This window comes from Paroedura picta, chromosome 6, assembly GCF_049243985.1.
Source record: "Paroedura picta isolate Pp20150507F chromosome 6, Ppicta_v3.0, whole genome shotgun sequence".
In the NCBI taxonomy this organism is placed as follows: Eukaryota; Metazoa; Chordata; class Lepidosauria; order Squamata; family Gekkonidae; genus Paroedura; species Paroedura picta.
The window spans coordinates 111,516,874-111,587,670 of record NC_135374.1 but is presented as its reverse complement, the minus strand read 5'-3'; the positions used below and the strand labels follow the sequence as shown (position 1 = coordinate 111,587,670).

General features: G+C 48.7%; 3 protein-coding genes across 5 annotated transcripts; 1 reads left to right on the top strand and 2 right to left on the bottom strand.

Annotated features, from left to right (window-relative positions):
* Positions 1–38,481: 38,481 nt before the first annotated feature.
* Positions 38,482–42,084, bottom strand: KCTD12 (potassium channel tetramerization domain containing 12). The gene has a single exon (XM_077343959.1). It carries the CDS (start codon positions 41,852–41,854, stop codon positions 40,829–40,831), a length of 1,026 nt encoding a protein of 341 aa, XP_077200074.1. The 5' UTR covers positions 41,855–42,084; the 3' UTR covers positions 38,482–40,828.
* A 3,483-nt stretch (positions 42,085–45,567) lies between these two features.
* LOC143840433 (uncharacterized) lies at positions 45,568–49,516 on the top strand. 3 transcript variants are annotated; one of them, XM_077343958.1, is made up of 3 exons: positions 45,568–48,168; positions 48,347–48,430; positions 48,710–49,516. In XM_077343958.1, the coding sequence occupies exon 1, from the start codon at positions 46,996–46,998 to the stop codon at positions 47,623–47,625; it is 630 nt and encodes a 209-aa protein (XP_077200073.1). In that variant the 5' UTR covers positions 45,568–46,995; the 3' UTR covers positions 47,626–48,168; positions 48,347–48,430; positions 48,710–49,516. The 3 variants fall into 3 exon arrangements, with proteins under 3 accessions (XP_077200073.1, XP_077200072.1, XP_077200071.1); XM_077343957.1 differs by having other exon boundaries at positions 48,347–49,516; XM_077343956.1 differs by having other exon boundaries at positions 45,568–48,430.
* Positions 49,517–49,682: 166 nt separating this feature from the next.
* Positions 49,683–60,880, bottom strand: LOC143840832 (uncharacterized). Its single transcript, XM_077344304.1, has 4 exons — positions 60,822–60,880; positions 50,166–50,252; positions 49,932–50,046; positions 49,683–49,798 (listed from the first exon to the last, which is right to left on the bottom strand). Exons 1-4 carry the CDS (start codon positions 60,858–60,860, stop codon positions 49,683–49,685), a joined length of 357 nt encoding a protein of 118 aa, XP_077200419.1. The 5' UTR covers positions 60,861–60,880.
* Between the last annotated feature and the right edge of the window lie 9,917 nt (positions 60,881–70,797).

The window sequence follows — 70,797 nt, the reverse complement described above, 5'->3', positions numbered from 1 at the left end:
AGCACCAGAGTTCAAAAGCCTCAATTCTTTGACGCTCGGCCTTCCTTATGGTCCAAATTTCGCAGCCATACATTGCAACTGGGAAGACCATAGCCTTGACTAAACGCACTTTTGTTGGCAGGGTGATGTCTCTGCTTTTTAGGATGCTGTCTAGATTTGCCATAGCTTTCCTCCCCAGGAGCAAGCGTCTTTTAATTTCTTTGCTGCAGTCTCCATCTGCAGTGATCTTGGAGCCCAGGAAAATAAAATCTGTCACTATCTCCATTTCTTCCCATGTATTTGCCAGGAATTGAGAGGGCCGGATGCCATGATCTTCGTTTTCTTGATGTTGAGTTTCAAGCCAACTTTTGCACTCTCTGCTCATTAGAATAGAACATTTAATTCCTGTATTATCCCTCCCCACATGGGCTTGGGGTGGTTCACACAAGAAAACGCATTCAACAAAAACAGTTTCAATAGAATACAATTTAAAAACCCATCCCCACTCCCTTCATGCCCACTGCCAGCTGCCCCAAACTGGAGAGGATGCCAATAAATAACAAGTAGAGGGAGCCAAGAAGGAGAGGGAGGGAGTCCCATAAAAACGTAGTTAGGACTGCCCTGATCTCAACCATAGGCCTGGGGGAAGAGTGCCATTTTACAGGCCATGTGGAACTTTGACAGCTTTGTCAGGGCCTGGATCTCAGCTGGCAACTCAGACCAGGATGAAAAGAAAAGAGGCAGACAAGGTGTTTCCAATCTAATACTCTGTTTGCATGCTGAAGCACTGACAGCTCTTGCAGAATGGATTACAGACGTCTACAGATTTAATTCTTGAGAAAGCAGGCTGGGAAGAAGGTTTTCATAGTATTCTTTGGCCCTCACCAAAGTTGAAAGCAAAGAAAAAAACAGGTTTCAATGAATGGTCTACTAGTATGATGAACAGATGGAATAGATTCAAGTGGGTTGGTCTGAAGTAGCACAATAAAATCAGTCCAGTAGCACCTTTAAGACCAACAAAGATTTATTCAGGGCGTGAGCTTTCGAGTGCAAGCACTCTTCATCAGAGTATGAACTCCTTACATGACAGGGAATATATGGCAAAAATCAATTCTGTTACATCAGTAGACTGTGTCACACAACCAAATACAGTCAATGATCATTCTTTGTCAAAACAGCCAATCAATCTCCTGGAATTCAGTGTAGTTTACAAAAACACAAGGAAAAAACAAACTGTTTGTTGTCAGTGATCAAAGGCTCTCACCTTACATTATGCTGCTTGCTCCATCTGTCTCCATACAACTGTGAAACATTCCTGCAAGGGAATTGCTGGCACCTACCTTATCCCAAGGCCAGGGAGTCAAACTCAGAACTCCATTCCATTGCCATTACCTTACAGTCACATTATCACAAATAAAATAAATTTCAGGAATATGGATACACAAGTTGAAAAAGGTTAGCATGAACAGTGAGATAAAAAACTTATGTCCTTGTTGAGTCCTGGGTATGTCATAGTTTTGAGTGTTGTAATAACTTGAATTTCTGCAATCTCCTTTTCTAGCTTGTTCTTGAAGTTACCTGAAGCAATAAAACAGCTACATTTCAGGTCACATTGAATGTCCTGGAAGCTGAAGTGTTCCCCTGTAGGTTTTTCAATTTTGTTTTTTTGTTTTTTTTTTTTTGTGGTTCTCTAATTGAGGCCTTCTTCAGCAGAGTACAAGAAAAAAGAGTAACATGTCTAAAATATAAAGACTTGGTGACAAATTCAGGAGAACTAAAGAGTCTGCAAATATTTTAAAAAGAGGGAGTGGAATTGCAATGGTTAGAATACAACCAACTCTCTTCCAGGTTTAAATATGAATTTTCTAAACAGGCTGATATGAAATCTCCGCTTTCAGAATTTGAGAATTTTTTTTTCAACGAAAACCATATTTACAAGGTCAAATTTATAAACTGTTCTTGAAATATGAAACCAAAACCAAACAGGTTAAGACATGTATGATTAAATGGATGCAGAATATAGAGATTAATAATACAATGAAGGACTGGGAACATATATGCGCTAAAATTCCTACACTAACAAGCAGCCAAATCTTAAGGGAAAACTGGTATAAGATGTTTTACAGATGTCATATTACACCCAAAGCAATTAGCAGAAAAGCAAAGGGGTATAATGTCTAATTGTTGGAAATGGAATGAAAAAGTGGGTTCCTTCTTTCATATGTGGTGGATATGTGGAAAAGTAAAAAAATTCTGGATAAAAATTCATGTTATATTAGAAGGGATGTTTAATGCTAAATTTTCTTTAAAACCAGAATTCATGCTGTTAAGCTTGTGTCCAGAAAATCTACCACTGAAAGCAAGAAACTCCTTTTTTTATGCAATGACGGCAGCGAGATTGGTGTTAGCCAAAAACTGGAAACTACTGGAAATGCCACCTTTATCACTTTGGTTTGATAAAATGGCTGAACTTTCAAAAATGCCTAAATTTACCAGCATAGGTATCAGAAAACCACCAGAGGTTTATCAAGGACAATGGCATTTTTTCACGGATTATCTTGCTAAATAGAAATTGAAGATGGATTTCAGGAGCAGGGGTGAGGATTGGGAGTATAGGGGAAAACATGTATTCAACCATGCAAGTATGCTTATTCTTTTTCTATTGTGTTCTTTTCAGTTTATTCTTATATATAAAAATAAAAATATATATTTTTTAAAAAAGGAACACCAGCCAGAACCGTGCAAAGCTGAGGGAGGTGGTGCTGGATCAGGGATTGTGGCGACAGCTGTGCCATGGGATCGCCAAGAATTAGACACTACTGAATGGTTGACAACAACAATCCTATGCCTGGTGAAGCTCTCTGAAACATTGGAATTACACAACAATGAGCCACTTAAAGAGGAGGTTAATTGACCGTTGTTTTTGAAAATTTGCCCTCCCCCCCATCCCGATTCAGCCACCAGAATCCACACCTTGGTAACACTGAGACCAGACTACTGTAATGTACTCTGCATAGGTCTCCCCTTGAAATCAACTCAGAGCCTCCAAGGGACACAGAAGGCCACAGCTGGGTCATTTTCAGGAGCTGAGTGGAACAGGAATATTACACCCATTCTGCAGTTGCTCCATTGAGTCCTCTCAGTTACCAAGCTCAATTCAAGGGAATCAAACCCAGTTCTGCAGATCAGGGGCTGCTGGTGTTAACCACTATGCATAGCTGGTTTCCAACTCATGCTTTGTTCAGAGAACAGATTTGCTTCAAATTCCTGCAGTCCCAGTCCAATTGTATTGTTCATGAGATGTATAATCCTATTGATTGCATGGATTCTCATTGTGTAATTTGCCTTGGCTTGGGAGCCAGCTTGGTGTAGTGGTTAGGAGTGCGGATTTCTAATCTGGTGAGCTGGGTTTGATTCCCCACTCCTCCTCCATATGCAGCCAGCTGGATGACCTTGGGCTTGCCAGAACACTGATCAAGCTGTTCTGACCGAGCAGTGATATCAGGGCTCTCTCAGCCTCACCTCCCTCACAGGGTGTCTGTTGTGGGGAGAGGAAAGGGAAGGCGGTTGGAAGCCACTTTGAGGCTCCTTCTGGTAGAGGTTTGGCTGTTGCATTGTTCCTGCATTGCAGACTTCCTAGAATTGCCAGTTCTGGGTTGGGCATTACCTGAAGATCTTTGGGGGCGGAGCCTAGGGAGGGCGGAGTTTGGGGAGAGGAGGAACCTCAGCAGAGTCTACAGCCGTTTTCTCCAGGGGAACTTGTTAAGTTTGTGGGTTCGGCAGACACAGGCACAGATTTCTTTGGAAACAATCAGCTCTTTATTGAACACCAACACCAACAAGAAATACCAAATACCAAACAGTAAACACAAGGATGCATGGAACTTATATACACTTGAGCTGGCCTGCCTAGGAACCTGATTGGCCCATAAACAAGTCCTGAGATAAGTCACTCATTGGCTGACTTTGGATCCGTCATGTCCTCATGCACAGCAGAACTGATTTTGGTTGTCTGGAGAACAATTGTAACAGTGTGAGATCTCCAGGTTGACAGTGTGAGATCTCCAGGTTTTGTTTGCTTTGCAAGTCTTTTTCAGACATTATAATGACACATCCCAGGAGCCTACCAGCTGCCTTCTATGGGAGAATCGTCTACCCACAATACCTGACATTCCCATCTTCTGTGACCAAGGGTGATGCTTGCATACAGCTCTGATGGCCGTGAGTGCAAAACCTGAACAAACCAGTGGCCAGTTTGTGCATACTGATGTAGTACACAGATGGTGCATATATGCATTGCTCATTCACACAACGTAGTGACTGTGTGGCTGGGAAGAACGTGGGTAGTATGTGCTCCCATTCGGTGTGCTTGGCAGACTCCTGCTATACAAGGCTGCCACATTGGAAAAGGACGATATTCATTTCCCTGATGCTGGAGGTCCAACCAAACCTGAGCATCTTCCTGAGATGGTAGAAGTGATCCCCCTCCCACGGGAAGTGCACCTGGCTCCAACCAGGCCCAAGATCTTTTCAGTCCTGGCCCCTACTGGGTGGAATGAACTCCCAGAAGAGCTAAGGACGCTGTCGGAGCTATCACAGTTCTGTAGGGCCTGTAGCATGGAGGTCTTCCACCAGGCATCTGCTCGAGGCTAGGACAAGCAAGATCTACTGGGTCCCTCCTCTGAGCACCTCCTGATGGCATTGGGCAGGAGTGGTCCAGTGATTCTGGCGGGCGGGGGGGGGGGTCAAGAAGGCTTATGGGTATTTTGGGGCTACTGTATTTTAAACTGTTGTAAACCACCGTGAGCCTGTTGGACCAAGAGTGGAGGTCAACAAATACGATGATATACAGACAGAGAGACAGAGACAGAGACAGAGACAGAGACAGAGACAGAGACAGAGACAGAGACAGAGACAGAGACAGAGACAGAGACAGAGACAGAGACAGAGACAGAGACAGAGACAGAGACACAGGCAGACAGACAGACAGACCTCATTTAGCTTGTATGCAGGTTAGTTGAACTTGGGGATACATTGGTTTTTACTTTGCTGGTATATAGTTAATATGTGTTTGGAAATTATCGTGATTTCATGAAGTATTTTTCATTTTAGTTCCATTTAAAGACCAAACAACCTATTGTGAAACTACGCCTTGGGTTTTGGAAACATTTAGACAAAACGAACCTCAACTATCCATAATCAATCTGTTTGGTAAGTTAGCAGATCTCCATGGCAGAGCTGGTTTGTGTTAATAGGGAAACGATAGCCAAGCTTGGCAGACATTCCCGTAGATCCATCTTGCTTAAGCAAATAATGTCAGGTAAAGATTTCCACTTAAATGTGGAAAAGAGAACTCGACTCGGACAGCTGGCGGACCAATGAGAATTCTTAGTCTTGCTCCCAAACCTGGAACAGGTTTCCCCAAAGTAGACTCCAGGGCAATCTGTGGGGCGCCCCTCCAAGTAAGCTGTGTAAAATCAGGTAGCCAGGGAAAGTGAGCTTGGAGTTTAACTGAGGAGACACACACAAGGGATGCCAACTCTGGGCTGGGAAATTCCAGGAGACTTAGGAGGGTGGAGCCTGCAGAAAGTGGGGTTGGGGGATGGGAAGAACCTCAGGAGGCTATAATGCCACAGAGTCCATCCTCTAAAGCGGCCCTTTTCTCCAGGGGGACTGTTGTCTGTAGTCTGCAGATCAGCTGTAATTTCAGGAGATCTCCAACCTGGAGACTGGCAACCATAACACACAAACACAAGCCCATTCCAGCTTCCAGATTTCCATTCCTTAAACGAGGGTTTCTCAACCACGGTACCATAAAGGCCCCTCAATGGTACTGCAACATATTTTTTTTTCAAAATGGTAGCTGGGGAGAGCCCTCTCACCCTGACCCTGCCATTTCTGGCTCTGAGGCTTGATTTTTTAAATTAAAATGTCTACCCTTATTTGGGCAACTTGACCCACCCCATCTCTCAAAATGGCCAGTGATGAGCCTGGAGGGGGTGGGAAGGGGAGGTGCCCTGGCATTTAAACCTTAAATGAAATGCATAAAGTCTACCCCTGATGTTTTGTGGTGTTCCCTTGGTCACACCTTTGTAGTCCCTGATAGAACCTAAATGGATCAGTCCTGTTGTCAGCCTTCTGCCACGATCATTTGGAGTTGTTATTCTGCCTGTGGACCTCCTTTAAGTGGGGAGCAGGTGTTGGAAAGTTGCCTGAATTATAACCGTTTTTTTTTTTTTTCATTGCTCGATCACTTGTGTAGCCTACTTTCCCGTTTTCTCTTGGGAAGACAGAACTGCGGGAGAGGGGAGTTGGGCCATGATCGGTAAGGCTGGCCTTGAGTCAGCTGTGCAGGGAAGATGTCATGTGCACCTTGGCTGGAAGACAAGTTCTCACGCTTATCCTGGGAACAGGAAAAACTTGTCTCTTGTCAGTTGGAAGTAGAGTTTCTGAGGTTATATTGATCAGTGTGTTGCCTATCAAATTGGTTTCAGCAAGAATAACCACCAGTTTTGTAACGCTCCCTCAATAAACTGCATCTGCTACTAATGCCAAGTGTGTTGATTGAGAAAGGGGTCTGACAGAACCAAAACCAGTGAGTATATCCAGCCCAGTTGTGACCCATAGAGCTGACAGAGCCACCAAGCCACGCTCCAAGTGTGACTTGGTGGCCTCTATCTAGCTTTATGGGTTGCAAGTCATGTGGACTTTTATTAAAATACTGGCTCAAAATGGTGATACTCTTGGCTGCGATCCTGGGTGTCCATAGTTGGGAGTAAATCCCTTTGGACTCATTTCTAAATAAACATGCATTGGATCTGGCTGCAGGACAGAACACTCAACGATAAAATGGATTAGTGTGCAGAGACAAATTGCTATAAATGATTGTTAATTTCCATCTTATTGTGCAGGACCCACTTCCTAAACTTCATATAAACTGGAAAAAAGAAAGGACGCGCTGTTCCCAGAACTTGAAGGAGAAAGATCACGGGATGTCGACGCTAAAAAATAACTGCGTTCCTAGCGCAGTTCAACGTTTCTCCTGCACAAACAGCTGTTGCCTCGTATGACCCCCCCCCACCTGACCCATAAACGTGGGCTCAGCCACCATTGTGCCCTGCTCCTGGTACTTTCTAAGGACATGGCATGGACCTTCTTGCATTTATCCGTTCCTTTAATTTTTAAGAGCTAAACTCAACTCAGTGTGTTCTTTGCTAACCTTGTAGCCTCAACCTGGACGTCCCGGGCTAGCCTGCTCTCATCAGATCTCAGTAGCTAAGTAAAGTTGGCCTCAATTAGCACTTAGATGGGAGACTATGGAGGAAATCAAAGCCCCCCCCCCCGCACAGAGGCAGGCAATGGCAAACCACCTCTGTGTACCCCTACGCAGTCCCCGTGAGCCAGCTGTGATCCAACAGTACTTTCAACCATCACCATAACAAGCCCTCGCCAGCCCAAGCTGGGGCAAGACTTATTGTTACATAACCACACCTCCACTAGATGTGGGGCATGATCTACTGAGACATTCTCCAACAGATGTCCACTGGGGGGGGCGGGGAAGGGAAATTCAACAGGTTTATACAGGAAAATGTTCTAGTACAGCGGTCCCCAACCTTCATCTGGTCGGGGACCGCCTCCGGGGGTGGGAGAGAGCCAGCGACCCGGCTGCCACAGTTGCTCAAAAACACGCATGCGTGAAACTGCCACGCATGCGCGTTTTGGCCACCAGGTGGCGCTAACACGCATGTTCCGCGCGTGCGCGTTAGTGTCCCTGGCACGCCGGCTGCCGTGCTGGCCTCTTTCCCCCCTCTCGCTGCAGGGTGGGAGGCAGGCGCGGCCGCTGGCAGCCCGGTATGATGGCCTTTGCGGCCCGGTCCCGGGCCGCGAACTGGGGGTTGGGGACCCCTGTTCTAGTAGACCAGCCTTTCTCAACCTTGTACTGTTGAGGACACCCTGAAACATTCTTCTGGCTTGAATAAACCCCAGAAGTGGTGTGATAGTGCAGAATATGGTTGGGAAGCATAGCTGTGGACACACCCACCTGGAGCCCCTCCACTTCCCCCCCCCCAGGCCCATCCTTGGCCATTTTGGGAGGGGGGAGCTGGTCGATGTGATCATATATGATCATATCACCCGATAAGTTTATTGAATTTTAAATTGATTAATGAATTAATTAACCCCCACTCTTTTCGGAAGCCTTTTCAGGGCTGCCAAGAAACCGCGGGGTTTCACAAAACTCTGGTTGAGAAAGCTTGTAGCCTTTTAAAATCTCAGAATGGAAAGAAAGCTCCAGCTAGTGGAACAAACGTGTTTGCTTCAGGCTAACAAAACCAAGCGAAAGGCTCCCTGGCCTCTGTGCGAAAAGCTAATCATCCCCCAAATTGATTTTCTTGGAAGCGCTCCCTCCAGCAGGCCGATCTGGATTCTCATCTTTAGAAAAGCCTACGGGAAGATTAGGGGTTGTTACAGCTGTCCCTTCATCTGGATCAGTGGACCCGAAGACCCATAAGAATGGATTCCGCAGACATTGACTTTGTTCGCTCTCATTCATGGAGGTGGCTTCCCTGATTAAACTGCAGCCAATTTAATCGGAACTTAATGTCTTAGAGCATTTCATTCATGTGATGATTATCGAGAGCTCAGCCTGCCGGCCAGAACCTTCCCTCCACGCAGCACAGTTCAATAATTGCCACCGAGTTTAAGGGTCCGATGAGGAAAAGGCATCAGGAAGAATCACAGAAGAGAGGGCTTGGTGGAACATGGTGAGAATATGAGCTGTGAGCCAGAAGGTCAAATCCCGTCTTAGCGACAAACACACCAGCCTGGCCTCACGCAGGTTTGTTTGTCTCACTTTCATCTCCTTGCTTTTCATCTACAGCAATGGTCCCCAACCCCCAGTCGGGGGACCGGTACTGGTCCGTGGATCAGTCAGTACCGGGCCATGGCTCCTCCTTGTCCTCCTCCCCGACTGCTGCCTTGGGGAGCTGCCCTGCCACTGGCTCACCTTTGGTGCTCTCCAGTGGCCGCCATGGCTGGGGCTCACCCTCAGCGTGGCACTGCGCAGCTGCTGCTGCCAATGCCCCCCAGCAGGTGGCAGGAAGTCAGGGGCACCGGCGGGAAAGCAAGTATAGCAGGGCGACAGCAGTGATGTCCCTTGGCAAAAGACTACCCCCCTGGGCCTCAGTGAAATTGTCAAGCGTTGACCGGTCCCTGGTGATTAAAAGGTTAGGGACCACTGATATACAGGATCATAACAATTTAGTGTTGCAAGGACTGCAATACAAAAATAGAATACACAAAAGTATTTTGAATTTTGGGAACTCTGTTAGAAGGCTAGTTAGGTGGCAGATGCTGCGGTCACTCAGGAACATGGGGAGAGTGGTCTTGAACTCTGTATCAAAGAAAGGAACCCAGAATCCTTCAGCACAATTTGCCTGGCCAGTTTGGCTTTGCCACCCTTCTGGTGGGGGATGGAGATCCCCTGGAATTACAACATATTCTGAAGATATGTCAGTTTAATAGTCATAATTCTGTGAACAAATTTGTTGTGTCTCTTTCTTTTCTATAGTCTGTCCCACGTAATCTTTCTTTTTTGAATAAAGACAATTTATATTTTTTAAAAGAACACGGCCTTATTTTCTAGATTTTTCAGTCTGCATCCTAGAACCATGGGTCAGAATTAGATACATAGATTTCTCAGTCCAGGCCTTTTAAATAATAATAATAATAAATACTGAGTCTACAGAATTGTGACCAACACTTCATCAGACCATGTTACTTGAATGATTCCAAACATCTGTAACTTACCTCTAGGCATAGCAACCATGTCACGCAGGCAGTGCCCTTGCATGCCAAAGTTTACAGCATATACTTTCCATGAAGGGTGTCGCCAACCTCCATATTGTGACACTATTTTTGCCTGCTGCGGTTTTCTAACTCAAACTTTCTTGTTGATTGGTCCTCAGCTCTGCCCTGCACCCACTGTCCTCCCTCAGTCACAGGCAACACCTCCTCCTACCAAGGAACCACATGTCGCATTTGTTTCTGAGTCATACACATGTTGCTTTTACACCTGGGTGTAAACTGCATGGAGCTTTTATCCCAATCCCAGGTTGATTCAGTCCCTCCCGTCTGCATAGAATGCGATTTCCGTTTTGATTTTGGGAGATTTAAATTTTCCTTCTGCAGCAAGAAGGATTGATCCGTAGTGACCCTACCTTTATTGTGCGATAGAGTGCTTTTAACGCTCAATATTTTTAAAATCCGGATTGGGAAATCAGGCTGTTTTGAATCTGGGCTTTGCTCCATGGTAGAGAACCCCTGATTGGCCAAAGCTGGTAATGTGACAAGCTTGCCTTAAAGGAGAAGCCCCTAATTTCTCCCAACTTCTGTCGGTCTTGGATTTTTTCCCCCTCCTCTGCCATCTTTGATCCTCTCCTCCCCCCCCCCCCCCGCAAGAAAAGAGGCTCCCTGCTTGGCTCCTCTCATTCAAGAAAAGAAAGAAAGAGGCTTTGCTCACCCCACCCCTTCTGAACTACCCTAACCACGTGCAGAACACTTTCCCGTTTCAATGGGGAGGGGGAGTGGAGAGGAAGTCCCGAGTTCAAATAGATCTGAATTCAACAGGATTGACAATGGAATAAACAAAGTAAGTGCAGACTCTGCCCTGGATTCTCGTGTGCGAGACAGAAAGATCTACTTCTCAAGTGCATTGAAAACTCATTATCCAACATGTGCAGAATGAGCCAAAGCGACTGGGTGGGCCACCAATTATGCAGCCACCCTAGCCTAATGACGTAAGGATTTCACCAGCTTCGTCCATCCACATGTCCTGGGGGAAGCTGGCAGGCTTTATTCATACTAAATTGCAGATGAATGAAGTCATAGAATAGTGGCTATCTTCCAAGCTGGACTGTAGAAAGACAAATTTTTGTTAGGAGAGGGAGTCAGATTTGCATTTCTCAGCCCACAGCAGATGCCCTACAGTATTACATGAAATGGCCAAACAGAAAGCTTGGGGACCATGGCCCCTTCCCTCTCCTCCTTGGCAAGGCAACTCATCCAATTTTAAAAGGTCAGGAGAAGTTTCCTCTTTCCCAAACCAAACTATTTTCTTAATTTGAACCAGGCCTGTGGGGAGAAAGAGGAAGGAGAAAAGGCAGTCCACAGGGAGTTCATTTCTCAAAAGGCTATAATTCCAGGGGATCCCCAGGTCCCCCCTGGGGACAGGCATTCCTATCTAGGCCCCAGTCATATGATATGTAAGTGAAGTTTAACCTGCACACACTCAATGGAGTAGGAGATGAAAAGGGGGGAGGACCTATGACAGAAATGCCATCATGTCACTTGCAGGGGATGTGAGCACCCAGAAGCGACATGGCACCTGCAGTGTTCTCGAAACTTCCCTGAAACTAGGGATGCCAACCTCCAGGTGTGATCTGGGTCTCCTCGCAATTGCAGCTCATCTCCCAGCTACAGAGATCAGTTCCCCAGGAGAAAATGGATGCATCAAAGGGTGGAGTCAATGGCTTTGTACATGTCATAATCACCCTCCCGGCGATTTCCTTGGGAGTATTAACTTAGAGGTCTATTGGGCCAAGAGCCCTCCTTCCCCCCACATTCCTTTCATTTTTTCTGTGCCTTCCCTCTGACCTCCATCCCATGGTTTATGACCTGTAGAGACTCTCTCCCAGATTCCCACCTTTTAGATCAAAAGCCTCCCCCTACGGGAACTGGATTTCCCGCTCAAACTGTCCCAACCCCCTTATATATAGACCTAAGGGGGCCATCCGTACTTGCTTGTGTCAGTGTTCCTGTTCTTGCCATGCTCTGTTCCGCTTTGCCTTATGGAACCCTTCAATAAAGACTGACTTCTTTGCACCGCATGTGTATGGAGCAGTTCTCTGAGAGGGGGTCTGTTCTGGTCAGCCAGACCAGCCTACGGTTCATGACAGTACCCACCTGAGGTCCTTGACCTCTCCAGGCTCCATCCCAAAAACTCCAGGACTTTCCCACCTTGGATCTGGCAGCCCAATCTCCCCCATCCCCTGCCGGTGGGCAGAGGACACCTAGCAGCCCAACCCACAGCTCTCCTGGGAATTATTCTAATGTGAATAACCCTGTTCTGTTTCTTCACCTATGGCTGAAATCAGTTCTTCAGGGAGCCCAGAGTCTCCTCCCAACTTCTCATTACAACAGGCCCCAGGCCACGTCTCCCTTTTAGGCTCCTTAGCTGCTTAAAATACCCTCCGCTCTTAAAAGGTTTTAGCATCATGAAGAGGCTCCATTTCATTTCATTCCTTTTAAGCTGTCAAGACTATTTCTGGCCTATGGATCCGAAAGTAAACTTGACGGCCGCCGAACTGGTTTACATTTCCCATCCCACAGCATGCATGTCCACGGGGATCTGTTTTCAATGGATAACCTCGCCAACTAAACCATGTGCTGACAGGAAAACGTCAAACAACACATAGGAACATGACAAAGTGGAGGCCTGCTACCCTGGCTCTCCCTTTCTGGTTCGTTTCCGCTCTTCCAAGCAAACGTCCTTAGCCCTGGACAAGCCCCAGCGGGAGAGGAGGAGAACAGATCCCCCTAGCCAGTTTGTTTGGACCAACTGCTAGTCTGAACTCTTTCAGTTATAGAATGGCTGCTCCCCCATGAACTGTGTGTGCGTGTGGCATGCAAAAGGAGCATGAAGCAGCGGCTAACAGAGGAAGGCTGTGTAACTTGTAACCCAACCAAATTAAGGAAGCCAGCCTCCAGGTGGGACCTGGGGATCCCCTGGAATTACGGCTCATCTCCAGACTACAAAGGTCAGTTCCCCTGGAGGAAACGGATGCTTTGGAGGGTGGGCTCTACGGCCTTGTATCCCAGTGAGGTCCCTCCTTTCTCCTGGCTCCATCCCCAAACCTCCAGGAGTTTCCTGCCTTATTTATTTATTTATTTATTTATCATACTTCTATACCGCCCTCCCAGGAGGCTCAGGGCGGTTTACATATAACAAGGAACAATACATAAAACAGTCTATAAAAACATGTGAATAACCTTATAATAATAACTAATAGTTGTAACCAGATAACAGTGTAACAGTACAATATAACAATATAACAATAGCACTATAACAACACAACAATGTAAAAGTACAACCGGCCCAGGGCTTATAGGTGGAATTCTGAGGGGGGGTGGGGGGGGAGCAGGGGCCCTTCAGTCGCTGTTGATTACGTCTGGTCTCAGCCAAATGCCTGGCGGAAGAGCTCCTTTTGCAGGCCCTGCAGAACTGTTTAAGCTCCGTCTTGGATTCTAATCACTTTCTTTTGGCTTACACATGAGCATGCACACTCAGGACTGAACCTTGGCCCTGGACAGAATGGTGGTTCTTGACCACTTTGATTTTTAATTGCGAGCTCCATGTCTGAAATGCCCTTGACAGGTGTCTGGGAGCCATGACACGGTGACTCCAGCAAAACTGCCTGAAGCTGAATCCCCTGAAGATGGAGGCCCTGTGGCTGGGAAGGAAGGGGCCAAAGGAGAAAGCACATCTCCCCTGTCTTAACGGGGTGCAGCTGCAAAATGCACACACCATCAGGAATTTGGGGGTGACCCTCGATGCCTCCTTCACTATGGAGGCACAGGTCACAAAAGTAGCTTGTCAGGCATTTTTCCATCTATACCAGGAGAAGCTACTAGTGTCCTATCTGAATCCAGAATACCTAGCCCCAGTGATCCATTTGAGGGTCCCCTCCAGGCTAGATTACTGTAACTCACTCTATGGGGGCCAACCCTTGATTCTAATCCAGAAATTACAACTGGTCCAGAAGTTTCAGGTTCCTGGGTCAACTCTTCTAATACTATTCCAATGGATTTGATTTTTCCCTTCATAAAGTTTATCCATTAGAGTTGGGTTTTGGAAAGTGTTAAAAATGTGAGGCTGGTTGTATCAGAGTTGATTTTTAAGAGCAGAAATCTGGATATAGAATATCAAGATCTTATTACTGCTGGGCATTATGTTCTGACTATGGACCGTCATATTTTTGCTATCTAACATAGGATTTCTCCACCAGGGTTTCATTAAACCCTGAGATTTCCTGCATTAATTGTTCTTATATATTTTTTAAAAAAAATGTTCAATATTTATTGGTGACTAGAAATTAAACCTGCTGTATCCAAAATACAGCGGGCACTAGTGGGCAGTGGGAGTGTGTGGGAGGCCCCCCGACCCGGCAGCCCCCATCCCCCCTCCTGGGCCCCCCACTGACTCCCCCGACTCATTTCCCCCCCACTCACTGGCCCGGCCCCCCACCCCCTCCTGGCTTCAGCGCGGGGCTTGGAGTCCCATGTGGAAGCTGGCCCGCTCTCCCCACTTCGGAGGTGACCACGGGGCTTCTGGGCTGGCAAAGAGACAGCTCTGCCGCTTCTGTGACGCGGCAGGGCTATCCCTTTGCCAGTGCTGAACCCCCCTGGGCGCCTCCTGGCCGAGGCCCACCGGGCAGGCTGGGCCAGATGGCCGCCTACCTGCCGGGCTTCGCGCCTGCCGATTGGGCCCTCTGCTTGTCAGTCTGGGGCAAGGGGCCAATGGGCACCCTTCCCCATCCTGGACTGGGCCCACCTCAAGTGCCCTTACTGCTTTATTTATCCCGCTCCTGCAAAGCGGTTAAAGATATGACCATATATGGTCCAGTGAACACCCCCTCCCCATGGCCAATGATGGCCCAGAGGGATTGGGAAGAGAATAGGCCTTGGGTGGGTGCGTCCACAGTTATGCTTCCCAAGCTCATCCTGCACAACCGCACCACTTCTGGGGGTTTTCAAAGCCTAAAGAATATTCTAGGGGAGTTTCAATAGTAAAATTTGGAAAATGATATTGCCCGATTCAATGCCTTTCCTTCCCCAATGATGGCAGGGAGATTCCTTAAAATTCCTCACCCAAAGAGACTGTGCCTTTGCAAGGTTGCAAAGAATCTGTTGTTCATGTTCTGTTATGTATATTGTTCGTTACCTGGAAGTATGAAGGCTAAATTCCTGTTGCCGCTTCTAATTAGAAAACAGGAGTCTTCTGATAAATATGCTTCTACCATGAATCACCCAGATCCCTGTTTTAATTGACAGAGTTGCGAAATTTTTAGGGCAAGCAATAAGAACACAAGCATTCTATGTTTAATTCTGCACATATTTTTGATCCCCGTATTATGCATTTACACTGTTTTGTGTGCTGATGACGGTACTGTTGATGTTGTTCAACTGGTCCAGAAGGTGGCTACCCAGGTCCTTACAAGGACCCTGTGAAATGGTCACATTCAACCCGCTCTCCAGCAGCTGCACTGGCTGCCAGTCAAGTTCTAGACCTTCGAGGCTTTATGCGGACATGGAAGTGCACATAGCACGGGCTCGCTCAGGCCTCTCCCAGCTTTTACAGAACAACCCAGTCTTCAAAGGCTGACAATGGCAGGCTGCAGCCCCCCTCCCCTCCGCCCCCCAAACTGTGCTGAGAAGGAAAAGTGAAGGGAACATGGATTTGGGGAACAAAATTAATGAACGGTAATTATGGATGAAGAAGAGGAGTCACTCATCAAATGCTGCCTTGACATTTTTCGAGTGGGCTGCTGAGAAGGTGGAGGATGGCAGCAGAGATGTTTTGCTTTTCAGACAGCTGCATAACACTGCGCCTTTTCAGGTGAGGGGGGGAGCACTAAACTTCTGGAAAGTTCCTGCAAGTCTGTAGATAGAGCCAGCTTGGTGCAGTGGTAAAGAGCGACGGCTTCTTATCTGGGGAGTTGGATTTGATTCCCAACTCCTCCTCCACAGGCAGCCAGCTGGATGACCTTGGCCTAGACACAATTCTCCCAGAGCTTGCCTACCCTGCAGGATGTCTGTGGTGGGCAGAGGAAGGTAAGGCGATTGGTTTGGTTCACATGGAATAATGTATTTGCTTCTCTCCTCTTGCCGTTTCACACGTTACTCCACAAGAATCTCTGGCTTCTCTCTGCAAGGACGTTGACATGAAGCCATTGCTGATCTAATCCTTGCTCTTTTATAAGTGCCCCTGTAGAATATTTGTGTTTCCAAAGACTTGTTTCTTGTAGTTCTGGTGTTAAGGAGGAGCCACAATCCTCAGCTGAATTTTAAAAAAAGAAAACACCACAGGGTGCTTTCACATGTACACAATAATACACTTCCAATTCACTTTGCAATTGATTTGACTGTGTGCATTGACGACACCCACTCACAAGTGGTCACGGAAGTCGATCGAACATCCATTATTTAGTACGTGTGAAAGCGCTCCTGGTCTTGTAGCAATTTCAAGTTGCAGGAAATATTTAATTCATTTATTCCTCCCCCCACACACAACTTTCTCCCCTAATAGGGACCCAAAGCAGCTGAACGCTTCCTTCACCCACAAAAAACGCTTCCTTCATCCTCTTCCTCCACCCACAAAATTTTCAGGTATTTCCTCACCGAGATGCGTTAACCCTATTAGGGATGCCAGAACCCCATTGAGGCTGGAGGCTTTGCTATTGCTCCCCTGCCTCAGGGAGTTTCAAAAAGCAAAAGGAAATCCCCACCCCCCCAAAAAAAAGCTACTTTTGCAGTGATCCGGCTCCCCCGCACCTCCTATCCCTGCACTCCCCACCCCCCCCTCACCAGGACCAAGTAGAATGTCCAAGAAGAACAAATCCAGTTGTTTCTGACATTATTGAGTGATGTTTATGTAGTTAGGTATGTAGAATTTAGCCTTGTAGAAATTAGGGCAGCCTGTCTCTTTTGCCTACTTTATAGCCCCTCATGTTCCCTCCCTGCTTTCCACCCCTCCCTTCCCTTCCACCTCTCCCCATCCCCTCCGTTCCCCTGCCCCTGCATCTTGTATTCCAGTCCCTTATCAGAGTATTTTGACTATGTGATGGTCTCCCACTTTTTTTGGATTCTCGCAGGAGGGGGAGGCCAGAGAGGAATATACGTGACGACCTGCTGTATCTTGGACCCCAGTTTCGCCAATGTTTGAATGAGTGTACTTTCCTGCTCAATAAAGGAAATCCTTGCTTTAAAGACAGGAGTTTGGTTTTCTGGGCAGTTGAAGATCCTCACAGACACAGATCCTCATAGACTTCACAGAAGTTGGAGTCGGGAGGGGTGATGTTCGGGGTTTGGGCAAAACTCTATGGTTTGAGACTGATTTTTTTTTACCACAGAGTTTCCCCAAAAGTCAGAGCTCATCTCTGATGTACGGATGTCACTTCTGGGTGACGTCAGCCCGCTGGATGCATATACAAAAATGTACACACCCAGAATTAAACTTTGTTGATCTTAAAGGAGCCACTGGGCTCCAACAATAAAAATGGAAGCACAACATGCATAGAACAGAATTTGAGTTGCAAGATGACTTTAGAGAACCAAACTTCTAAGGATCAGGCAAATGCTTTAGCAATTCAGTCTCGGTGTGTGCAAACAAGCGCTAGGTATATGTGAAATGATTTGGAAAGGAAGACAGCTTGTCACTGTTGCTCTTCAGAGCAGAAATGTTGTCTACTGAGCTAAATTTATATCACCCTCCTGAGGAGCTTTTGTTTGACCTTCGGCTGTTACCATATGTAAATGACAATTAGCAGCGGGCCAGCTGTTATTAACCCGCAAACGATGTCGCTGAAACAAAAGCAGGATTATTGCAAGCAAATTAAGAAGAAAAAAAATTATTTAGTGCACAGCCGAGTTTGATTAACAGCTGCTGAAGTGTCATACTGAAGTAAGCCCAGAGGAGAAACTGTTTGGGGAACTCGACATTTAAGGACCAGTATTACCTTTGCTGGTTTTGACTCTGATCCAGGGAAATCTGCAGCCCAGCTACCGACACCTTCCCTAGCATCCACCAAGCATTTCTAGGATGTGGCCCAAGCCAGATGGGGCTACAAAGTTTTAGAGGGGACACAGGAAATTTGATTGGCTGTGCAGACATAAGCTTTTGTGTGCATGCACACTTCTTCAGATAGAACTGAAGATGTGTGCATGCACATGGAAGCTTGTGCCAGCAATAAAACTTGGTTGGCCTTAAAGGTGCCACAGGACTAAAACTTTCTTCTGTTGCTTCAGACCAACATGGGGACCCCCACCTGACTCTATCTTCATGGAAGGCTACACAGACTGGAACTCCAAGATACAGGCTGGAACTCCAAGATTCACCAGAAAGGAGGAGGAGGAGGAGAATTGGTGTTCATACCTTACTTTCCTCTACCCTGAAGAGTCTCAGAGTGGCTTACAATCTCCATACTTTCTCCCCACAACAGGCACCATTGGTTCTTAGATGCTGCTTTTCTCTACTCAGAGTGGGTTACAGTTGCCCTCCCTTTCCTCTCCCCACAACAGACACCCTGTGAGGGAGGTGAGGCTGAGAGAGCCCTGATATTACTGAAGAAGAAGAGTTGGTTCTTATATGCCGCTTTTCTCTCCCCAAAGGAGTCTCAAAGCACCTTACAATCTCCTTCCCTTTCCTCTCCCCACAACAGACACCCTGTGAGGGAGGTGAGGCTGAGAGAGCCCTGATATTCCTGCTCAATCAGAACAGCTTTATCAGTGCTGTGGCGAGCCCAAGGTCACCCATCTGGCTGCATGTGCGGGAACAGGGAATAAAACCAGGCTCACCAGATTAGGTCAACACTTCTAGCCACAATACCATGGTGGCTCTCTTGTAGGTAGGGCCGAGAAATTTCTGAGAGGGCCATGGCGGGGCCCAGGGGGTCACCCAGCAGCCTTCATGTGGAGGAGAGGGGGATCAAACCCAGTCCTCCGGATTAGTCCCCGGTAGTCCAAAAATTTCTTGCCACAGGCCAGCAGCAGCTGCTGTCCCTACCATTATGGCCCCAAAGACTTTGATGTCTTATGGGGTATACGACTTGGTCATTGCTAAAAAGAAAGAAAGAAAGAAAGAAAGAAAGAAAGAAAGAAAGAAAGAAAGAAAGAAAGAAAGAAAGAAAGAAAGAAAGAAAGAAAGAAAGAAAGAAAGAAAGAAAGAAAGAAAGAAAGAAAGAAAGAAAGAAAGAAAGAAAGAAAGAAAGAAACCCAAGACGAAAATTACAGTAATTTGGAGTGTTCCCATTTGTGATTCCCTGGCCATAATTACACAAATTAATTGTAATTGCCTGCCTCTGCATGGATAAAGGGAACAATGCTCTGGCTTCCTTTGGCCAGCCATTGTGCTGCCAGTGCTCTATGTGCTTCTTACAAGGAGCTCTGTGCCCTCGCCTTACCAGTGGAGGAGAAGTAGCACCCACTCTAATGTTTAAACCAGGGGTAGTCAAACTACGGCCCTCCAGATGTCCATGGACTACAATTCCCATGAGCCCCTGCCAGCGTTTGCTGGCAGGGGCTCCTGGGAATTGTAATCCATGGACATCTGGAGGGCCACAGTTTGACTACCCCTGGTTTAAGCGCTTTCTTGAAATCCTTGCAAGTGTCCTCAGCACCCTAAAAGAGCGATCCGCAGCAGGTCTTCTCAGAAAAAGCCCCAACTTATTCAATGGGGCTTACTTCCAGGTCAAGACACTAATTTCTCCAGGTATGCCTTAGGGCACATGACCATTGAAACACTGCCCCCAAAACACGGTTTGGACATCTTGTGCTATGACAAGTCCATGGTGGCCCTTGGACCAAGCCCTGTAGGAAAGGTTGAGGGATTTGGGAATGTTCAGCCTCGAGAAGAGGAGGCCGTTGAAAGGGGACATGCTCTTCCCCTCCCCCGGAAATGTGCGGAAATGTTGTATCGTCTGAATGGTCAGATAAAGCATGGAGCAGACCAGGCTAGATGGCCCAGGCTAGGCCGATGTTATCAGATCTTGGAAGCTACCGTAAGTAGGGTTAGCCATTGTTAAAATTTGAATGGGAGACCACCAAAGAAGCCCAGGGGAGCTACACAGAGGCAGGAAGTGGCAAACCACTTCTGGACAGCTCTTGTCTTGATAACCCTATGTGGGGTCGCCATACTTGATGGCACTCCCCACCACCTGCAGCATAGTTCACAACCAAAAAAGCAAGACTTGAAAGACCTGAGCCAGAGATCCTGGAATGCTGCTCCCAGTCAGAATAGACCATTGCCTGAGTTCTGCTTCAGGATAAGGCATCCTTCTATAGAATCATAGAGTTGGAAGGGGCCCTGTAGTCCAACCCCCTGCTTAGATCAGGATCTGCCTAAAGCATCCGGGATCAGTATCTGTCCAGCCGCTGCTTGAAGACTGCCAAGGAGAGGGAGCTCCCCACCTCCTTAGGCAGCCGATTCCACTGCTGAGCTACTCCAATTGTGAATTCTCCCCACTGCCCTGATATCTAACCAATACCATTTTACACGTAGTTCCTAGCCAGTATTGTGGGCCCTGTCCTCTGCTGGCAACAGGAGCCACTCCCTGCCCTCCTCCAGGGATGAGATGTGGGTATGTCCTTGCTGCCCAGGATGATGTTGAGCACCTAAGGGGACCAACCAGGGCATGGATGGTATGTAAATGCGCCAGCCTAGAACATGACCTGAGGTTCCTCTCCTGGGCACAAAACTTTTATGGCAGAGGAGTGGGGTCCCAGAAGGGAGACAATTTGAAAGGCACAGCAATACAGATTTAGATATTCAGCTTTATCCAGCAGAATCCTATTGGGAGGTTGTGTAAGAGGAGGCAGCTTTTTTCCCTTCCCCCTTTTCTTTTTGGCATTAAATTGCAAGCTTTGAATGTCACCCAAAGAACTTTGAGGGTTTAAAAAAAATTAATTGGCAAATGGCATATTGTTAAACCTTGGCCCAGATGACCCAGGCTAGCCTGATCTTGTCAGGTCTCAGAAGCTAAGCAGGGTCGGCCCTGGTTAGCTTATGGATGGGAGACCACCAAGGAATACACAGAGGCAAGCAATGGCAGACCACCTCTGAACATTTCTTCCTGTGAAAATCCTTTGGGAACAGCCTGTCAGCTGGGACTTGACGGCAAAAAAAAAAAAAAGTACTATATTGCTAAGATACTGGGCATTTCTACAAAGAATCAACCTGCTTGGCAGAATGTCCCCAAGAAAAGACAAACCGTTTACTGCTCTCAGCTGAAGTTTTTTAAGAAACAAAACAGCAAAAAGCTCTCTAACTTGCAGGCTGCTAATCATAATTAGAAGGACTCTTCTAACAACGGCGTCAACTTTTCACAACACAGACTCAGAGCAGCAAAGGGATCAGTTCTTTCACGCGGACTATCATGCCCCAACAAATCCACGGAGATGATTCAGTTCTGTGGGAGGCTGGAAGCCTTTTTCCGCTCGCTCCGCCCGAAGGAGTACTTTCAACATACCCAAGAACAGAATGAGAAAGAATAGGCAGCATCTTCACAATATACCTTTGCACAATCTACTGGAGCACAGCTACCCATCCCTGCAACCCATCAAGGAACAAGCTACAGACCACCAACTGCCATCAAAACAACAATACAAAAGAGAAAGACTCCAGGACTGATTCTGCACTTACTTTGTTTTTTCCATTGTGGATCCTGCTGAATTCAGATCAATTTGAACTCGGGTCTTCCTCTGTCCCCTCCCTCAATTGAAACAGAAAGTGTTCTGCACTTGATTGGGGAAGCTCAGAGTGGGAAGGGGAGGGGAGCCAAGCGCAGTAGGAGTCTATTTCTTTCTTTTCTTGAACGAGGGGGGGGGAGAGAGGATTGAAAGCAGAGGAGGGGGGAATAAATCCAAGAGGCAAAACTCTGCTTGAGAGAAGTTGGGGCTTCTGGAGCACAGTCACAGCCTTGCAACTGGAAACCAGGAAGTCTTTGAACTGACGCCCTGGCCAATCTGTGAAGATTGCTTTGCTATGGGGCACAGAAGAAGTTAATTCACAAAAAGCAGAAATATGCACATTTACTGACGACGGTTTTCAAATATCGAGACTTATATCCTCTCCAGGATATCACAGGGGAAAGGTAGGATCAATGGTGCTCTGAAAGGCCTCACTGGCTCCTGTGGGACTGGAGGGTGGCCTTTCCTGTGTCTCCGCATACACACACACAAATTGGAAGAATGCAAAGGCCACACTTGGGCCCATGGGGCTTGCAATAGGGGCTGGACCCCTTCTCCCACCTCCTATCCCCAGAATCTCAAGAAGGTATAGAGTCAGCAGGTCAAACCTCTTACTCTCTCCCAGCCACCCAACTCTTTCCCCCAGAGGGGGCTGGCTCTTCTTCTAGCAGAAAGAAGGATAAGGAGGCTGGGGGTGGGACAGACTTGCCATTGGCCCTCCATGAGCGAGTGGGGCCAATCAGGTAGGTTTTGGGTTGTCCTCACATGACTTGACCGTTATTATGGTTAAAGATTGATTAGATTTTTAATGTTTGCCCCTATGAGGATCCTGATTGGAAGGCAAAGTGGCTTAAAACTGTTTTAAATTAAATTAATGAATGAATGATTTGGGGGGGGCATGTTAACTAAAAGATCTGGATGGGTTCCCAGAATCACTGGCCCAACTTTACCCCCACCCCCACTTGATGGCTCTGGAGACAATCAGGGTCCTTTTTCCTAGGGTGACATTACCCCAAAAGACACCACACTGTAAAACCTTTCTATGTTTTTAATTTTAGCTGTAGCAAAAATAAGACAGTCACAGGGGACTCATGTCCACCAAAATGTGTGCCAAGAACAAACTGTTATGAGGTTACTGGTTCATTCTTTTGCATGTGGTGGTATCATAAAACAGTTAGAGCATTTTGGATTAAAATACGTGAAAAATTACAGAGAATTATAAAGATTTATCCGTTTTCATTAGTCTCTAAATCTATGTTGCTGGGTATCGTTCCTGTATCTGCAAGGGAATTTATTTTTCATGCTGTAACTGCAGCCAGGCTTCTAATCGCCTGGAGATGGAAGCAATATGACCTGCCCAATGTGGATTTATGGCTGGGGGAGCTCAAGGAGTTTGCTGTCACCACGAAACTGACTAATCTGTTGACTAGACCAGGGGTAGTCAACCTGTGGTCCTCCAGATATTCATGGACTACAATTCCCATGAGCGTTTGCTGGCATGGGCTCAAGGGAATTGTAGTCCATGGACATCTGGAGGACCACAGGTTGACTACCCCTGGACTAGACCAGTGGTCCCCAACCTTTTTATCACCGGGGACCAGTCAACGCTTGACAATTTTACTGAGGCCTGGGGGGGGGTAATCTTTTGCCGAGGGATGGCACTGCCGCCTGAGCCCCTGCTCCACTTGCTTTCCTGCCGGTGTCCCTCACTTCCCACCGCCCACTGGGGGGTGCTGCCAGCAGCAGCTGCGCAGTGCCATGCTGAGAAGGAGCCCCAGCCATGGTGGCCGCTGGAGAGCACCAAAGGTGGGCCAGCAGCAGAGTGGCAGGGCAGCCCCCGAGGCAGCAGCTGAGGAGGAGGACGAGGAGGAGCCGCAGCCTGATATTGACTGATCTACGGACCGGTACCAGTCTCCATACTAGGGGTTGGGGACCACTGGACTAGACAATCACCAGAAGAATTTCATGAACACTGGGACTTTTTTAAAGAAAATGTTGATTAATGATGGATTATAGTTTTTTTTTCTAACTTTCTTTATATTTTCTGTAAAAGGCAAGTTATATTTAAAAATAGATCCCAGGGTTACATAGAAGTGCATATGTCTGCTTCATAGGGTTGGCTCACAGGGCTGGCTGCATCCCTGGACCCATGCAATAATGCCACCCCCTCAGACACATCTCCAGGCCTACTTTGGTCCTCCCCAAAGCCTCCAGGCTAGCCCTGGAGCCCTGATCTCATCCCTCAGACGTGGCAAGGTCAACAGGTCAGGATTCATCCTTCAAGCTTAGACTAAACAGAGCATATTTCTAAACACCCCTCCAGGACCGGCATCAGCTTGTGCTAATTTATGAGAAATAAAAGTTAAAGTGACCCTCAATTTTAGCCAAAACACAAATCCTTAACATACCTGAAAAGCACTCTGTAAACTATTTCCCCTCGATTCCATTGGCGGCAAAAAGACATAGCAAAACCTAGCCAAGCCAGCAACCTTTCTCTATACAGAGAAGAAACAGAGATCAGATCTTGGTCCCCAGTATGAAACGAAAGCCAATAACTGAATGATCAATTTGAAGGTTAGAGTCATTTCCTTTATCACCAGCCCTCATACTGAGCCCAAGCAAGGGATGAATCTTGCCCAGTTCAAGATTGGCAGGAATCCCCATGACCACCAGTGGAAGCCAGCTGGCCCAAGCCCAAAACAGGGCAGCCATGAGGGGTGGCAGGAACCCCCTTCCTTCAGTACTGTTGCCAACCTCCAGGTGATGCCTAGAGATCTCCTGGGCTCTCCTGGCAAGTGATCAAGTAACAGAGATCAGTTCCCCTGGAGAAAATGGCGGCATGGGGAGATGGACTCCATGGCTTTTAAGCCCCTCCTCTTCCCAAGCTCCGCCCTCCTCAGGTTCCACCTCCCCCAAGTTTCCAGGTATTTCCTGACCCTATTCTTCAGTGGCCCCAGGGCAGTTGCCCCTGTTGTCTACTGGCTAAGACCACCCTTCCACCAAAGCAGAGAAAAAACCCTGTGTCCAAAAAACCAAGATCCATCCTACAGAGAGCTTATACATAAAATCCCTTTGCTCTCACAATACAAAAAAAGAGACCTGTACGTGGATTTATTACTACCATGGATTTTTTTTTAACAGTCTCACGGCTATTACAATTTACAAACATCTGTGAGCGACAAACCCCCGAACCAAGCTACTGTATTCCATTTATCAAACACCTATTTGAAACATCGCTTAACTGTCGGCCAGACCGGCGAAAACAAAATCCATTAAACAGCTAAACGATTTGCCTTAACAGGGGGGAAAAATTGGGTTTCGCTTGCAATTAATGAGTAATCTTTCAGGAATCAGAACAGAATCTGCCATCCCGTTAGGCTTATAATGTGCATTACAGCCATCTCAGCAGTAGTTTAATACCAATCCGACATTCCACGGAGGCGAAAGTGTTCCCATAAATTTAAACTTCCGTTCAGGCATCTCCAAGGGCAAAAGAAAAACCTTCACAAGATCCGGGGCGATTGCTTTCACAAGGCCTACTAAAGAAAAATGGCTCGGCTCACTTGTGCGCACTTAACTGTGCTGTAGGCAGGAGGGTGCTTTTTATGCATTCATCTCCGCCAGAAATTCGGCTTGATTTAAGGTACGCCGATAAGGCCGCGTTATTGCGCAGTTGGTACATAAGTTCATCCACAACCTCAAAGACAGAAATATAAAAAGCATTTCCCCCCTAAAGCATCAAAGACGCCACTGTGTTGTTTGAGAATGAAAATTAAATAAGAAAAATGGCAGGCTTTGCTAACCTTCTCAGCCTATAAACTGCAGCGGACAAATACACAGATAAAAGCTTAAGCGTTAGATTGGTGACAGTCTTCCAGAGGACTGGGGGAAACAAGTGCCCAGAGGCCCCTCAAAGGAAAAGATTTATCCCCACGTAAGCTTTTGTGAGTCAGAGCTCTGTCCTCAGATGTATTGGATTATAAATCCATCTACCCATCACCGTGTTGTGTCTATAACACAGTGATCCATGCAACAGTCACTTCTAGATTAGACTTCTGTAAGTCGCTCTACGGGGGAATACCCTTGTCTCTCACCTGGAAATGGCAACTGGTTCAAAATGCAGCTGCTAGGGTCCTCATGAGGTCATCCTGGAGGACCCACATCAAGCCTGTCCTGAGGCAGTTCCATTGGTTGCCAGTTAGCTTCCAGATCAGGTTTAAGGTTTTGGTTCTCACCTTTAAGACCATTCACGGCCTGGGCCCCGCATATTTGAGGGACTGCTTGTCTCCTTATGCCCTCCGCAAGGCTCTTCACTCTGTGGGTTTGAATCAGTTGGTTGTCCCCAGGAGGTATACTTGGCCTCAACCAGGGCCAGAACCTTGTCAGTCCTGGCCCAAACCTGGTTGAACGAGTGCCTGGAAGAGATCAGGATCCTGCTGAATCTATCACAGTTCTGCAGGGCCTGTAAGATGGAGCTCTTCCAATAGGCATTTGGTTGAGGCCAGGTTAAAATCGGGTCCCTCCCGCTACTGGCACCATAGGCATGACATTGCCAGAAGATACCCTCTCGTGGGCATGGTAGGGGCTGCTATGTTGGGAGTGGAACCGTTACGTGGGGGGGCCCAAGCTGGGACCGGGATTCCGACCGTATTGGGTCAAGGGCTATATGGTTGGGGAGGAGGTTAGACAAGAGAAGGTCAGTGAGCACTTGTGATTAGGGTTGTGCGATTCGGCCGTTTCAGCGGCTGTTCCCTCCAGGCGCAGCCAGCACCACACTGTGGCACAGTGCTAGCTGTGCCCGGAGGGAATGGCCGCCAAAGCAGCCGAATCGCACAACCCTATTTGTGATGGTCCTCGAGCCAAGCCGTAGTTACATGGCAGATGCTTGGGGGGGGGTGCTCACTGCCCTTCTAACCTCTGTCCCATCCCTAGATATACTGGGGAGGAGGCTAGGGTGGATCCGGTCTTGGTCTTGTGCAACGCAAGGTTAATCAACAACAATCTTTGTTGGATGTGGGGTGGCGAAACAGTCGCCTTAAAAGAACTTGCCCCCCCAGGTTATGCGGTCCTTCACCAACCCCGGATCCATAGTAGGGGAGGAGGGGGGTAACAATCTTGGTCCGGGAGGCTTTCTCCTATAGGGTTCTCCTGGCTCCGGACATCTGGGGAGTGAAGTGTGTCAGTATTGGGTTGGACTCGGTCGAGAGCTTGGCCATCTGGTTGGTTTAACGTCTGCCCAACGCACCACCAGATGCCCTGCCGATCCTGCGGGAGGCGGCAGCCGCCTGGACTTTGCAGTTCCCCAGGCTTATAATCCTGGGGGACTTCAATGTTCATGCAGACACACCGTCCCCAGGACTTGGCTCAGACCTAGTGTCATCCATGGCAATGCTGGGGCTCTCGCAACTTGTTGCTGGGCCCACCCATCAGGCCGGCCACACCCTCGACCTGACCTTCAGGACTGGGATAGAGGTGGTTCTGGATGCGGCATTGGCTGTACCATGGTCAGATCACTACGCCCTTCGGGCCTGGATCAGGACTCCACCCCCTCCCCAGTTGGGCGGAGGGCATATTTTTGCCCGCTCAAGTAGACTTATGGATCCAATTAGTTTCCATTGCACGTGACCTCTTTGCCGTGGAAATTGCATCCACTAGCTCTCACCCAGCTCGACTATTTAGGGTTGTTAGATCTCTCACTGCCCTGGAAGAAGGGCGCCAAAATAGTAGGAAATTGACCATCAGCTGTGAGGCATTTGTGAGCCATTTTGCAGATAAAGTCTTGTCGCTCTGCCACTCCCTTCCTGCCATGGTTAATACAGTTAATGAACTAGAGGCCCGTTGGCCGCCTTTGGAGGCAATTTTTGATGGTTTCAGTCGGCTCTCTCTATCTGAAGTGGATAGGTTACTAAGGAGGATGAGGGCAACCACTTGCCCCCTCGATCCTTGTCCGTCTTGGCTCCTTAAGGGGAGATATGGAAGGATAGGTGACCAGCTCAGGGACGTCAGTTCCCTGAGGTGTTGGCTCCAAGTGAAGAGGGAAAAAAAAGTTTTTTTTTTAATTTAAAAAGTCTACCCTTGTTTGTGTAGGGTGATCCTGGCCAATGATGTGCCTGGATGGGGTAAGATGGGGAGGGGCCCTGGCCATTTAGACCTTTGACACTAGAAGCTACTCAAACTTCGGAGGGGAAGCATGATAGGGAGGGCATAACCAGCTGATATCACTTCTTGGTTCCTCATAACTGGAAAATATTTCAATAGTATCTCCATGGTCAAAATGTTGAAAAAGGCTGTTCTGATGAATGACTGATACTGATAGATGGACAGGGGGAGTGAGGCCCTGGGTCTTTCAGAAGGCTTTCATTCCACCAATCCTGGCATCCTTCTAGACCTCCTTTAAGGGTTTGCTACTGTGAGGCACCATTTAGTGATGGTTTTGGTCCTACCTGACTGGTGGGTTCCAGAAGGTGGAGCTGAATGACAGCTGCCCCACCCCTGGACCCTATAGGTCCCCCAAAGTCCCCCGAGTCTTTTAACATGAAGCCACTGTAAGAGAACATCTGGAGATCTCAGCTGGGCTGTCATCAATATACAACATACCCAGCTGTATCTCACATTTCCAGACTGAAGAACACAGGAACATCAGAACACAAGAGAAGACATGTTGGATCAGGCCAATGGCCAATCCAGCCAAACACAGTGTCACACAGTGACCAAAACCCAGGTGCCATCAGGAGTATATACTGCAACATTGCTCTTAGAGCAGACACAGGTTTTATAGGCACATTAGACCCTCCCCCCCCCCTCAACAGGAGAGCCAGAAACGACCCTCTCCTGAGAGGAAGTGTTTCAAGCCAGTAGGGTGTGAAACTGCTGGAGCCAGCAGGCTGGACGGTCTGCTCCTGCCTTTAACATTTCAAAGCAGAGCACCGGATCCCACTGCCCGGAAAGAAGAAAGAAAAAGGGGGGGGGAAGGAAGACAGTGATCAGGGTGACTATGTTTTTTAACACCTCTAAGTGGAGCCCGCCCAGAGAAGGGGAGAACAGGAAAAGGGAGGGGGGACGAGCAGGAGGCTCAGAGACGGGATTTGAAAGGGCACCTGGCATATGGACTATGATTCCCATGAGCTCCCTGCTGGCATGTGCTCATGGGAATTGTAATCCATGGACATCTGGAGAACCACAGTTTGGCCATCCCCTATTAATAGACAAAGATAACAACTATAGTCATCTTTGGACGCCTGACTCAGGTGTACCTGACATCTGGGGTTAGGCAGGTTGAACGAGAACAGGCCTCCTCAGCTGTGGCAATGAACTCAAGGAATTCCCTCCTCAGGGAAATGGAATTCTCCCCTTCTATTAGGGATACCAGCCTCCAGGGCTGATTCTACATTTATTTTGTTTTTTCCATTGTCGATCCTGCTGAATTCAGATCGATTTGGACACGGGTCTTCCTCATTGCTTTCCCCCGAAACAGAAAGTGTTCTGCACTTGATTTGGGGAAGCTCAGAGGGGGGGGAGGGTGTGTGTGAAGTCCAGCCGGCATTCTCTTTTGACTGCCGGTGCAGCACGAGGCTGTATCTTTCTTTTCTTTCCTTAAGGAGCGGGGGGGGGGGGGGGAGCGGAGCTGAGCAGAGCCAGCAGTAGCCTCTCAGAGAATGAGGCAAATCTCTGCTGAGCGAAGTGTGGGATTCTACAGGCAATCACTTTAAAACTGATTCCAAAAGGAGGGCAGAAACAAATCTTGGGAGGAAAATTTTGCAACTGGGAACCAAGAAGTCTTTGAACTGGCACCCAGCCAATCAGGGACAAACTGCTTCTCTACCTCAGTGGCTTGATCAATTATACCAAGTTAACTCTGCTCCTGGATATCACGGAGGAAATGTAGGGTCACTGCAGCTCAATCATGCATGTTGCAGAGGGAAAATTTAAAGCACCCAAAATCAAAATGTAAATTGAATTCAATAGAGACGGAGGGGATTTATTTGGACTGGGAGTGGATAAAAAGCCCCGTGCAGACTCTATCCAGGTGGTACCTGGGTATTTCCTGGAATTACAGCTCACCTCCACTCTACAGAGATCAATTCCCCTTAGGATTACAAGCTCCAGGTTGAGAAACATTTGGGCTCATCACAGCCCTGATAGTACTGTTCTCACCGAGCAGTCCTGTCAGAACTCCCTCAGCCTCACCATCTCACAAGGTGTATGTTGTGGGAAGAGAAAGGGAAGGCGATTGTAAGTGGCTTCGGAAAGTGAAATGTGGGGTATAAAAACCAATTCTTCTTCTTCCCATGCGTGCTTTGTGAGAAATACTTTTACTCCCACGTGATTGGTTACCATAGTCGGTTTAGACAAATGAAAGCCACAGGTTGACTTATGATGCTGCTTTGTGCAAGAGCATAACAATCTGGTAAATACTCACTTTTAATTAAAAAAAAAAATTGTTCCTGGCTATTCATAGACTGCTCCTTAGAAAGCCAGATCCTGAAGATGAAACTCAAATACTTTGGCCACCTCATGAGAAGGAAGGACTCCCTGGAGAAGAGCCTAATGCTGGGAGCGATCGAGGGCAAAAGAAGAAGGGGACGACAGAGAATGAGGTGGCTGGATGGAGTCACTGAAGCAGTCGGTGCAAACTTAAATGGACTCTGGGGAATGGTAGAGGACAGGAAGGCCTGGAGGATCATTGTCCATGGGGTCATGATGGGTCGGACAGAACTTCGCACCTAACAACAACAACAATTGCAAAAAACAGAAGCATTTGAATACCTGATACAAAAGGATTCCCCGCAGGCACCCAGGACTTCTGAGACGACGCAGGGATGATTCTCACATCAATTTGACCATTAAATTTATTGTGCCCAGACTATGTAAAGGAAGCAAGGCTGTGTTCCCCACCACAAAGCACCAGCAAACCACCTTCTCCTTGTGTCAATGGCTGAAGGTGATGCTTGGCAGCCATGAGGATGTAAGCTTCCAAGCCTTCCCTCCACTCAAGAGGGAAACGGGACGGGCTGCAGCTTTGAGCAGTAACTTCTTCAAAGGAGGCTGTTCCAAAGGATCTAAACGCAGCCAACAAAATGGCGGATAGAGATATTAAAGACAGGGGAACTCAGGGTCTTGTGCACAACAATATCAAGTGTTTTATCCACCATGTGTCATGCTGCTGATAAGAACCATGTAGGGCAGGGGTAGTCAAACTGTGGCCCTCCAGATGTCCATGGACTACAATTCCCATGAGCTCTTGCCAGCATTTGCTGGCAGGGGCTCATGGGAATTTTAGTCCATGGACATCTGGAGGGCCACAGTTTGACTACCCCTGATGTAGGGTCACCAGCTCATGCTAGGGAAATCTCTGGTGACGTGGGGGGTAGAGCTCAGGAAAGATGGAATTTGAGTTGGGGTGAGAGCTTCATAGGGATGGGATTCCATACAGTTCACCTTCCAAAGCTGGAGAACTGATATCTGTTGCCTGGAGCTGTAATTCCAGGGAAACTCTGACGTCCTCCTGATGGTTATTGAGACCTAATGTGTTTTTAACTTTCTTTATAGAAAATACATGTTTTCATATATTTGAAAATTTAAAAAACTTTTTGAACCATTTTTAACCTTCTTGAACTATTTTTAAGTATTCATGCAGTGCACTAGACTGCACGTTTATAATTTTTCTATCCTTTCTGGCTTGATGCATGGAATTATCCCATTCTGGCTGCGCACAACAACCTTAGAAGGTAGGTTGAGCTGAGACCAGCTCCAGAGCATTCTGCGCCATTGCAACAGCTGGATGCACTTCCATGGATAACTGAATTTCAGCGCGGAGCTGTGTTCGTTTAGCAGTAGAACTGCTAGATTTCGAGCCTTGTAGCCACAAGGTTTTTTGGGGGGGCATAGGTTTTTGAGATCAACACTCCCTTTGTTGGGTCCTTGAGGTGACCAGAAATTCGAACTCCAGGCTTGACTGCTGATCTCTGGAGCCCAAGTCTTCACATGAGCCAGGATACCATCCCCCAACCCAAGTTTGCAGCGTGACAAACCCATTCAAAGCCGTTCTACTCACAGGAAAGAGTTCCTAGGAATGCTCTGTAACACACCGTTTAAAAAAAATGCAAGGGCTAAAATTAAACTATCAAATGCTTATTTGACAATGATGCGACCCAGAAGAATACCCAGTGGTGTGGCTCAGTTGTGCTCTCGGAAGAGACCTCACTCGTAAAAAAGAACAATAATCATTATCCAAGCCCTCCCTTGCATCCTGCCACAGATTCTCAGCTCCCTGGTCCAAAACATCCTTCCTGAGAAGTTCTGTTTATTTCAGCAGCATTCATGTCAGACTCAGAGCATTAAGGTCTGAGAAGCCATCCTGTGAATCGGATGGATCTGTCCTGCTGAGGACTGGCTAGCCTGATCTTGCCAGTTCTTGGAAGCTTAGCGAGGTCAGTCCTAGTCAGAACTTCGATGGGAGACTGCTAAAGAAGTGCAGGGTAGCTACAGAGGCAGGCCACGACCAGCCACCTCTGAACATCTCCTGTGTTGAAAATACCATGAGGGGTTATTGGACATCAGCTGCTACTTGATTTGGGGTGGGAGACCTATTAAATAATTTCACCTGATCTAGAACTCAAAAGTTCATCCAATACGCCTCAGCTTCTAAGAGCTGGCTTTTATATGCCGCTTTTCACAACCCAAAAGAGTGCTAAAACGGCTTACAGTCGCCTACCCTTCCCCTTCCCACAATAGACAACCTGTGAGGTAAGTGGGGCTGAGAGACCTATGAGAGAACCATAACTGGCCCAGGGTCACCCAAGAGACCTCATGTGTTTCAAAACAGCTTACAATCACCTTCCCTTCCTTTCCCCACAACAGACACCCTGTAAGGCAGGTGGGGCTGAGAGACCCGAGAGAACTGGGATGGGCCCAAGGTCACCAGTGGGCTGCCTGCAGAGGAGTGGGGAATCAAACCTGGTCCTCAAGATCAGAGTCCACTGTTCTTAACCAAGCTGTAATCATTCGATAGTGGCCATATCGATCCTTGTGGTATCTTTATTTAGTCAAGAAGATATTTTTCCTGGGCTTGAAGCCCACTTTACAGGGAAATGGAATGCAGCAGGTCCAGATTCACAAATGTTATGCCATACCTCACATCTGTGTATGTCCCCACCATCCAGATTTGGCTACCTGGAGCTACATTTTTGTACACCTGGGGTAAACCCTAACTTGCAAGGGGGGGTGACTCATGCAACTAAAACCACCACATTAAAGTTGCATCACTGCAGATGTCGGGGGGGGGGTATCTGAGAGGGGCCACCAACACTAGGGAGTTTGAGGGAGAATAAAGGAGAAAGCATGAGGGAAAGGAAGATGCTACATTTGATATTAGCCAAAAGGCCAAGAAGTGGAGGGGGAAAAGAACAGCAGGTAGTTCAAGGGGGGCACAGAATGTTGTTGGGGGGAGGAATGGGGGGAGCACAGAGGCCGCAGAAGAGAGATGGGGCAGGTGGTTGGACAGAGGAAAGATCGGGTGGGCGACACAGGAGAGGCAGGAAGGGCGCACGGAGGAGGAAGCAAAGAGAAAGGTTGCTTTATCACGGAGGTGCCACTGTTCAGTTTGCGCACACAAATTTCCAGGCTCTACTCTATCCCTCAGCATCTCTGATGACAATGATCCATGGTACAAAATGCTGGGGAAAATCTCTGCCCGAGACCCTGGAGAATTCCTGGCAGCAGATTGGATAATTTGAGTCAAAGTGGCTGAACAGGCCATATGAGCTGCATAGTGAAAATTCCAGGTTCAATATTTCTGGTTTTAAAAATCTTAGTAACTCTGGGAAATATTTATGCCAGAGAGAAGTGCCGGTCAAATTTATTTTTAGAAGAGCAGCTCTTTTTTTTGTACCCCATTTTTTACTACCTGAAGGAGTCTCAAAGCAGATTACAATCATCTACCCTTCCTCTCTTCACAGGAGACAACCAGTGAGGCTGAGAGAGCTCTAAGAGAACTGTTATTGATCCAAGATCACAGCTAGCTGCATGTGGGAGATTGGAGAGATCAAAACAGGTTCCAGATTAGAGGCCGCTGCTTTTAACCACTCCACAACTCTGGTTTTAGCCTATCTTCCTCCCAACAAGACCCAACAATTAGACCAAGGTGGATAGATTTAAAACCAAGGCCATTTAAATCACAGATTGAAATGAATTGCCAAGAGCAAACACCAATTTTAAATCACTGATTTCAATCAACATTTCCCATTACTATTTAGCCACTTCCTAAATAAAACTGCATACTAATGTGTTTCTATAAGCAAACATGGATTTCGAACTGAATAGTTCTTCCAAAACCTCAGAAAGAAGTTTCATTAAAATACTTAACAATATTTAGGTGATACTCATGTTGGGCTGAAGAAACAGAACAAAGTCCAAGTCCAGGAACACCTTTAAACTTTGTTGGTATTAAAGATCCCACGGGACTCAATCTTTTTTCACTTAGCATTAGTCTTATGACTTTTTAAAAAATGATACACGTTGGGTTAGATCCAACCCAATATTCTGGTGAAAGGAGGGTGAAGGGGTCCCATTTGACAACCAAATACATTATGCTATGAATCAAGGGAACTTGGTGGACAAACTCTATGTAGGAAGGGGGGGTGCTATAGGAGATTTGGAGGAGCCTGAGCAAAATAGTGGGCTAGTTCTAACATACTGCTTCTTTCTAGACAAATTAATACCAAAGACTCCAGGCCAGGAGTCCCTTACAATCTGTATGTCATGGCAGCCATTGGCAGACAAGTTCCAGTTGCAATCAACTCTCAAAGATTTTTGTCTTTCTTGTGGCTCTATCAGCTTTAGCCAGCCCCTTCTCCTTTGCCATGGAAACACCCTGGCTTAATCACATCCCACCCACAGATAATCATAGGTCATGAAACGCAGACACCAATCTGCAGACACACTCACACACATACACACCAAGCCAAAATATAGGAATTACTGCAAGGTCTGGTGGTTGATATTTTGACTCCAGTATTTCCTTTACACAGGAAAACAAGCTTTCGTGAGTTCATACTAGGTCTAAAAATTCAATTTTAAGCAATTTGGTGCTTGCATTCCAATTTCAGGTGAGGAGGAAAAGGAGGAAGTAGTGGTTAAGAGCAGCGGTTGTTAATCTAGAGAACTAGATTGGGTTCCCCCCTCCTCCACATGCAGCCAGCTGGGTGACCTTTGGCCAGTAACAGTTCTCTCAGAACTCTCAGCCTCACCTAAAACACAGGATGTCTGTTGAGAGAGGAAGGGAAGGTGATTTGTGAGCCACTTTGAGATTCCCTGCTAAGAAAAGCAGGGTTTCTTAACCATACAGCTGCACACTTTAGTTCTGTGTCAGCTAGATTCAAGTTTAGAATCCAGTCAGATTTTGGGGGGGAAATGCTTTCAAGAATCAAACCTCCAGTATTTGATGAAGGAAGCGTTGACTTTCAAAAGTTTATACCTCCCTCCCCCAAAAAATAACACCCCTGTATCCCAGCAATAGCCCCGAAACCGATAATGACTCAGAATACGACCATTGCAAAAATGACTCGTTAGTTCATTTTATTATATTCATCCTTGTTTAAAAAATAACAAGTGCTTTTAGGTAGCCCGCTAGCAAATGAACAGTCACTAATCAAAATACAAGAATGTTTCCATCTGAGGGATGCACCTCGGCTGACAGAAAGCTTAGCTGTTGACTCACATGGCAGCGAGACAAGTTAGACAAGGATACTTCCGCCATTTTGCTGATGTTCAGACTCAAGTTTGTCCCCCCGTTGTAGGACACAACATCGTATGAAAGCATTCTGTCCAGGTACAGCATATGAAAATCTGTATAGCGCTAGTAAATGAATAAAAAACTAAATGATTCGTGTAAAATGTTTATATACTATATATATACACACCAAGTCACAAATTCAACTGAAAACCACTCGCCCTGTCTTAACACTTCATGAGACGCTAGCAGTGCAATCCTGTGGATGTTTCTCCCATCCTAAGACAGCTGGTTTCACCAGGCCTGGACCGAAGCAACTCTCTCTAGGATTGCAGTGTTAGTGACCTACAGTACAAGATTCTTTTTTTTTATGGAAAAAAAACCTAGTTAGAGCGAATTCAAGCGCTTACTGAAAACCGGATTGTATACAAAATTTTAGAAAACAGATTTGAGAGGGAATGACTCGACACAAACTAGAAAAAGACTGTAACTGACTCAGGGGAAGGACATTTTTCAATATCTGATCGCAATAAATAACCTTTCACTTGCAGTACAGCTAAGTTATGCACAGTGGGGTTGTTCTGGGGATAAGGCATAGGACAAAGTGGGTTCCTATTTCTTTCCTGGCTCACTGGCTCTCCCTTGCTAGCTTACTGCTGTCCTTTCACGAAAGCTTTCTCACTCTCATTATTTGACAATTATCTCCAACAGAGCATCAACATGTGATGCTCTTATATCTGTCAGAGCCGTTTGAACATCTGGATAAAGTCTTGCCCAGTTCCATGAAGCTTTAGAAGGCCAGATTAATAGTTCAAATTGTAGGCGGACTCCTTGTTAAAGGGAGATTCCCGCCCTCTCCTCCAAACAGCTCCGTATAATCCTTACTGAACAGAAAACAAGAAAGAAAGAATTCTGTTAACTCAAAGCATAAGCTCTGGGGGAAATAATTTAAACGAAACCTTGCTGGGAAAATTCTTTGGTCAGGACACTGGTGCTCATAACGCTGAACTGGGATGGTTACTGGTAAACCAACCATGTTTAGATGTCGCCCTACCTCAAGGATCGTTGTGGTCATGTGGTTGCAATTCAGCAGCCTGGCTTTTGGGTTTCACTCTTCAGAGGCTTTGTGGGGAAATGAGATTATATATTTTTCAGGGGCGGGGCAGGATGGACTTGTGCTTATAGGTAATTGTGCCACTGACAGTTATGGCTCCTTCCTATGAAACCATGCCAGCCCAAATTCTTGCCTACACGACTAGTCCAGCCCAGAACAAGGCCCATTCTCACTACACGCAGAACCAAACTCACTTTCAAACGAGAGAAAAAGACCGAGCCTTGTCCCCCAAGTCTGCACGACTGCATTGTTTCAAAGGACAACCTGACCCGTTCAGAATTGCTACTCTTTTTGCCCTAGAAAGCGGGGGAAGAACAGGCTCTTCCACAAAGCCTTTGCGTCGTTGCCCAAAGACAGCAAGAAGCAGGAAAACCTTACTGCAAGAAAACACAAATGGGGTCTGTTAATCAGTGGCGTAACGTCAGCCAAAGAGACGGCCTCCGGGAGCAGATGGCCCACCTCTTCCAGGGGGATTTAAACAATGTGCAACTGGACTTCTTTATAGAACACACACACATAATGATCGGTCTACAGCAGGGGTAGTCAAACTGCGGCCCTCCAGATGTCCATGGACTACAATTCCCAGGAGCCCCCTTCCTGGGAATTGTAGTCCATGGACATCTGGAGGGCCGCAGTTTGACTACCCCTGGTCTACAGGAATGTATACAGGTTCCCCCGTGTAAGTCTGCAGGCTGCAAGAAGCACGTCTGGGAAGAGATCCGCTCCCCTATGAGAGGTTTCCGTGGTTCAAGTGGTTATCCAAAAGTTGCTTTGTTGGACGATGCCGGCACTGCTGACCCACCGCCTGCGTCCTGCAGTCCAAGAGATCTGAACAAGGAGACTTTGGAAAACGGTAGAGAAAGCCAAAAGAATCAAGAGGATTCCAGGAGTCCATGAATGTGTTTCCTGCTAGGCCCTTCCAAACAAGTAAGATTAGAAGAAGGGGAGAAATGGCAGCTCTGTTCCAACCGCTACGCCCGGTTTAGAGGAAAGATGCTTCACTTTGAACACTGCAGCTGCACATGGTGCTCTCTGCTTCTTCCTCCTTGCTCTGGGGAGAAAGGCAGCCTTCTGGGAAGGATGGTGGAGGGACCAATCAGATAGCAGGTGGCTCATCGCTATGCCAAAATGTGGGGAAGGCTGGGATATGGTAGGAAACACTGGAAGGAGGCCCACAGCATCGAGGAATGGAGAACTTTACATGTGCCAAGAGGCACCAAAAGGGTGCAGTGTCCATTCACCCACATGTAGGAGGACCCTTTGACATGCTTTCCCAGGGCATCAGAAGAGGGACATCTTGGGAAAGCCAGGGCAGCTGAGGAAGGGGCACATCTGTGGCACCGGGGTTCTGCGGAGGATACCCCATGTATGCAAAAGGAACTGTTTTCTCTGGAGGTGCTGTGTTATGCTTCCTGGAACTGAAAGGAAAGGTGGCCCACTTAGGAGAAGGGAAAGGAAATGGGATGTGGCAGGATGCACAATGCACATGTGCAAGCGACAGAAGCAGAGTCTTCGTGTGCACAAAGTGTCTAAGGCAGCCTTTGGGAAGTGTTACATACACACAGCACACGGGGAACAGAGGGGGTCACCGGGGGCATTTGTGATGCCTCCCGGCGAGGCGGAAAAAGGACTTCTCCTACCATCCTGTGAACAGAAGGCGTTCTTTGGATATGCAAGTTAGTGGCCTATGGGTCTATCACACAGAAATTGTTTTGTTGTGCCTTGGCGTTCTTAAAAGTGACACTGTTTTTTTAAGCATCTGCATGATGCTATCCTCTATTGGTCATGTCCCCACCCCCAAGACACACACTGCAATGTGATCTTGCCCAAATCTGATCTTTTGGGGAAAGATCTCAAGCAAAGTGCCTTTGGATGCCATGGAGATTCAGAAGGAGTATTGTTTTTGAAGCCCCCCCCCCCTTAGATTGGGGCTATTCTCTGGACCTCAGCCTTTTCACCTGCCAACCCTACCCAACAGAGATTTTCCATGTTTGGTTTCAAGAATGGTAATTGACTAACAGCTAATTAAAATGGTAATTGACTAGCCCTACAATGATCTACCCTAACTCCCCCTCTCTGGATGGTTCTGAGGCTAAAGTACCAACAGGGAGAACAATGTGATAAGTTTACCAAAAAGAAGAAAAATGGGCTAGAAATTTAAAAATGTATAGACAAAATAAGCATCCATACAAGCCACATAGTTCCCAGCTTTATAAAAAAAAAAAGCCACAAAAAGAACAGTCCCTAGCTTAATTCTTATTATGTCCCACAGGCCATTCCGAAAAAGGATAAAACACTTTTATAAAATTAAGAGACCTCTGTGAAGTCTTAGCATACATCATCCCTCTTAAAATAATGAATAGTTTAAGGGTTCAATGTCCCTAGTCTTTTTCCCTGGCAACACTACAAGACAAAATGGGCAAGCTGCATATTTGCCTTTATATCTTCGCAACAAAAGGGCTAAAGACTTATTTTTTATCAAAAAAAAAATTAAAACAAAGGCTGGGGAACTGGTAGATTGTTAAATTGATTACTATAATATTATAACATTCTGAAAACTTATCAAATCCTAATTTTGTTTCCCAAAGCTCCCAGGTGTCGGAGAACAAAGAGGGCAGCTACAGGGGCCACTGCTAAGAAAGCTGATGTGTGGCCTTCCTGTTGCCAATGCAAACACCTCTGCCTCTGCTAGAGCAGCCTGGAGAATCATCTCTCTGCAGAAGCAGGAAAAACCATCACAGGGGCCAACACAGAACAAATCAGTGGGAAACGTAGGGATTCCAACAATCACCAGGTCAATTACCAGCACAGTGCTGTGGTTAAGAGCAGCAGCCTCTAATGTGGAGATCTGGGCTTGATTCCCCACTCCTCCACATGCAGCCAGCTGGGTGCCCTTGGGCTAGTCAGTCTTGTTAGGGCAGCTCTCACACAGTTTTGTCAGAGCTCTCTCTGCCCCACAGAACTCACAGGGTGTCTGTTGGGGGAGGAAGGGAAGGCGATTGTAAGCTGCTTTGAGAATCCTTTGGGTAATGAAAAGTGGGGTATAAAAACTAACTCTTCTCTTTCTTCTAAATGAGGCCAACCTCACTAGGAGAGCACCTGTCCCCTGCAGAGTTACACAGAAGGGGGCGCTTTACCACATAAAAATTATTTGATTTAAATGTGATGCTGGCCAGGCCAAAGACGTCATGGGTACAGTTGGACACTGGGCCTTTAAACCAAGACACAGCAGCAACACAAGCACAGTCAGAACACCCAAGGGCTGTGAGCCAAGACCATTCCTGCACCAACGCGCTGGTGAAGCACCTGTCAAGGCACTGCACAGGTAAGCAGCCACGGTAAGTTGGCCCAATTCAAAACGGAGGGTCTCTGCCTCCTAAGCATGCCCTCTCTGTTGCCACAGGTGGTGGAGGCTCTGTGCCCATGCAGAGTTACGCTACTGGGAAGCCTCAAGCCCAATTCAGACTTCAAAGTGTAATGCACGTGCCGAGTCAGCCAGGTGAGTTCTTTTGCCTGGCAAGCATCACGTTTCAGTCAGCGCTTAAAGAATCCAGAAAGAAGCACACTTTCCTTTTCTGCAGCCGTGAACCCACTGGGCTGCCTGCCCACTGCTCCCTCAAGCGATTCTCTGCTGAGTCTGGCAGCGACTCGCCAGGGTCTCAGGGTCTTTCACATCGACTACGGCCACATCTCTTTCAACTGAGCTGCCAGGGATTGAACTGGGGCCTCCTGCATGCCAGGCAGATGCTCCACCACTGAGCCATGGCAGCCCAGGGGCCTAACTGGGCCAAAGGCACCCATTCTACAGAAATCCTGCCTGCCGCTCAGATAAGATACCAAGGCCCCCAAAGGCCCTGTGAAGACAAACAGCCTCAAGCCAGGATGGCCCAGGCTGGCCAGACCTCGCCAGATCTCAGAAGCTAAGCAAGACGAGTTCCTGCAAAGCTGGGCAGGAAATTGGCTCAGCAGCAATCTGGAGCCATTTCAGCATTGCCACAGTTCTGTTCTGCAAAGTGCCCCACTCGGGGAGGTATTAGCAAGACCCCTGGTTGGCCAGAACTTGGGTGTGAGACCACCAGGGACACCCAGGGCTGCCATGCAGAGACAGGCTACGACAAACCCTTTGGGGTCAGGATCAGTGCTCCCCCTGAGCCGCAGGCAGGAAGCCCCCTCAGCAGCGGTCTGGGGTCTTGCACCGCCCACTGCCCATTTTATGATTATCACAGTTCTGTTCAGGATGTGGACTGCTCCGCTCAGCTGTGGGAGAGTTGGGCTAAGGGGAACATTGGTGGGCCCAGGTCAGTCCTAGGACGGGAGACTCCCGGGCAGTCCAGGGTTGCTACAGGGGGCAGGCGGCGGCCGACCGCCCCTAGGGTCTCTGGCCCGTGGGCCCTCTCGACGGTCCGTGGTGCCTTCGGGGCGAAGCGAGAGGAGAGAGCCGAGGGCCGTCGGGAGAGGCGCGCCCCGGGGGAGCCGCGCCAAGGGGCTCACTCCCGGCAGAAGACGTACTCGGTGTAGCTGGTCCAGATCTTGTCGTCGGCCAGGCCGCCCTGCTCGGGCGCGAAGGCGCAGGTGCCGGTGGAGGAGCAGGCGGCCATGCGGAAGCCGGCCTCGCTGAGGCGGTCGAAGGCCTGCTCGAGGAAGTTGAACTTGAGGTAGTAGCGGGCGGTGTAGCGCTCGGGGGGCCGGTCCGGGTCGCGGCTCTCGTTGAGCGTCTCGCCGAAGACCTCCTTGGCCAGCGCCGTCTTGCCGCACACCGTGATGCGCGCCACGCGGCGGAACTTGGCGTCGGCCTGCGCCTCCCGCCCGATGGTGTAGGAGCCGCGGTAGCCGATGGTGATGTAGCCCGAGCGACGCCCGCCAGCCCCGACGCCGCCACCGCCGGCGTCCAGGGAGAGCGAGGGCGCCAGCAGCGGCCCCCCCGACGACGGGCTGCGGCTGGAGGTGGGCGAGGCCGACGCGGCCGCCTCGGGCAGCTCCGCCTCCAGGAAGGCCAGCCCGCCGGGGGGCTCGTCGGCGCACATCGAGGCGTCGCGCAGCAGGGCCGAGAAGCGCGGCAGCTGCGGCGGCGCAGTGGCGGCGGCGGCCAGACGGCGCGCCAGCTCGGGCAGCTGGAAGTACTCGGCCTCCCTCTGCAGGCGGCTGCGCTCCGGGAAGCGCTCGGGCAGCACGAGCTCCTGGTCGCGCAGGTAGTCCAGGATGTAGCGGAAGAGGAAGCCGTCGCGGTCGAGGAAGAAGCGGCCCTTGGAGTCGCGCGGCAGCGCCGAGGCGTCCGACGGCGAGAACATGCGCCACAGCAGCGAGCCCGGCACCGACAGCACCGTCCCGCGCCGCGTCACGTACACCTGGCCGCCCACGTTCAGCTCCACGATCTCCGGGAAAGCCTCCCCGCCGCCCACCGACGCCGCCAGCTCGGGCTGCTGGGGCTGCGAGCGGGCCCCGCCGCGCAAGGCTCCCCCGCTGCCGCCGCCGCCGCCGTTGGGCAGCCCCCGGGCGCTGTCGGCTAAGGCCATGGCCGGCCCGTCGGGGTCCACCTCCCCGCCCGGCGCTGGGGCGAGCGGCTTCCCGCGGGCGCCGTCCGGGGCGAGGCTTGGCTGGCTGGCTGGCTGGCTGGCGCTAGCAGCGGAGCGCCCCTCTCGGCCGCGTCTCCCGGCGGCCAGGCGCAGGGGGCGTGCGGGGCTGCGCTTATGTACCGCCGCTGGAACCGGGCGGGCAGACGGCGCGCCGAGAGCGCAGGCAGGGCTGGGGGTGGGGGCCGGGCGGTGGGCTGGCTGACTCCGCGCCGAGGGCCGCCCTCCCCCTTCCCCGCCTCCCCCAATGGCGAAGGAGCCCGGCCGCCGAGGCCACGCCCCTCCTCCGGAGCCCCGTTGGGGGACGGGGGGGCAGCTCTTGCCCAACCGCGCAGAGCTCCGCGAGTTTTGCTTCCTTCCCCCCCCCCCGGCTCTTGCGCTCCCTTAGCGGGTTGAGCCGTTGCTTTGCAGATCGGAAAGCTTGCCGTTCAAACGCCTCCCGGCGGTCTGACCCCCTCGAAGGAGGCTTTGCGGGAGCATCTGGAAGGCTGAGACCCAGATGGATTCAGTGGGGCACAGCGTGGGCACCGCCCCGCATCGAAGCAGGCGACCGTCGGCCTCTTCCCGGACTGATGCAGCCCCATTTGCGCAGAGCAGAGGAATGTGGTCTGCTCGGGACCGAGACTGGTGCCCGTCAGCCCCCCCCCCCCCCGCCGGAGGGTCTTGGTTTTCTTGTGGGTCTGTTTGCACCACGTACAACGGCCGGGGGTGCGGAACTTTTCCCTACAAGTAGTCCTACAGCGAGCAGAGGAGAGGGGCTGCTGTGAGAAGGTGCTGGTGCAAAGTGGACCGGATCCACTGCTGAGAAGGAAGAAGTGGGACAGGGGATTCGGTGGCAGGCAGGGTGAGTGAACCTTGGACAGGGGCTCCTGACCGCTGCCCCCTCCTGGTGCCGTTTCCTTTGGCCATGGCCACCGGGGCAGCTGAAGGGGACGCCGATGCCGGAGTCCCTGCAAGGTCTTCTCTGGAGGCTGCAGCCAGAGCTGAGCCCCCCCCCCCCCGGAGCGATTCCCCCGCCAGCCACAGCCGCTCCTCTTGCACAGCCTGTGGGTTTGGCAAACGGAAGCTGCGTTCCGGTGAAGGGAAGCAAAAACATGGGTTTTTTCCCCTGCTCTCCCGCCAGATTTCCTTTTATGTTGAAGTTGCGAAAATGCATCTGTTCCTTTATTTGCATGCTTCTCTTTTTGTCCCTTCCAAATATACAGATTTTTCTGTTAAAGTTTCTCAGGGAGAACAGAAGACCCACGTTGCATGCCAGGCTTCTGCACATTAGTCATGTGCATGGGGCCTCTGGAATCCAAGCTGATTCGCTCCATTTGGTCTTTGGCAAAAAAAAAAATCCCCCATGTTCTCCGGTTCTTCCTCTCAGTCTTGAGGCAGATTGTGCTAATCCAAGGGAACGTCTGTCATTTCTTTCACAGCCAGTTCTAGAACAAAACGGTTAACTTCCCTGGCTGGCTCATCAGTAAGCATAAGCAGTCTCACTGGCCTTACTTGGGAGTCGGTTGCACGGGCAGCCTGTCATTCGGTGAAATGAAGACACGCATTTTTGAGACGGCAAATCTTCCAAGTTTGGGATCAGACCAATGTGTTTAAGTAGTATTCATATTGTTTTACAGGCGTTTCTCACAGGCAGTTCCCGAATACATTTGCTCAGAATGAGTCCCGTTGAGTTTGGTAGCACACATTTACTAGAAAATGTAGGATTACGTTCATTTAAAATAAGAAGAGTTGGTTTTTATACTCCGCTTTTTACTACCCAAAGGCGTCTCAAAGCAGCTTACAGTCGGCTTCTGCTCCTCTCCCCACAACAGACACCCTGTGAGGGAGGTGAGGCTGAGAGAGCTCTGAGAGAACTGCTCTGTAGTAACAACTCTGACAGGACTGTGACTAGCCCAAGGTCACCCCCAGCTGGCTGCATATGGAGGAGTGGGGAATCAAACCCAGCTCTCCAGACTAGAAGCTGCTGCTTTTAACCACAACACCGAGGGCAAGTCTTGCGGTCATAGATGGGAAGCCATAGCGTCATGGGAAAGGGTCGTCTTTATGGGTAGAGCTCTGGTTGCCTGTTCCATGTTGGGAAATTCCTGGAGATTTGGGGGGCAGAGCCCGGGGATGGGGTGGAGTTTGGTATATGATACCATAGGGGTGGCCAGACTGTGGCTCTCAAGTGTCCATGGCTCTCCACCATGCTGGCAGGGTCTCATGGGAATTGTAGTTCATGGACATCTGGAGGGCCACAGTTTGCCCACCCCTGGATTACAGAGTACGAATCAATTCAATTGAGAGGGTAGGACATTCGACGAACAAATAAAATAGCCTTACGGTCATGGAGCCAGTAAGAAATCTAGAGACAGGAGTGAAGTCTAACATGATTATGGTCTAAAAATCACATAAGAAAGTAAACAACACACTGAATGATACAAAAGTTGCATCGCAAATGCCTAGTTCCTCCCCTCTCCCAGCCTCTGAAGGGCTTTCTCCTCTATTCATTGGTCGTATGTCACGTGCAGCATGGCCAGGAGTCAGGAGGGTTGCCTGGCAGCCAGGCAATGGACACCCAGAGGCAGTCTGCCATATCATGACCCCTGGTGTTCCTTGGAGGAACCACCACCCAAATCCTTGGAGGTCTCCTATCCAAGTACTAGCCCAGAGTTGGACCTGTTTTGCTTCCAAGATCTGATGGGAGTGGGCTTCTACGGCTTTCTCTTCTGCCAAGCCTTGGCAGGGAAAGTGCCTGGAATATGTTCCCAGGAAAGCACTCCGCTCAGCAATAGCAAATCATCTGGCAGTCCCTGGCCCCACAAACCCAACTGGCCTCGCCCAAGGCTTTCTCTGCCACGGCCCCTTCCTGAGGGAATGAGCTCCCCAAGAACATCAGGGCCCTTGTGGAACTCGCACAGTTCCGGAAGGCCTGCGAGATGGAGCTCTTCCGCCAGGCGTACGGCGGAGGCCGGTTGGGAAAGATAACAAGAAGGCATTGAAGGGATGCTGCCCCTGTAGTGATAGTTGCACTAACACACAGACTTCTGCTCTAACGAGAAGAAGAGGCGGGTCTAGAGACAAGCCGATACGGACAGGCTCACAGAGATGGTCATTAATTCCAGTTGGTTTGACTATTTTCATCGTTTTTATTACTTTAAGTGTATGATTGTATGCATGGATGTTGTGAGCTGCCCTGAGAAGCCAGGTGCCATAGGGGCAGTCCAGAAATGTAATAATAAAGTGAAGAGATTTCGTGGTTGTAATTTTTATTAACGTAGGAGTCCAGAAGGCTTTTATATGCTGCTTTTCTCTACCTTAAGGAGTCTCAAAGCACTATCGTAATCCCTGCAACAGACACCTCATGAGACAGGTGGGGTTGCGAAATGAGCTCTAAGAGAACTGTGATTTGCCCAAGGTCACCCAGCTGGCTGCATGTAAAGGAGGAGTGGGGAATCAGACCTGGTTCTCCAGATTCGAGCTGATTCTTATATTCCATTGTTCTCTACTCTCTCATAGAGTTGCCTTCCCTTTCCTCTCCTCACAACAGACACCCTGTGAGGTGGGTGAGGCTGAGAGAGCCCTGATATTCCTGCTTGGTCAGAACAGTTTTATCAGGCCTGTGGCGAGCCCAAGGTCACCCAGCTGGCTGCATGTGGGGGAGTGCAGAATCGAACCCGGCATGCCAGATTAGAAGTCCACACTCCTAACCACTACACCAAACTGTAAGACACATCCAAGGGGCATTTCCCACGGCTTAAAAATAGCACAATGGTTGCTGATTGAAAACGCTACTAATTTGCCATAACGCACGACGTCGTTAACGATCTGCAACAATCCTGAAACCGAACCGCCAAAAGCGCTTCGTTGTAGCGCTTTTAGGGGAATCCAGAAAACTGGATTCACCCTCCGGATAGCGATACACTCCTGCAACCAATCTGCAACAGTAGCGCTAAAGACCTGTGCGTTACCATTGTTGCGGGTTCTTCAAAGTCCCTCCTCCCGAGCCTGTCCTCCAAACTTCCGGCGAACTGTTCGCCATTTTTTTTTTCTCCGAGCGAGCGGGGATCTACGAGGCAACGGGACAGCGACTGGCTTTCAAGCACGATCACTTTCGGAAATTCTGCCCGGACACCACAAGAGTTTTTCACAAGCACAGTGGCACACACCGTCACGTTCCCAAAATTTGCCCAAAGCTTAAAACCCCGTCTACCATCGGCCAGTCCTAGCGGAGTCAACGTACAGGGAGCATTTTAAAAAATTTTCCTCTGAGCGTGCCAACGAACATTCGCCGCTCGCAGTCTCCTGCTTAGCTTAGAGGGGTTCAATAGACATGATTCGTGGTGATATCATGAGGGGCGGCTTATGTGTAGTGGGTCTTTGTGTGGTTCCCGGTGCGTGCTTGTGCTTGGGTGCGGACAACCCCTTCCATTGGCGGCTAGACCTCCGGCAAGCGGAGTTGCCGTCCCCCGTTCATTTTAAAAAATTTTCCTCTGAGCGTGCCAACGAACGGTCGCCGCTCGCAGTCTCCTGCTTAGCTTACAGGGGTTCAATAGACATGATTCGAGGTGATATCATGAGGGGCGGCTTATGTGTAGTGGGTCTTTGTGTGGTTCCCGGTGCGTGCTTGTGCTTGGGTGCGGACAACCCCTTCCATTGGCAGCTAGACCTCCGGCAAGCGGAGTCGCCGTCCCCCGTTCATTTTAAAAAACATTCCTCTGAGCGTGCCAACGAACGTACGCCAGTAACATGTCATGTTTGGTTGATTTATGCTGTGGCTGGTGAATATTATTGGGGAACTGCCGAGTACTGCCGCACTTGCTCTCGGTTGAACACCGGCATGCGTTTGTGTAATGGCGGACATTTTCCTAAAATGGCTCCCGCTGCATGTTCAAACTGCTCTTCTCGCGTGTAAACGAATAAGCGCATGCGTTAAGTCAAACAACAAGGGCGCCAATCTGGCCATTAGGAGCAGATCCTGTTCCCGCGCGAGGAGCTTTGAACGTGACATGTGACCTAATGTGGCCAATGCGCGTGTCCCCTACTGCCCTCTACCAATCAGGAGCCGGCTAGTCCCTTTGTCTTTGTGTGCGGGAAGGTATATGATCCGTTGCACCCTGCACCTCCCACCACCATTTTGCTCAGCTACTAGCGAAAGCAACATGGAATCGTCTTCTCAAGCCTCGTCCGTCCCTGCAACCGGCCGTGGCCCAACTTGGAGGGACGCGGAGATCAGGGACCTGATCGGGATTTTCTCGGAGGAGAAAATCCAGGACGCGTTCCAGTCCTCCCACAGGAATAGGGAGGTCTTCGAACAAGTGGCCATTAAGATGCGCGCCCTGGGCCACAACAGGACCGGCCTTGAATGCCGGTCGAAGACCAAGACAATGAGGGCAGAGTACATGCGTGCCGTGAACCATAATAAGGGTTCCGGCAACGAAAAGGTTACCTGCCCCTACTTCGAGGAGCAGCGCCAGCTGTACGGAGACGGGGAAGGATCCGGCAGGCCGAAGCGCGTCGGCCGGAGCCTTAAGGTGGTTCGGAAGCCGGCTGCCCCGGTCGAGGAACCACCCGCTGAGGAGGATCCCGGCGAGGGCACCTCGTCCAGCTTTCGCCCTCCACCCCCCGTCCAGCAACGAGCCGCGGAATCGGTAACGCTGGACCTGATCGCCATCGTTCCTGGGGAGCCAGAGGAGGCTCCTGAGCAAACGCCCCTTGCCTCCGGTAAGTGATTTTCTTTTTATTTTATATTTCCTTTTGAGCAAATGTGTGTTCTGACGTTTGGGCATCGTTTTCTCGTGTGTTCGTTGCAACGCATAAGATGGTAGGCTGTGGAGTGCTTGCTATGGTTACTATTTGAAACGGTTTTAATTTTATAATTTAATTTTAATTTTTAAAAGATTTTAAAAGATGGTAGGCTGTGGAGTGCTTGCTGTGGTTACTATTTGAAACGGTTTTAATTTTATAATTTAATTTTAATTTTTAAAAGATTTAATAAGATGGTTGGCTGTGGAGTGCTTGATGTGGTTAGTATTTGAAACGGTAATGTTTAACCAACAGCCCCAAAATATTTGCTGCATGCCTCGCCCATAGGCCTTCTGCAGTACTTTGGCTCACTACTTTGGGAGCTTGCTTTGTGGTTCATGGTGTATGCTTGCTCATTTTTCACTATTTTCTGCTCTTGTCCACAGAGACACAGTTGCCAGGGACGGGGCCCCTAGAGTCTCCAGCAGCACCTGACGTGGATAGTGATTCGGGGGCATCAACTAACATTGGTAAGTATTAGTAAAAATAGGGGGGGGGCTGTTTTAACTGCTTTGTGCTTTTCTGTTTGTGCAGGGCAGCAGCACTGCTAAGAGAAAGAAGAGAGTCCCTCTGCGTTGCTGGTGTAGGCTTTGAAGCTGGCTTTGCCACCCTTTGGTCCTAGATCTGTTTTTTTTCCTTTTTTTGCAGATTTCATACCCGGAACACAGGAGGAGGAACAGCCTGGGGTGCTTGGACCTCCTGCCCGGCGCAGGCGGATACAGATTCAAGATGGTGAGCGTGCATGACCTGTTCCTTTCGAGCCATAGCTGCAGGACAATGTCGCTAGGCACTAACCATGTGCTCCCTTTTAATTGTTGAGAGTCCTGCTGTGAAAGTAGGCAAAAGTAAAAGCACACCATGGGCAAACAAACAATAGCCATGTGCTCGCCGGGGATTGTTTAAATTCTTGGCAGGAAAACACGGGGACAAAAAAGAACACCATGTCCACCATGGTGTGTTTTGACTTTATTGATGTTACTAACAGTTTTGTTTCTCATTTTTTGCCAACAGAGGTTCTTTCAGATGAGGAGGAGGAACCACCCCTGGCTCCAGGCAGCCCACCACCTAGAGGTGCGCTCCCAGCAGAGGAGAGGCTTACGAGGGAACGCGGCAGGCTGAGGCGCGTCTCCGTCTTGACAAGCGTGGGAGAGAGGCTCCTTGAGCACTGCTATGAGGAGTCACGGCGTGCCGCGGCCGCTGACCAAGCCATGCTCACACTCATTGCCCAGGAGGGGAGAAAATTGAGGGCAGTCCTTAGAGAGACAAACCAAATCCTACGCGAAGGCGTGGAGGAGGTGCGACTGATAAGGAGACTCATGGAGAGGGCTGTAGTGGTCATGGAAAGGGCCTACCCTCCACAAATCGCCCCCCCCCACCACCACCCACACCAACACCACCACTTCCAGCACCCACCCCACCGACTCCCTCTCAGAATGCCTCCACCCAAACAAGAAGGAGGACTATTCTCGGAAAGAGAAAAATAAAACCAGCAGACAAGTACTCCCCCTCCTAGTTTTGCCCACTTTTTCTATTTCATGTTATCTGTGTTTTGTTGTTTGTTGAATAAAGTTTATATTTTTGACTCTGTCTCTGTGTACCCTACTGTAGAATCTGCAAGGCCGAAAGCGGCCTCTCTAGTGATTGTCTATATTGTGGTACTGCTGTGTGGGTTGGAGGTTGGAGGGGTGTTAGTTCAAGGAGTTTTAGGAGTGTGGTGTGGGGTTAAATATGTGCGAGTTTAAGAAGTCACACTGGAATCTTGTTATAAAATTTGCAATAACATTTTATTTTAAAAAACATTTTAACAGGGGAAAAACATTAGGGAATGAAACTTGGAGCCCCACCAGCACCACCACCCCCCACCCCCCTGGAAAACCTATTTTTTTTAACAAAAGTATACATTTAACAGGGGAAAAACATTAGGGAATGAAACTTGGAGCCCCCCCCCCAACCCCTACCCCAAAACACAAACAGGAAACAAAACTCAGGTCCCACTGCTCCCCTGCCCAGCCCCTTCCATCTCCCTCACTCTCCTGCTCAACCTTCCCACGGACCCCCGGACTTTGCGGCGGAAGAGGTCCTCATCCTCCTTCTTCTTAACTGTGTGGGGAGGGAGAAAAAGTACACATTAGTGCCACACATATTTTCAAATTTCTTTAGTTTACATGCATACACTTTTAAGTGGCCTTAGCCACAGTGTGAGAAGAGTTGGGCAGTGGGGAACATAACCTACGTTCTTCCGCCTCCCTCTGTTGCCTTTGCTGCTCAATCTCCCCTTTCAGCCACTTGAGCCTCCAGGGAAGTAACTCTGGCCTCCATGGCACGCAGCCTTGCCTCCACAGTTTCAGCTATAGAAATCAAACAAAGAATTTGATCACACTCCAAAAGGAAGCATCACATCAGGCTCCCATATGGCTCCATGGGGGTACACACACATGGGTCTCCCTCACAGACATAAAACTCTCACCTGCAGCCTGTCCCGAGGTGGAAGGTCCCTCTTCCTCCCCCTCCTCACGCTCAGGTGCTGTTGCCAGCTTGGATGGTGATTGTGTGGCTGGGCAAAGAAAAAGACAAATCATAATTAAAAGCACACAAAACAGAGATGAAACACAGCTGGTGGACACACCACAGTTAGAGTCTAAGCGCATAACCAAAGTGGTTCTACAGTACTGGCTGGCTAAGTCTGAGGGGGTTGACAGCATCTAAATACTTTCTCGAATTTCATTGGGGACAGTAGGGGAAAGAGGCAGCTAGTCATTCCATGCATGTTTAAGGGCAAAACACAACGAGGGCAGCACTCACCCATATGCCTCCTCATGTCCAGGGGGGGCTTCCCAGCCTTCTCCCATATTTTAACCATCTGGTCGTGGAAGACCGTCCTCCCACTTGGCTGCGGGATCCCCCCCCACTGTTCCAGACTGTTTAGGAAGTCCAGCTTAAGTCGCTTGAATTTTGTCCGGACCTGCTCCCAGGTCCGGACGTAGCCCCTCTCCCTCAGCTTTGAAGCCAACACCAGGTAAGCACCCTTGGTGTGGCAGTGGGTGCTGGCCATAAGGCGGCCAACACTTTTCGATTGGAGCACAAGCTCCAGAAGTGCCTCAGCCTCGGCGCGCTGCCAGAAGGAGCCCTTCCGTGGCTTCGGCATCTTCGGAATGACGGTTAGGGAACGAACGTGCGTTGCTCCGATCGACCACCCCGTTTTTTAAATGTATCAAAGCTGCCCACCAATAAAATTATTCATTGGAACATGAGTGGATTGATCCTCCGGTTTGACAGGGGTCGCCAATACTTCCTGGCTACCCGCCTCCCCGAACTTTCCCCATTCAGCGCTTCCGTATTGTGTTTGTCAATTTCAGTTGGGAGTTAGCATTTAGGGCTGTCAAAGTGCTTTTGGACCAGAGAATCCCCGTTTTTTTGCTGGCAAAGTACACAAACCGCACAAGACAAGGTTAAACAAAGAACACAAAACTTTATTCAACAACAGAGTAGGAAAAACAATTAAACACGCCTCCTGTTTCTGTAGATGTGGGTGGCTATGGCGTCCCGAACCTTGCACCCCTCAGCATATATCCTTTTTCTCCTTGCTTCAGGGATGTCCTGTGTATCCTGAAGGACTACAGGTTCAGGTTCGTCCTCAGGGAAGGGGATGTTATGTCCCTTGTCCTCGCATATGTTGTGCAAAATCACACATGCGATTATCAGCGGAGTCACATTGTCAATATGTACATGGAGTCGTGACATTAAACAACGGAACCGTGACTTCAAACGTCCAAAGGCACGCTCCACTACATTCCTTGCCCGGGAGTGACTGAGGTTGTAGTGGCTCTGCACGTCCGTCCTTGGCCGCTTGTAGGGAGTCATGAGCCAGCGTCGTAATGGGTAGGCTCCGTCCCCGAGGACCAACGCCGGCACACGCACGCCCTCAATGGTGGCGGTGGGGTTTCCTGGAACAAAGACCCCTTCGTCCATGGCTTTCCTGAGGTTGGATTCCCTGAAAACAAGGGCATCATGCCTCCTGCCACTCCACCCCACCTCGGCATCGATAAACCGGCCGGAGAAGTCCACTGTTCCTTGCAGGAGAACAGAGCAAAAGTCCTTCCTGTTCCCGTACTCTTTTATGCTTCCCCCGGGGGCACGGATAGGGATGTGGCTTCCATCGACGGCCGCAAAACAATGCGGGAATCCAAGCCTGGCAAACCCGTCCATACTCTGGAATAAGGGAAAGAAAAGAATATAAGCCATTGCATGTCAGCGTGGGGTGTATCGCGTCTTCGTTGCTGACCTGTCAAACAAGAAAAAAAATTTAACGGGAAAAGGGCATAGAATGACACTCACCGCTCCAAGCCGGTCTCCGAGGCACACGACTTTGCTGAACAATTCCGCCTCCATGGCGAGGCAGAACTCCTTAAGGATATCGCCAACCGTAGTGACTCCGAGTCCGAATTGCTGGGCTACTGTCCGGAAGTACTGAGGGGTGGCCAAGTACCACAATGCGGCAGCCACCCTTTTTTCAACTGGAACGGGGCGCCGCATGCCAGTGACTTGCCTCTCCATGCGTCCACGTAGAGCCTCCACGAGTTCAAAAAATGTCCCCCTCGACATCCTGAAGTTGGCAATCCAGTGGTCATCATCCCAGCGAGTCCACACAAAATTCTCCCACCAGTCAGAGGATCGTTCGTCCACCCAGAACTGTCTGGGGAACCGGACCTCTGCCAGAGCTTGCCAGCGTTTCTTGGCCGCCATGGTTACCCTTACAGAACGTCTTCTGCTGCTGGTCAGCGTTCCGGGCACCCGTTCTCGGTACTCCGCGATAGCAGACGTCCGACGCGACAAGGCGGTATTCATGCGCTGGACCACCGCGAGCATGTGAGCCAGCAATTGAAAAATAAGCCTCTCCATTGCAACGTTGACCTGTGCTGCGGGCAGTAGGCTACGCAAACAAAAGAGTGAGGCCGACCGCGTGTCTGCCCAGGTGCATATAAGCAGGTAACCTGTGGGCGTGTACTGTGGGCGGGGATTAACCAATCAAACATGTCAATGCATCTGGTTCCTAGAAAACAATAGAAAACACGTTCCAAGGGCGCCAATGATTGGACGATAACGCGTTGCTACGGGGTTTCCTGGGTTTTTTTAAAAAAAAGGGAACCCCGACAAGTTCGGCTTTAGGGTCGAGGTCAAAGGTGTGCCTGCAGTTTGATTGACGGGCACGGGAGGCCAGAAGCGCTAAAAAGGGACCTCCTTTGTAGCGATAAGACGGAGAACCGGAAGCCTGTGGGTTACGAAAGTGGCGAGAAGTGAAAGTGCCAAATTCCGCAAAAACCGCAGCTGTGCGTTACGGGCACGGCTAGTTACATTTCGCTACTTGAAGTAGCGCTTTCACAAACGGCAACCAAATAGCAACTTTGAGCTCTGTGCGAAATGGCCCCAAGTATACACATCTTGCATACGTGATTTCGTATATGTTCTGCATGTGAGGCCTGACCTGGAATGGCCTAGGGCAGTGGTCCCCAACCTCTGCGCTGCAACCCGGTATCGGGGCTGCGCCGGGGCTCCCTCTCCCTGCGCCCCCCCCCCGCAGTGAGAAACTTCCCAAGCCACTTCCCAAAGCGGCCGATTAGCTTGCGACCCGGCAAGCTTCTTTTTGCAGGAGGGGGGGGGGCGGAGAGGGAAGCACAGCCGCCAGCGCAAACGTGCATGCGCGGCAGGTCCATGTATGTGTGTTTGTGCCATGTGCGGCCGCAAACGCACATGTGTGGCACTTTTGCGCATGCGTGGCAGGTCCACGCATGCACGTTTGTGGCAGCCCTCCACCCCACCGGTCCGCAGCCTAATAAGGAATTCCCAGGCCCTCCATGCAGAAAGCCTGCATGAGCCGCACACCCAACTGGGCGTACCACATAAAGTGGGATTATGCCAGAGGATTTTTTTATATTTGGTGAAACGGGATCTGCAGGCCTCCAAACTGAAGTTGCTGCTTTAGCACCCCGCCGCTCCCCCCTTTGCCTTCAAAAGCAGATCAGCATGCCACAAAGTGAAGCTCTCCTTGGCATTTCTGATTGCCACAGGTTTATTCTGAAAGGCCGGGGGAAACAGGTTGGCCGTTTTTCCGAAAACATCACTTTCCAGGAGAATGGTAGCACGCAAAGAGTGTTTGCAGCCTGGCACCGGAGAAAGGGAACAGCGTAAATACGGCCATTATGTTTAATTGATCGGTACCCACACAGTGAGTATGGCAGGCAAGGGGAACGTTGAAAAGAAACAGTAGACTTGTAGGGCAGAGTTTTCCTTTGCTTTGCATCTGTAATCCCTTAATGTGTTTGAGGATTAGCGGCCTATTGAAAGGCAGCTGTCGAGCGGCGTTTTCAGCCATGTCTTCCCACCATGCTTTGCTTTCTGAAATTAGTCTTTTCCAGGGTCGCTCCCTAAGCCTTGCTTCCTCCCTTCCTCCAGAGTCCAAGGACAGAGAGTTCCCAGAATTCCTGCTCTTAATGAACTAGAAGTGTTATTTCCATAGGATCCAGCACCTTGGTTATCAGACCCAAGAAGAAGAGCTGATTTTGGATACCCCATTTTTCTGTACCCAGAGGAGTCCCAAAATGGCTTACAAATGCCTTTCCTTTCCTCTCTTCACAACAGACACCCTCGTGAGATAGGTGGGGCTGAGAGAGCTCTGAGAGAACTGAGACTGGTCCAACATCACTAGAGGAGCAGGGAATTGACTCCAGTTCTCCAGGGTAGAGGCCACCACTCTTGACCATGACACCATGCTGGCTCTCTGCGGCTGAGCACCCTGACCTCCAAACCACACTGATTTTGCTTAGCCCTGTTTCTGCTTTTGGGGAGACTTTCAAACAAAGGCAAACTCCAAAGCCAAAATGAATAAATAGGCTATTTGGAGTTGGAGCCAATGTGGGAGTGAGGATATTGTTGCCCAGGAAAACCAGGGAAAGCTAGATTGAGATCCACCCTCAGCCATGATTGCTCAGTGAGTGAACTGGGATGTCTAGGGTTGACAACTCCTGGCTGGGAAGTACCTGGAGATTCGGGAGGGCAGAGGCTGAGGAGGAAGAGTTTGGGGAGATATTTTCTCCAGGTGGCCTAATCTCTATTGCCTGGAGAGGAGTTGTGAGAGTGGGAGATCTCCAGGTACTACCTGGTGTCAAATACACACTCACTGCCCTCTTTCCTGTGGCCTAAGGATAGTTATGAGGATAAAATGGGAGGAGGGATCGGCCCACAGTTCTCCCTGAGCTTCCCAGAGGGGTAAAAAAGTACTGAGTTTGTGTAAAACAAGCAACCGGCTGACAGTTTGTCATATGCCAACTGACCATTATGAGGTAAACCAGCCACTTTCTATCAGTACAGTAAAGGTAAAGGTATCCCCTGTGCAAGCACTGAGTCATGTCTGACCCTTGGGGTGACGCCCTCTAGTGTTTTCATGGCAGACTCAATACGGGGTGGTTTGCCAGTGCCTTCCCCAGTCATTACCATTTACCCCCCAGCAAGCAAGCTGGGTACTCATTTTACCGACCTCGGAAGGATGGAAGGCTGAGTCAACCTTGAGCCGGCTGCTGGGATCGAACTCCCAGCCTCATGGGTAGAGCTTTCAGACTGCATGTCTGCTGCCTTACCACTCTGCACCAAAAGAGGTTCTTATCAGTACAGTAGTCCTATGTTTTTTGTTCTCAGCAGAGTTTTGTCAGCTCCCGCCTTCCTGGACCATGGACATGTAGGATGAAATCCCCCTCACTGCATTTCAGGGCGCCACAGACGACTGATTCATGTGTGTGTGCCATTCACAGCGAGCGTTAGATCATTTCCCCCCCAGATCCGCCTCACGCTTGAGCAATCTGGGTTTCATAATTCGGAGTCTGAGACACACAAAGCGTGGATCGGTCATTGTGTTGCTTGAGAAGCTTCTGTTGCATTGCCCCCCCCCACACACACACACACACATGGAGAACTATCGTGTGATGCCTCAGCCCTTGCTGAATCTCATGTGCTTTTCGGGACTGTCGGGTTTCGCAAGCGACAGGAGGGGAACTTGCCGCTTCAGGCTGCTCAGCTGTTATCCGCTGGGTGTGGAAATGTGCCTTCTTGAGAAAACAAGAGCAGCATTGACTTCATTATGAAGTGATGCAGTATACTTGTGTGCACACCGGATCCCACATGGGGGTGAGCATTGTAAATGATTGAAAAGTACACGTACAGCATCCTTGATGACTTCCCCTGAAGTCTGCAGAAATAAATTGGTTGCCAGAGGAGATGCCCTCAGGACCAGCATCACACAAGATGGGAGCCAGAGGGATGGGTTGTGCTGGACAGTTACCTCAGACACAACAATGAAGACAAACTGACCTGCTGTGGCTGCAGCTTTGGAGAACCAAGGCCGACGGACAAGAAGAAGAGGTGTTTTTTTTGTATCCCACTGTTTTATTACCCAAAGGAGTCTCAAAGCAGCTTACAACCAACTTCCCTTTCTCTCTCCACAACAGACACCCTGTGAGGCAAGTGGGGCTCAGAGAGCTCTGAGAGAACTGACTGGCTGAAGGTTTCTCTGTGACTTACAATCACCTTCCCTTCCTCTCCCCACAATAGACATCCTGTGAGGCAAGTGGGGCTCAGGGAGCTCTGAGAGAACTGACTGGCTGAAGGTTTCTCTGTGACTTACAATCACCTTCCCTTCCTCTCCCCACAATAGACATCCTGTGAGGCAAGTGGGGCTCAGGGAGCTCTGAGAGAACTGACTGGCTGAAGGTTTCTCTGTGACTTACAATCACCTTCCCTTCCTCTCCCCACAATAGACATCCTGTGAGACAAGTGGGGCTCAGGGAGCTCTGAGAGAACTGACTGGCTGAAGGTTTCTCAGTGACAATCACCTTCCCTTCCTCTCCCCACAATAGACATCCTGTGAGGTGGGAGGGGTGGCCTGAGAGAGCTCTGAGAGAACTGACCAAAGATCACCCAGCAGGCCTCATGCTTCTCAGAGTAACTTAAAATCACCTCCTCTTCCTACAACAGAAACCCTGTGAGGTAGGTGGAGCTGAGAGACCACTGAGAGACCTGTGACTGGCCAAAAGACCAGTCAGTTGGCTGCATGAAGAGAAGTGGGGAATCAAAGCCGGTTTAGTGGCCACCACTCTTAACTAGTACACCAAGCTGTCTCTCTGGTACCAATAAAGAATGAGGGACATCAACGGAATGAAATGTGATTTATCAATGAATGGCAACCAACCTGTTGTATCCAAACCCCACCCTCCTCAAGCTCCACCCCGTAAATCTGGTATTTCTGATCCTGACACCCCAATCATAAATCAAGGCCTCAATGCAAAGAACAGCAAAATGATTACTCAAACCCCCTGACAGAAACAAATTTTTTTTTAAAAATGAGCTTCCTGAAGACAATCAGCTTTCTTTAAGCAGAAGGTCCAGAATTGGGGTGCCATCACTGAAAAGGCCCTGCCTCTCTCAGCCTGTTTCATGGGTCCAGTTATCCAAGCTATCTGAAATGGGGCCCTACTTGAAAACCAAAGAATTCATCCGGGACGAGCCATTGCAGTAAGCCCCCTGAACCAGACAGGACAGGGCTTTAATCATTTATTAACATGGGATTGCATGGGATAGCATGGGATTGCAACCAGAAACTAAGAGCCAGTGCATAAAGTTAGCCCAAAGGTCCATCTAGCCCACCATCCTCCCTCTAAAGTGTGCACAGCCGGATCTGTCCAGGAAGCATTGGGGCAGGAGGTAAGAAAGGTATCTACTGCCTCTTTAGGAGCAGATAATCATTCTTGTGGAGCAGGTATGATACCGTCTCTGGATCCTGTCCAGGCTGAATCAACTAGAGTTTCCACAGCTCACACAGATTGTTTATGGTGGGAGGTTTGGAGGCAGGGACATGAGGGGAAACAACAGTGAGTGCCATTACATCACTTCTGATGCAAACCTGGAAGTGACATCATAAAGCCATAGAATTTCTAGCAATTCCTAGAGCCATCCTCCATAACTTCCAGGTTTTCACTGGAAAAGATGCAATGGCCTTCAGAACATCACCAAGCTACTCTTTTTATTTTTCTCATGCTACTGCTTGGGGGGTGGGGGTGGGCAGAGGAATCTAGAACCAGGAGCCAGCAGGCCTATTTCATGGGGGTCCCAGTGGATATTACCAAGACGGAAGAGTTTTAAAGTCTAAAGGTATTTGACTTTGTTAGGTTCGGGCAGAGTGAACAAGGAGAGGGAAATATTTGGCCAAGAAGCAGGAGAGGAAGCAAGGAAGACAGTTCCAATGGGAGCCCTGAGGGAGTGATAGATCAGAGGGAAAAGGAAATTAAGTGAGGATCGATCAGAGAGTCAATAAAAGTGCTTCGGGTCAAGAAGGAAATGGGCTCAGAGAACACAGCTGAAGCATCAACCGCAGCGGATCCTAAAAGGAAGGTGGAAATGCACAAAAATAAAAGGAATGCATTTTCAAAGGAAGTAGGCTGTATTTGGGGTTTAGGTTTATTACATCGGTATTGCAACACAGAAGTACATTTTTTCCACCTTGGTGGCCAAGAAATATGTTGGGATTTTTTCCCCATTTGGTGCTCTGGTGTATGTTTGCAAATGACAAACAGCGTTCCAGGCCTTTTTTTATCTTGCAAAAAGAGCAGAGGAGCTGGAAGAAACGACAGATTGCAATGGATGGTTGGGTAACGCACAGGTTTTGCCACTGCTCAAAAGCAATCAATTAGAAACATGTCTCCAAGGCTGGAGATCTGTGTGGAATGGATAGACTGATCCGCATTGATCAGGCATTAAAGCCCCCACAACACTTTTCCAGAAAATCCATAAGGACACAACAGACACATTGTAAGTGCAGACCCAATAGCTATAGCCTGAGCTTTCCTACAGCACTCGCAGACTGCAATTCTTCACGTACTCATACAGGAGCAAATGCCATTAGATTGTGTAATTTCTGAGCAAAGGTGGCTGTTTCCTCATTCTCATTTTCCTCCGTTGTGCATCCCTGTCGCTTTGATGGTGGTCTTCTGTATTTGCTTAGCTCCATCTAGTGGCCAATTTAATATTGCATCAGTTTTATGTCCAGCATAAAAACCTGCAGTTTAAATCTTCAGGAGGTTGTGCCGGAGATAAGCTGATGTACTATTGAGTTGACCACTAGAGGGAGGAAAACCCTCATGGAATAGGGGGGAAATCTTTGAACAGGAACACACAAACAAGGAAAATGGAAATGCAGATCAGCCTGTGTACAGAATTGCACATAAGCTTCACCATCTTCTTGTAATCCTTATCAGAGGTTCTGTAAATGAGGACATTATAGGATTGCCCTGCTAAACACATGAAGCTGCCTTATGCTGCACCTGATCACTGGCCCTTCAAATCAGTATTGTCTGCTCTGACTAGCAGCACCTCTCCTGGGTTTCAGGTGGAGATCTTTCACATCATCTGCTATCTGAGGACTGGCAGAGTGTCTGCTTTGCAGGTAGCAAATTCCAGGTTCAATCCTTAGCATCTCTTGCAGAAAGGATCAAGTAGCAAGATGGGCACTAGGATGAAAAACCTGCACTGTGGCCTTTCTCAGGGCTGGCTATATGGCAAAAGCTCCTGCCCAACCTTGGACTCTTGAGGCCCCGACTCCAAACCTCAATGAACATTCCTGACCCAGGGGTCACCAACCTCCAGGTATGGCCTGGAAATCTTTTGGAACTAGACTATAGAGACCAGCTCCCCAGGGGGAACTGGCTGTTTTGGAGGGGGTACAATGACAACCCATCTCCAGGTACCACCTTGGGAGGGGGGAACTCTGTGGCAGAGAGATTTCAGAATGGGAGTGGTGGGGACCTGGGGATTGGCTGGAATTGCAGGTCATTTCCAGGCAACAGAGATCAGTCCCCCTTGAGAAAAGCCCTGGCTTTGGATCCCATGGAAGTGTAGGGTACCAGGCTCCAGGTGGGAAACAAAGAGAAATGCTGGGTGGCAGTAATTACTAATAACAATAGATATTAAATAATTGTCACAGTTTCTTCCTTTAATGAAAATATTTAATTGATAGCAAAATTTGCTTCAAGAACTGAACACCTTTCAGTCAGTACGTTCTTCAGTTCAGTTCAATATCAATAAATCAAAAACAGTGGTATGTTACAAACATGAAAGCATTGGTTGGCAAAGAACTTACAGAGGGTTTCTCAATTACTGCCTCTATGTCAGCTTTTCTCAACTTTTTTAACCTTGAGAAACCCCTGAAAGATTCTTCAAGCTTCAAGAAACCACAGAAGTGGGATCTCCAGGTTCCAGCTGGAGGCTAGCATCTCTGCCACTGGTCATGGGTGCCAGTCTCCAGGTGGGACCTGGAGAATCTCCAGAATGAAAGCTCCTCTCCAGACTGCAGAGATCAGTTCCCCTGGAGGAAAGGACCAGTTGGGATGGGGGCTGTGTGGCACTTCCCTCTATACACAGATAGAGAGAGAAAGGACACAGAGGACACATAAGACAAAAGCATTAATCCCATCTCAAATTGCAAACCTTTTTAACCACACAGTCACCTCCCCAGGTAGGAAATACCTGAGTGTCCCCCTCCTTGGATGATTCTGAGATGTTGGCCAGAATGTCCAAATTTAAAGAAAAAGAATTCCATAACAGTCAATGAGCAAGACAAAAAAGACTTACACCATCCTCCCGCAACAGCTTCTTCTGCCTGTTCTCTAGCTACATCTAGTTAAGGCAATGGCAATCTGTACAGCTTGGTGTAGTGGTTAGGAGCAGTGGCATTTCCCGGGGCAGAGGCTTTTCCTGTCTGCCCTGTGTCCCAGAGGGCCAGCAGGGGGTTGTTTCTGGGCCTTCCGCATTCCCCCTCCAGAAGGCATGCATTCTGGAAATCAGTTGCAAGTTGGGCAGAACACCAGACCTCACCAAGCAGTTGGCAACCCTAATTTGAGCCCACTAAAATAACACAACACAGTGTCCAAGCTCTCTGGCCTGGGTCAAGACATCTAAATGGCCACATCCAGTCCAATGACAGAAACTGGGCCTATGTGGAAGCAGTGAAATAAATCCCACCTCCTTTAGCGCAGCATCTCCCACATCTGTTCCAAGTATCTTAATCGAGTCAGAATATTCATACCTCCCAATGTGCTGCAGCTCCCTCTGGCCCACGCTGCATTTCCAGAATAGCTTTCGGAGAGAGCACAGCCCACTTGCCTGCCCCTCCTCTTGAAACCCTGATTTATATTTTCAACCAGCCTTCCCTCGGGGTAGGAGTTATAAGGGGCATGGAGCTCCAGAACAATTAATTATTCACCTCCAGTTTCCAAGGGAAAGGACCTGTTGTCGGAGAGGAGGAAGTTGTGTGTGTGTGTTTAATATCTATTAAAGTTGCCATCGCTTGGCGTGCGTGAACTGAAAGTCTAAGGGGTTTTTTAATTACTGTTTGTTGTGAACTTCGGGAGAAAGGTTAACAAAGTCGTGGGCAAGTCTGCTTGCCGACTCCACAAATGCGTATGGTTGCACAACACTGCATCAGACCCTTGGTCCGCCTAAGTCAGTTAGGTCAACTCAGACTGCCAGTGGGCTCCCCAAGATCTGAGGCCGAGTGCTTTCATGTTCCCTGCTGTAAGGTCTTCTTAAGTGGAGATACCGGGGATTGAACCGGGAACCTTCTGCACCCAAAATGGAACTGAGCTATGTCTTCTCCCCAAACCCTACAGCTCCACTGAAGAGGCAAGTTTATTTAAGCTTATAAAACTTGAAACTCTACTGATTTTTAAATATTGGGTCAGCACTTCTGTCTTGTCCAATGGAGTTTTATGACCTGGTATCTCTGCTATCCAGATTAGGGGACAACCTTTTAGAGGACCATATGCCTGGCCCCAGAAATGTGCTTCTCTGTAAAAATGGGAGATTCCCAGTTTCACTTTATAGAAGCAACCTTAGAATAATTCGAGAAGTTCTTGTTTCTAACAGCAGCTGCACATTCAGCTTCCTCAAACTCTGCTCACACTTCTCATTCAGTTTCCATGAGTAGGAGACAGCTAAAATGCCCTCAGACTTTGAGACCAAGCATTGTTAAAAGTTCCTACCATTCATTTTTAAAATTATTATTATTATTAGTTTACTCCTGGTAAAGACCTGGACAGCACAAAGGGTAGCTCTAGGAATTGCAGGAAAATCTATAGCATAACCACATTATTTTCTGGCCATTCCAAGGCTTACCTGATGTCACATACAGGTTTTTACCAGCTGCTGGGCTTTATTATTTCTCTTCTGCTACCGCTTGAAGTGTCAGTGGGCAACAGGAGCTGCTGGTGGGGTATTCCTTGCTCACATTGGGAGCTTAGTAGCCTTAGCTGTAACCATAAAAGCCTGACCTATTGTGTAAACCAGCCTCTATCAACTTTTTACGATTGAGAAACCCCGGAAACATGCTTCAGGCTTCAAGAAACTCCCTAGAAGTGGCACAATAGTGTAGAACAGGGGTGGTTAAACTGCGGCCCTCCAGATGTCCATGGACTACAATTCCCATGAGCCCCTGCCGGCATTTGCATAGGAATTGTAGTCCATGGACATCTGGAGGGTCGCAGTTTGAATATCCCTGGTGTAGAACATGACTGGGAAGCAAAGCTGTGGACACATTCACCTGGGGCTCCTCCCCTTCCCATCCCCTCCAGGCCCATCATTGGCCATTTTCAGAGGGGGGGGTCGACTTGGCCATATATGGTCATAACACCCAAGAAATGTTTAACAATATTTAAAGATATATAACAAATTAATTAACTCCCACCCATTTGGGAAACCCAGGGCCATCAAGAAACCCCAGGGTTTCATGAAACCCCGGTTGGAAAAGCATGGTATAAATCAGGGGTAGTCAAACTGAGGCCCTTGAGATATCCATGGACTACAATTCCCATGAGACAATGGGAATTGTAGTCCATGGACATCTGGAGGACCACAGGGTGACTACCCCTGGTATAAATGATTGGCAGTGCAATCCCAAAGCCATTTATTTCAGTTGACTCAGCACACAGCTAACACAGATTTCTAACTGGCGCTCTCTCTCAGCACTGGTCTTTGGCAGCTGATTCTCACCTTTGACTTAGAAGAGTCTGATTTTGCTCAGGATGGGACTGCAAGTTGTGTAACACCATTGTAATCACCTCCACATCTTCCGCTAGCAAATCGATTGATGTAGCAGACTATTGAGGAGGCGGAAGAATGAATGTTCAAAGATGCCACCTCTGGAGTTAATCGTTTCATCAGAACTAACTCTCTCTCACACACACACAAAAGAACGCAATTTACAGCATAAGCTGATAGCCTGGAGCTTCATAGACAGAATATTGTGAAATTTCGGGCTTCTGTTTTGAATGGAATACGAGTATGTGAAATCAAACTGCCAAATATCGGTGAATTCAGGGGGTAGTCGTGTTGGTCTGAAACAGCAGATCTTAAGTTTGAGTCCAGTGGCACCTTTAAAACCAACAAACGTTTAATTCAAGGTATAAGCATTCGCATGCATGCCTCTAAAGAACATGTACCTGGAGCCGTGTGCGTGCACACAAAAGCTTATGCCTCGAATTAAGTTTTGTTGGTCTTCTAGGCGCTCCTGGATTCAAATACTGGTGGCTGTTTTTCTTCATAGAACTGAAGGGCTAGAGCAGGGATAGTCAAACTGCGGCCCTCTAGTGAATGCTGGCAGGGGCTCATGGGAATTGTAGTCCATGGACATCTGGAGGGCTGCAGTTTGACTACCCCTGGGCTAGAGAGGCCTGAAAGTCATTCTAGACCAGGGGTAGTCAGCCTGTGGTCCTCCAGATGTTAATGGACTACAATTCCCATGAGCCGCTGCCAGCAAATGCTGTCACCACGAAACTGACTAATCTGTTGACTAGACCAGGGGTAGTCAACCGGTGGTCCTCCAGATGTTCATGGACTACAATTCCCATGAGTGTTTGCTGGCAGGGGCTCATGGGAATTATAGTCCATGAACATCTGGAGGGCTGCAGGTTAACTACCCCTGTTCTAGACCATATCGCAGCAAATGTACCCCCCTATCTGAAGCATGCTTTCAGCATAATGTGATCCGTTTTGCCAAACACCAGCTGAGAGGGGAATGTGTGTCCGATTGCTCTCAGATGCAAGGATTGGTTCTGGGAGGAGGCAGATTTTACAAGGGAAGGGGGACCTCTAGTGGCCCAAATTTGAAATTGCAATGCAGGAAAGGATCCCTGGGCAGAAAAAAAATCAGAGTCCAGTAGCACCTTTAAGACCAACAAAGATTTATTCAAGGTGTGAGCTTTTGAGTGCAAGCACTCTTCCTCAGACTAAGAACTGACCCTAATAAGAGTAGGCAGAAAAGATGACAGTGGGTGCTTTTAATAGGCCCAGCACAGCTCGTAGCGAAGTTCTCCGATCAAAACTGACCATTGTGCCCTATATGGGCCTTGTGCATTCTCTCGGTTTCTTAGGTCTTCCATCTTCCTTTGCCTCTCAGCAGTGTATTTTGCAGGGGTGCATCCAAGGGGCACAAATCCCACCCGCAACTCGTCCGCCAGTTGCCAGCCCTGGCGAGTACCAGGACAGGAGACCACCAAAGGAGACCAGGGTTGCTATGCAGAGGGAGGCAATGGCCAAGCATCTCTGAATGCCTCCTGCCCTGCAAACCCTGCAAGGTCACCATAAGAGTAAGCGGCAGAGGCCCTGGGTGGCATGCAGAAGGTCCCAGGCTCAGTGCCCAGCATCTCCTATTAAAAGGGTCAGAGATGCAGTGATGAGACAGGCATAAACTCTGCTTTGATGAATGGCTTTTCATCTGCACAGCCAATCAGATCTCCAGTAGCCAGTCAGATGTCCTGCCTGGGAGAACGCTCAGCTGCCCCACTCACTTCTTTAAAGCACTTGCCGGACAGCGGGCAAGGCATAGACGGGCACCCTGGCCCCTTTGAGTGCTGTGTTCGGGCAACGAGGCAACGAACTGTAATATGGGTCAAAATTCAAGCATTATGTTGTGCAGATAAGGTGGGCTAGTTTTATACTCCCCATGAAATCTATCCATTTTCGTCCAGCAGATCTTTCTACATTTTCAGAGCAAGGTTTCTAGTCCTCATGACAGCTGAGATGGATGGGGAATCTAAGAGCCCAATCGGTGTTGTAATTGAGAAGTTAAAAGAGATGCAAGCTGCTCTTTAATATGGTCGGGGAGTTGAATGAAAAGATTTTTCAGAACGAGAGCTTCTTTTGTTAGAACCATTTCATCACAAAATCAATGAGTCAAGTCCAAGCACCGTGGATGAACATCCATCACTGTAATGGAAGGGAGGTGCAAATTAGCCTCCCAGGAGGGAACGAGATGCGAAGAACACACCCGCAGCCTTCAAGCTCACAGTGCATTGCAGGTAGGGCTCACTGTCAGTTTGCAAATTACAGGCCCATCAATAACAAAAAGGCAACGTCAGGAAGCGTCAAAGTAACCATTGTGTTTCCTCCTTGCTTTGAATATGTGGGTTAACTCTTACAGTGACCCACATCATAGGAGGAAAGGCTGCGGGAGCTTGGTCTGTTTAGCCTGGAGAGAAGATGACTAAGAGGTGATATGGTAACCATCATCAAGTACTTGAAGGGCTGTTCTATAGAGCAGTGGTACCCAACCCCAGGTCTGAGGACCGGGACCGGTCCGTAGATCAGCCTGTACCGGGCCGCAGCTCCTCCTTGTCCTCCTCCCCGGCTGCTGCCTTGGGGGCTGCCCTGCCACTCTGCCGCCAGCTCACCCCAGTGGGAAGTTAGGAGTGCTGGCAGGAAAGCAAGTGGAGCAGGGGCTCAGGCGGGGGCAGTGACGTCCCTCGGCAAAAGACTACCCCCCACCCCGGGCCTCAGTAAAATTGTCAAGCATTGACCGGGTTTCTCAGGAGGTGGTGGGTTCTCCATCTTTGGAAATGTTTAAACAGAGGCTAGATAGCCATCTGAGAGGCTCATTCTGTGAAGGTTCAAGGGGATGGCAGGTGACAGTAGATGAGTGATTGGGATGTGAGTGTCCTGCACAGTGCGGGGGGTTGAACTAGATGACCCAGGAGGTCCCTTCCAACTCAAGGATTCTATTATTCTAAATTCCGTCTAAACATCCAGAAGAAGTTCCTGACAGTTAGAGCACTTCCTCAGTGGAACAGGCTTCCTCAGGTGGTGGTGGGTTCTCCTTTGGAAGATTTAAGCAGAGGCTGGATAGCCATCTGACAGAGAGGCTGATTTTGCAAACTTAGGCAAGTTGTCAGTGGGTGGGCAGAAGGGACTGTGTACCTTCTTGGGGCACAGCTTGGTGCTCATGGCCCTTTCTTGCATGCCCAGGGAAATGCCGATCGCCACTTTGGGGTCGGGAGGAGAATTTCCTCCAGGCCACACTGGCCAGAGATTCGGGAGGGGGTTGGGGGGGCACCATCTGAGCATGGAATTGTGGCCACTGTAGGTGGACAGGTAGTTCTGAGTTTCCTGCACTGCGCTGGGGGCTGGACTAGTTGATCTGGGAGGGACCTTCCAACCATGGTTCCGTGATTCTAAACCTGCCTGGATAGCCCAGACATGCTGGATCTCATCATCTCAGAAGCTGAGCAGGGATGGCCATGGCTACTATTTGGATAGGGGACCACCAAGGGATGCCAGGGTCACACTATGATGGGGTAAAGGAGATTCTCTGGTCTTGTCTACCCATTGGAAACAATAGATGTTGGTTGGGGCACCCTCTTTTGGACCCCCTAGCCCAATATCCTTGCAACTTGGGGGTTCTTTTGAGAAGAGACTCCCAGAGCTACACTGAAAGTTTGGAACCTCTAACTCAAACCCCCCAGCCCAGCCCCAGGCCACAGCAAGTACAGAAATGGGAATCTAACAGCCAGAAAGAAAAAAACAAGCAATCAAGATGACTAGGATAGGGATGCCAACCTCCAGGTGGGACCTGTGGATCCACAATAATAATCACACCTTGTCCCAACAGCAGAGATCAGTTCCCTGGAGAAAAGGGGGAAATCTACTGTAGGAGGCCAACAGTGAAATGCAGAGGCCCCCTCCACGCCTAAACATTCAAGAAACTAGCAGCTTTGAAGTCCTCCTCCTAACAGTAAAGCTGGCCTTCAATGGAGAAGATGCACAGGCTTTTAAAAATTATTTAGCTAGACTGTAGAAGTTTCCTTTTCTCTTATAAATCCTAAACACTCCAAACAGGGAAGGAATTGAAGCTGCCTTCTGTTGGAACCCCGGTTGTTGACTTGGCTACTGAGTTATGCTGTGCTTGTTCCGATGCTCTCCCATGTTCCGTGTAAACCACCCTGAGCTGCAGGTGAAAGTGGCATATAAATGTAAGAAAAAAATAAAATATAGTAATAATAATAATAGTAATAATAATAATTAAGAAGAAGAAGAAGAAGAAGAAGAGTTGGTTCTTATATGCTGCTTTTCTCTATCCAAAGGAGTCTCAAAGCAGCTTATAGTTACCTTCCCTTTCCTCTCCCCACAACAGACACCCTGTGAGGTGGGTGAGGCTGAGAGAGCCCTGATATCACTGCCCAGTCAGAACAGTTTTATCAGTGCCATGGTGAGCCCAAGGTCACCCAGCTGGCTGCATGTGGGGGAGTGCAGAATCAAACCTGGCATGCCAGATTAGAAGTCCACACTCCTAACCACTACACCAAACTGGCTCTTACAAAGGAACTGACCTAAATTTCTGTCTCCACACTAAACTGCCTACACCTAGGTAACCTCAGCAAAACACGGGAACACAAAACCACGCAGATACGCCAACCCTAAAATGATGCAGAACAGAAACACTGAAAACACCAGGCCTAGCCCTGTTCCTACTACAAAAACCACAACCTCAATCCAGAAGGGAGGAAGAAAACAACATCAAAACACCCCACAACAGCAACAGAAACCCCCAAACACAGCAAGCAGGCATCCCCCTAAGTCACATCAATGAGCAGGTAAAAAGAAAAGCAGAATGCCTGTAAACCACAAGGAATCCGGAAGGAATTTTTTCTAAAGGGCAATAACAAGATACTCACCACAACAGCAACAGAAACGCCCAAACACAGCAAGCAGGCATGCTCCAAACTTAATCCAACCAAAAAATAAACATAAAAGGGTAGAATCCAAAAGGGAAAAAAGAGAAGACAACAGAAAAGAACAGAGAATCCCAATCCCTACACACCCAACCACAGAAACCCAAAGCATGGTAGGAAAAGTGAGTTTAAAAATAAGAAGAAAAGAGAGACAAAGGGGGGAAAGTTTTAAGGAGGGTCCCTCAGGCCAAACCGGTCAAAGTCTTCTCCGGCGATAATCCTCCAGGGCCCGGAGCAGCAGGTGCAGCAGCAAAACCCAGACATCCAGCCAGCACTAAAGCAGCTCAGCCAAAGAATAATGCAAGAGCCCCCCTAGCTTCTTATAGCCTCCCTGGCTGTGCACAGAAGATTTGCAAAAAGGAAAAGCCTTCTGTGATAGGCCCAGGGGCTCATGGGAATTGTAGTCCATGGACATCTGGAGAGACACAGTTTGGCCACCCCTGCTATAGAGTTTGTTTTTGGTAAAGACTGCACACAATCATCAATATGGCCAAATCCTTGGCATTAAACCCATAAAGAAGATAGGTGGTAATCAATTGACATCTGTTCGTTGCATAAAATCTTCCTGATAATGCCTTATTAACAGAATTCTAGGGTCATGATTCTGGTTCCCTTTTATTGCAATCCAATGCTGTCCACATTTGGAATCTCCCTGAGGAAACACACGTGAGCTATTGGGGAAGAGAAGGGTGGGGGAGAAAGAAGCAGCAACACAAGCACATGGTGTCAAAACCTACCCACCAGAAACCAAAAGCAAAGAAAGGAAAGGATCTTCCTTCATGGACAAGTCATTGCACAGAGAAGGCTAAAGGAAACCTCCCTGCCCATTTTGTACCAACATTATAACGTTGCTATATTATACTGGGAGGGAAATCACAGTCAACATTAGGCTTAAAAAAAAAATAGTGAATTGCACAGGGCCCAGCCTGAGGGAGGGCTGGAGGGGGGGATGAACACGCAATACTACGACCCAAAAAGGCAGCAAGAAACAAATTTCGAAATGAGGAATTCTTCAGTGAAAAGCTGCAAGTTCACATCTGAAGGAGGGGGGGATCATGGGAAAAGTGGATTTTAAAAATGTCGGGTCATGGGGCACTAAATTCTGACCTACTGCTGCAGAGGGGAAAGGTTGGGTGGAAAGTTTTACAGACTTTAATTATTTAAGAACGCCAAATGCGGAGGTTTGCACATGAGCAGAAATGGTCTCAGTTAGATCCAGAGCATGTGTTTGTTTACTATTTATTTATGTACTTCATTTATACCCTGCCTTTCTCTTCAACGAGGACCTAAAGAATCTTACATTGTTCTCCTGTCTTCTGTTAGATCTTCACAGCAGCCCTGTGAGGTAGGACTGGCTAAGAGTGTGTTAAAGGGTGCCATAGTGATTCTGAGCAAAACAACACCCTTGTGGTGGGAGATCCTCACTTATACTACTTAGATTCAAGTCCAGTAGCCCCTTCATCAGATAGTAATAGTTAAAGGCCACCCAAAATGAGGTAGATGGACTGACTTAACGAAGATGATTAATGACAGGACTTTTGGAGGACATCAGTCCATAGGGTCAGAAGAGACGGGACAGCATTTAGCATGCAAGAATGCGAGTTAAATAATTTTAGGTTAGCAGTGCCATTTACTGCCACTAGATGGCTGCAGTACATAATACATACATATTTATATTTCCCAATAGAAGGGTGAGTAATAGTGAGGGCATTTCCACACATTGGCAAAAATGAATGTTGTAGCTGAATGTTGTAGGGCTAAACATTATCATGCCTCCAAGCCCCTGCTCACCTTTTTGCTGTCTCGCTTTTTTCAGCTGCCTTTTTGTGCTTCACCCTCCACATTGCCTGCTAGAAATGGCGGAAGAGAGCAACGTGCTTTACACGCAACTCTCTTCCACTTGTCAATCAATCCAGGCGGCCAATCCTCTTTCTCCATGTTTTAAAGGGCCCGCGAGGCCCGCTAATTTTTTTAAATTCACATTTCCCCATGTAAATGCCTATGCATCTGATCATATATACATAGTGCTTTCTGAATGCCACCCCTTATGGTATCACAAGTCTTGATATGTTAAAAAATTAATTTCATTCTTGGTTTATGTTACAACTTTTGGGAAAAAAATATTTCTGGCATTTCCTGCATACTTGTCTGCCTATTAGTTGCTCTAGGATGTTAGACCTTTTAAAAAAGACATTCCTGTCCCTGGGAACAAGGGAGAGGGGGGTGGGGCAAAGGTGGGACAAGACAGACACCTTTATCATGTTTGAGCCTCCATACTTTCCGTCTGCTGGTTGCCTGTTGGTTGTTCTCCTGTAGCTCGCGCTAAATAGGTTTTTGAATGCACTTTATGCGATTCCCCAACTAGCACTTTAAAATGGAGGATGTAGCCGGCCGGTTTCTGCCCAGTTGCTGGATGTTGGTGACATCATACGGAGGAACCAGAAGATAACGACTACTTAAGGTAAGCATTCCATTACATTTAAAGGGTGCGGAAATGCCCTGAGAATTTGGCAAGCCACCATGGCTGGCTGGCAGGTGAGACATACCTGTTGAGTCACACCACGTCCTGCAGACTGGGCCAGGTACTCCTACCACTGGTGAAAGAGAAAGAGGGAGTGAGAACTTCTGAGTGGCAGCTGCTGAACTAGGAACTTGCAGACTATAACACTTCAGAGCTGTACTTGGGAGTGTTGCAATCTCCCGATGGCTGTTTTTTTTTCCAGAAAGAAAGGTAGTTATCCTGAGAGGCAGATTTTAATCGGAGAGGAAGTGTCTAATCCTTTTCCTTCTGTTTTCTCCAATTACCTTCTGCAAATTGTTCTCCACCCTGACCTGGATGGTCCAGGCAAGCCTGATCTCAGACCTGGCTAGTATTTGGATGGGAGAGGGTTGTGTCCCACAAGCATGGGATGTCAAACCAAACCAACTGTTAGTCTCTTACCCTGAAAGCCCTATGGGGTCCCCACATGTGGCCTGTAACCTGACAGCTCTATACATACAGGC

Bases quoted from the DNA above. Each gene is read 5' to 3' on its own strand.
- LOC143840433 (XM_077343958.1), top strand. From the start codon at position 46,996: ATGATCCGTTGCACCCTGCACCTCCCACCACCATTTTGCTCAGCTACT.
- LOC143840832 (XM_077344304.1), bottom strand. From the start codon at position 60,860: ATGCAGCGTGGGCCAGAGGGAGCTGCAGCACATTGGGAG. The intron at 50,253-60,821 runs GTATGAATATTC...TTCTTTGCCCAG, and splicing joins GAGCTGCAGCACATTGGGAG to CCACACAATCACCATCCAAG. The intron at 49,799-49,931 runs GTAGGTTATGTT...CTCCCCACACAG, and splicing joins ACAGAGGGAGGCGGAAGAAC to TTAAGAAGAAGGAGGATGAG.
- KCTD12 (XM_077343959.1), bottom strand. From the start codon at position 41,854: ATGGCCTTAGCCGACAGCGCCCGGGGGCTGCCCAACGGCGGCGGCGGC.